The sequence below is a fragment of the Pseudopodoces humilis genome, chromosome 11, assembly GCF_049639895.1.
Source record: "Pseudopodoces humilis isolate 2021_Gansu_Grassland_sample_001 chromosome 11, ASM4963989v1, whole genome shotgun sequence".
NCBI lineage: Eukaryota > Metazoa > Chordata > Aves > Passeriformes > Paridae > Pseudopodoces > Pseudopodoces humilis.
Window position 1 is genome coordinate 22,023,167 of NC_142210.1, and position 71,342 is coordinate 22,094,508.

At 42.1% G+C, this 71,342-nt stretch overlaps 2 protein-coding genes across 4 annotated transcripts; one reads left to right on the forward strand and one right to left on the reverse strand.

Moving 5' to 3' along the window:
* Window positions 1–715: 715 nt before the first annotated feature.
* Window positions 716–45,274, reverse strand: SERPINI1 (serpin family I member 1). 2 transcript variants are annotated; one of them, XM_014254278.2, is made up of 10 exons: window positions 45,151–45,260; window positions 33,714–33,807; window positions 21,124–21,391; window positions 19,605–19,835; window positions 16,946–17,140; window positions 15,953–16,157; window positions 8,950–9,047; window positions 4,018–4,104; window positions 2,742–2,831; window positions 716–1,488 (listed from the first exon to the last, which is right to left on the reverse strand). In XM_014254278.2, the coding sequence occupies exons 3-10, from the start codon at window positions 21,371–21,373 to the stop codon at window positions 1,412–1,414; spliced, it is 1,233 nt and encodes a 410-aa protein (XP_014109753.1). In that variant the 5' UTR covers window positions 21,374–21,391; window positions 33,714–33,807; window positions 45,151–45,260; the 3' UTR covers window positions 716–1,411. The 2 variants fall into 2 exon arrangements, with proteins under 2 accessions (XP_014109753.1, XP_087917092.1); XM_088060966.1 differs by lacking the exon at window positions 33,714–33,807 and having other exon boundaries at window positions 45,151–45,274.
* A 95-nt stretch (window positions 45,275–45,369) lies between these two features.
* PDCD10 (programmed cell death 10) lies at window positions 45,370–57,680 on the forward strand. 2 transcript variants are annotated; one of them, XM_005525113.3, is made up of 8 exons: window positions 45,370–45,504; window positions 51,748–51,963; window positions 52,551–52,604; window positions 53,914–54,031; window positions 54,685–54,811; window positions 55,148–55,226; window positions 55,544–55,626; window positions 57,196–57,680. In XM_005525113.3, exons 2-8 carry the CDS (start codon window positions 51,868–51,870, stop codon window positions 57,275–57,277), a joined length of 639 nt encoding a protein of 212 aa, XP_005525170.1. In that variant the 5' UTR covers window positions 45,370–45,504; window positions 51,748–51,867; the 3' UTR covers window positions 57,278–57,680. The 2 variants fall into 2 exon arrangements, with proteins under 2 accessions (XP_005525170.1, XP_014109917.1); XM_014254442.2 differs by having other exon boundaries at window positions 45,376–45,504; window positions 51,756–51,963.
* Window positions 57,681–71,342: the final 13,662 nt, after the last annotated feature.

Genomic DNA, 71,342 nt, shown 5'->3' on the forward strand with positions numbered 1-71,342 from the left:
AGATGTGTTCAAAGCCCTTTCTCCAAGGGAACATTCCCAGCCTCCACGGAGAACACCGCTCACGTCCCGGTCTGACCTGCAGGAGCTGCACCAGCAGTAGAAAAAGAGTGAACAATGTGTCAGATTTTGGAAGTTCTCCTTGCATGAATAACTTTGGGAGCAATATCTCTGCTGTTCTGAAGTGACTGCCAGGGAAGCCTGGAACTGTACTTCAGCCAAAATGCATTTGTTCCCATAGAATTCCAAAGAGAAAACTCCTGTTGACTGAGAAAAACCCATTTATTATCCAAAGGTTTGTATTTATGATCTGTTTCAAAGGAGCTCCTCCCTCCTATTCTCTCTCACCTTTTTAATAACCTCTTCTCTTTTTGTATTTTGCACACTGAGGGAGGAAATAATTCTATGTCTCTCTGCTGACAGTGGGTACTGTTCCTCCTCTTCCAAATGGAAACAGCAACTAAGGCCCCTGCTAATATTTCCTTGTGCTATGGATCTTTCTCCTCTCTGTCAGTCTATTCTAAAGAAAAATTAGGAAATTAAAAGGATGATATTTCTTTTTATATTTATTTAGACTAGAACATTTTTAGACAATTTTAAGTTGGAGTGGTTTTTTTTTTTTTTGGTTTTTTTTTTTGTGAAAGAACATTCTAGAGCCCTGAAATGAGATACTGAGGAGTAGAACTGCTGTGGGGGAGAAAAAATATGTCCACACGAATGCCATTACTACTGAACTCCTTTACTTCAGTCACACACAGAGCTTTCTACACTGACAGGTCTCAAATATTCATGCGATCGGGTTTTATTGGCATCAACACTTAGGGGAGGTCAGTGGCAGAGTCACATGCAGGAGCATCCAGAAAAGCAGCACTTGAGAATCACGTGGGAGAGTTCACACAAAGTCTAGCACAGTCAGAGAATCAAATCCACTCGGCTCAGTTAGCTCCACTTTCTGATGGAGCAGTGCAGCACAGGCTGTGATGTCCCCACTGTGCCAGGGACAGGATGAGATCACAGTGTCCACATGTGCTTCTTCAGCTCTAGAAATGCCCACCAAGCTTTGCCATTTGCATTATTCAGAGCTGCACACATTCTGCTCCTGTCTCATTGATCAAGTCAGTCTTTGGACTTTAAAAAAATTACAAATAATGGATTTGCAGTTTTCTGCTTTACAACTCACTAGAACAAGAAACAATTGTTGACATGTACACAACTTTATTTTAAGGACACAGCAATCACAATGACAGAAACAGAACCATTACTTTAATACTGTAAGCTTTCCTCTGGGAACTGACTCGCACAGTTAGATCCAAAAGCGTTTTGAAACAGTATCTTGGGGGAAAACACAGCAAACCTTAATATATTAACTTCAAACTTTATGTGCTTATCTCCTCCTTTTGGTAGCTGGTGGCAGTTAAAGCTTTTCAAAGTCATGGCCACTTGAATTCATTGCCTCAGGGTGCATTACCCTTCCCATGAATAACACGGTACCTGTGGAGAAAGTGGGAAAGGAGGAAGGCAGGGAAAGGTGTCAGAAGCAGAAGAAGCTGAGGATTGAAGATGATGAATACCAACAATAACCTCTGGAGCAGTGCTGTGTGATTGTTAAAGGAACAAATGCCTCAGAACTTGGTACAAGAAATGGCTCAAGAGCCCTGCTTGAAGACAGCAACCAAACCTGAGCACTTGGGCTTGTCTGGAGAGGAAGGGCAGTCAACAGGATTTTTACGAAAGGTTTCCAACCTCGGATTTCTGGATTAGTAACAAGCTTTGAGGCTTTAGCTACAGTTGTTGGCAACCTCTCTTTCTACATGCAACAAGGGTTCTGCAATTTAAGACCTGCCCCAAAGTGACCAAGTTCCACTCTGTCCTGATTTGAACTTTTTGGGGAGATTTTTGGATACTGAGCAGCAATAAAGGCCAAATACCCTCCTCCACATATATTTTCTGTCTAATGCATCTACAGCAGTAAGAATATTCAATTTTATTAGGGTTAAAACCCCCTAAGAGTTGGTATCCTGCCTTGCTGGCCTGGTTTCAGCTGGGATGGATTTTATTCTCCTCTCAGTGGACTCTTGTTCAGTGCTGTGCTTGAATGAAGTCCCACAGGTGACTCTGCCTAACCAGACTAAACCTCACTGCCACTGAATGGTTTAGTAAACACTGATCCTGTGATGGGAGCACAAACACAGACCCATAAAAACTCCGTGGGTGCACAGCAATGTTTTATCACCCAGTCACATCCACATCATTACAGCAAATTACAAATATGAGACTCAGGAATTACTTAATCCTTGCCCCTTTTGCTGCTGAGTGCTGCTCTCATCCCTCACCTGCCACAGAGCACTTGGAGAGCACAACAGAATTGTTCCCAGCTGTAATGTCCCTCCATTATGCAAATCATTTGATTCTGGGAATGTATTTCACTGCTCTGACTGCAGCCAAGCTCTCAGGGAGTACAATGATTATGGATACTCAGGGCAGTAACACTCTGTTCTCACAACAGAAATGGTGAATTTTTCATTTCTGTGAGTGTTTTTCAGGGTTATGTCAGATGTTGGTGTTCTATTTGGACAAAGGTTTAGGGCCATGGAGAGGGTGAAGTCTTTCAACATTGGGCATTTTAAAATAAACTAAAGGAAATTCATAATACAAGCCCAGTCCATTGGTCAAAACATGCAATTTTCCTTTGACTGCTTGAGGATGTGCTGTGAAAAACTTAGAGAAGTCTGCAATATTCTCACCTGTTCTTCTGTTTCTGACCAAAAAGAAGAAGGGATGGTCCACTATGACTTGGGGGTAGAGCACTGCCATTCTGCTGATGGCAATCATTCCTGGAGGAAACAGAACACAGAACTTTGTCAAACAGCTCTGCCTGTTCTCCTGCTCTTCCTGCAGCCATTGAAGTCCCACACTCAACCAAAAAACAGCAGGAAAATATTCACTGAAAAGGAAAGAGACCTGCAGAGTAATTGCCTATTCTGGCTTTAAGAATGATTAACAATTCAGAGTGCTGCAATTTCCCAGACTGAGGGAGCAGCATATAAATTTTAAGATCCAGAGCCTTCAGAGGAGTTATGAGTCCTGCTCACTCACAGAGGGAAGTGCACTGCATTAACCAGCACTGCTGACCTGTTTTACACAGTGGAGAGGGAAAGGGAACCCTTAATAACTAGGGAATATGCAAAAAATTAAATAGGCTGATCCTGCAGCTTTTGGCTGGTGTCTTTAAATAATGCAGAGCTGAAGGTAAAATCATCTGTGAATCAGGCAGAATTTGGCCCTTTGTTATTTTTATTTGGAGGTGCATGGATTTCTCCAGGATATTATTACTAATTCCTAGTGTTTAATTTACTTCTAAATTCTCACTCCATTGTTCATAAAGACTGGAGTATGTCCATAGAGACAGCTGGGCACGATTCAGCCCAGACCTGGCACGTAATTCTTCCTTTCCTCAAAGACTGGCAAAGTAGAGGCAATTAGAAATTACCTAATGATACATATGGACAACAAATGGAACTTATTTTCATGTGACAATCATGTAAACCAAGAACCTGCCCCCAGCATTAACAGGGGACAGCTCTGCTTGTGCATTCAGCACTTCCCATCTCATATCTCTGAATATGAGCTGCATTAAAATGCAGCTGCCACAACAACCCTCATCCTTCCCTCTAACTCTGCTGGATCAAATGCCTCTGACCATCTCAATTAGCAGGTGAAAAATGATGAAAGCTCAAGTTCCATAAAGGAAACATAAACTGCAGTCTGTACTCTCCTGACAATCAGAAACAAAATAAAGAAGAGGTTTTTCAGAGGATGCTCAAAATTCTTTGTAAAACATGTTACAAAAATGCCAACACTTCTGATTTGCAGAATTCTCTTCTGCAAGCAACACACTTGCTATGCTGTGTCTCCATGCTGCTATTTAGCTTTCCTGGCTATACAGCAAATCAGTTGTAAAAAATTAATTAGCACAGAATACTCAGACATTTGATTTAATTCTGCTTTTCAGTCAGGTACCTGAGGCAGCAGCAGCTTCTGATCCTTCCTCATTAACTTCTAGAAATGCCTTGTGAAATGCCTTTGCAAGGTAAAGTTCTTTGTTATCTGCAGAGGAAAGGGGAACATATTTCAAGTGGCTCAACAGTAAGATTGAAGCATTCAAAGAACCCTCCCCAAACACTGCCAAAAACCCAACACTATTATCCACCTTTTACACCAGGCAGGGAAGGAGATGAGCTCTCTTGCATTAAAACACCTTCTGCCAATACTTTTTAACAGCAGCATTTACCTCACTCACATTTGTAGTGCTCTCCTGCACCATGGATATTAAAATAGCTCAGGACTACCTGGAGCCCAGTATAGCAGAGAGGGCAAAAACAGCCCTTGGAATCAAGATTTTAAATACAATTAGTGGGGAAAACTATTATGACATTATAGGCAAATACTCAGACTTAAAAATATTCATTTCTGCAGTAGGTACAACACAGACTTCCTCCAGGAAAATGAGGTCTTTTCCTTCTTCCTCTATTATATTTACAAGAAGCTGAAGATAAATATTTATTGCAAGAAGCACCACAGAGCTGGTTTTTTTCAAACTTGTTTGTTTCCCATCCTTTGTCAGTATTTTAATTCCAGTCCCAGTCTGCTCCTGCTGCAGCCAGTGAATGTTTCACTGGTTTGTGTTGGATGCTGAAGGATCAGCTCTACTGGAATACTCAGTGGCTGTAATACCAAAGCCACGAGGAGCAGCAGTTGGATAAGTCTTTCCCCAGCAGATCTCATTTGCTGCTCTGTGCACTCAGCACTGAATTAAACCTCCCAGTTCAGCTGCTGCACTTCAATCACACCAACAGAAGCCCCAGATCATCCCCTCAGAGACTGTGTGCAATAAAACACATAAATAGATGAGGCTGTTAATACTGGTACCAGTTCTAGACTTCAGTCCCAAGCCTTCAGCAATGCTGTCCTGAAAGCTGAGATCGAGTTTCTACCCTGCTTCTTTAAAACATGGGACATGCAGCACCCACTTGTCTTTAAACTTGTCTTTAACATTAAGCAAAGCTCTTAAATCCAAATACATTTTAATGTTCATTAACAAGGAAATGCCCACTTAGCCTAATCATGTATTTCAATTAATTCTTTATTACTGCAGCACTGAAGCCTGATCCTGTGCTCTGTAATATTCACAGAAATATTCCACATTTTTTCTCCCAGTGCTTTATTTTGCATAATTTGGTGGTGCATATGGAACTCCAAGGTGTATTCCTGATGGGAAACGGCACCTCAGAAGACTGGTCTCCACCTGATGGGCTCAGAGCCCTAATTCTGAGAGCACAAACATTGCAGCCATTTGCCATCAGGTATAAAAGGTTGCCTACTTGTGAATGCTTTCAAGATCTGAGTATTAAAACCAACGTTTTAAGTTGGCAGGAACACAGAAAGTGCCTCTGCTGATAAGAGCAGTAGATCCAGTTACCAGCTATGGAATTGTTGCTTCAGAAGAAGATGGGAAAAGCCCTGTGGATGAAAACTGCAGCACAACTTACAAGAGAAAAATACCCTCTCACCCAGCATGTGCCTTATACCCTAACCCAAGTTTCTATACACAGAGTGCCTTAATTCAGTGTAGTATAGAGACTTCTGATTGCTCTGGAGCAATTTCATTTTTTTTCAGTCCTGCCAATCTCAAGGAACACCCAGCAAAGATCCCTGTGGTTAAGTTTTTCATGAGAGAAGCACTTTCTATTTGTTTTCCATTTGTTGCCTTTCACTTCATTGGATATCTTTGTCCTTGGATGATGAAAAGAGCAATTCCACATCCCAAATTACCTTCTCTAGATTCTTCTCTGTATATTGCCACTATCACATCCTTCCCATTCATCTTTCCCTGCAGTGAATGAATCTATTTTCCTATGAAAGCACAATGTTGTCCCTGGGAGTTCAGGCAGCCTTTCCTTTGATCCAGGTTGTGACTGTCACATCCCTGCCTGCCACGCTCCCATCTCACACCCATCTCCTCAGGATTATCCACCTTTCCTTGCAGCTTTCCCAGGGGCTCACCTGAACATCTCCCATCACTTCATTTCTCTCCAGGAGCTTCTCTGATTGTGGATTTCCACAAGAACCAGCCTGACTTGGTTGTGAATATCTCAGGGAAGTCCCCTGGGGATTTGGTGCCAAAGTTTCAGCTTTGTGCAGGCCCAAGGCTGACCCATGGGGAGTGGGAGGGAGCTGGAGCTGCCCCCTAATGAACACGACTCTGCTGGCACCACACTTCATTTGTCACTACTCTCCATATGTCTGCAAACTCCCACTCAGCTGCCAACTGGCTGCTCTGCAAGTCTCATTAAAAAAAAAAAAAATACCATGTGGGTTTATATTGGCTCTTCTTGCTTAGGCTGCCCCAGAAAAATTATATGGATGTCAGTCAAGACTTCCAAGAGTTATTTACTGGACTGATGCTCTCCTAACTACTTCATATTGTGAAAGGAAGTCACTGAGATCCCTTTGTTGCTTGCTGGCACCCAGGTCAGCTTGCATTAAAAGCAGCTGCTTTTAAGGTTCTATAAAACAGACAGGAATATTATAATCATTTGAAGGAGAAGGGGAGTTTTAGTATTGAAATTAGTTCAATGCTAAGTCTTGAGTGGTGTTAAAACACTCAAGCAGCAAATTGATGTGATATGATAAAATCACAATGGTAACATCTCAAATAGCAGAAGTTGTTTCAAGATTATTTTGGACACCTGATGGAATCAGATGCAAGTAAATACTGTCAGAGTCTTTTCTGAAAGTGAGAGCCAGGATACAGGAGAGCTGACAGCCCAACAGGAATGTCCTCCTACTCACTCGTGGCAATTGTCAAAGAACTTAATTTCTGCAAGGGAGTAACATTTGAAAAGTGCACCTGGATTAACACTTTCTCTTTGGCTGCTCAGAATCCAGACATTCCTGAAGGTAAAGCTGCTCCTTCTGGCTCCATTTTTCAAATTGAGGGGAAACAGCAAAAAATTCTGAATATTGAAAAATAATCCTATCATTTGGTTTATATCCACTAAAGCCACACAGAATTTTGCTGAGCTCACCAATCTGCCTGCATCTGGTGACAGGATTAGGGTCACTGAAATTGCAGGAGACTTTCCCTGGCAGCAATGCCAGAGCAGCAGAACAAGAGGAGAGGATTTTGAAACACAACCAAATTTCTCAAAAATCTCTTTAGATTTAATTTGATTTATATTTTCCTAAATTAAATGTCCAGTTAAAGATTTTGTTGAAATACCTGCATTTACCTCATCAAGTGCCAGATTTTCCAGAGGGCTGACCCTGAGATGCACATAAGCTTCCAACTCCCACTTCCCTGCTACCTGATGTCTCTTTCAGGGGTTTGTAAAAGTCAGCTTTAAACAATTTGTCTTTATGACTTATTCTCCCTTCCTCCAGCCATATTTTAAATTATGAAAATTAGAAAGAAGGAAAGTATTCTGTATTTTAATTACTTAAAACTTAATTTAGACAGCATCATCTGTGGGGTTTTCATTAAAGACATTACCTCAAAACCATTTTTTCATGCTTAATTTACAAATAACCTTTTAATGCCCAGGTGGAACAACCTATTTTTAGTGAAAAGCAGGAAAGCTACAATAAAACCCATGAATTTTCTCTATACACTGCTCTATACTTAAGTAACAAGTAAATCTTTAAAGAGGAGTTAATTCAGTCATGCAGAACGCAGTGTTTTGATTTTGCACAGTACAATTGTCAGAAATATAAAACTTTAAACAAATCATCAGTCACATGGATTGAGAGACAAGCACATGATTCTTTCTGCCAGCCTCTTGATAAATAGATGGCCCTGATATATAAATGAATTTTACATGGATCTAAATAAAAGCCAGGTGCTGCCTTTGTGGTTCCCTGTGCATTTTCTGTTCTCCTTGGAGCTTTTTCTCAAGTAAATAATTTCCCATAAACAGACCAGAATTTAGTGGGAAGCTGACTTTTCTTTGAGCTGACAGAGGAATTGAAGGTGTTTTTCTTCAGAAAAATGCTATTTCTTTGAAAAAAGGGGTTTTTCATTTATTTCAACTCTTTTCATATTAGCTAAAGCCAGCTTTTCCCCAGTTTCACTGGAAAAATGGAAGTGGCAAACCAGTGGAATAAGCTACATGATACACTATAAAGAATATTCCAAACATAGCAAAAATGAAAGGATATGAACATCACAAATATTCCTCTGTGAATGTGGGAGGAAGGTTTGCCTTTATTACCAGTGTGTTTTGACTGAGGCACACAGGTGTGATTGTCCCAGGGTCAAACAAGAACCTACCTGGATGGCTGGGGAGTATCACATAGAGCTAAAAAAACCCCAATCTTACAGGTGGCAGTGTGCCACCTCAATACAGAGCAGCTGTGGCTGCCCCTGGATCCCCTGAAGTGTCCAAGGCCAGGCTGGACAGGGCTTGGAGCAACCCACGATAGCAGAAGGTGTCCCTGCCCATGGCAGGGGGTGGAATGAGATGTTCTTTATGGTCTCTTCCAACCCAAACCATTCTGTGACTCTATGAACAGCTTTAGGAGGTATTAAAAGCATAAATATCTCATTTCCACGTGGATTTTAAAAGGTACTGAATATTTCAACTTCTGCTGAATGCAGGTGGCATTTGTAACTAAATGGCTTTTATCTCCAAACTCTTCCTTCCCGTGCTGCTTCCAGGTATCTGGGAAGAGGAATTAATTGTGCAGCAGCTCAATGCTCCTCATGCTGGGAACAAACCCTGGGTGTGAATCCCATCTGCCACCCGTGCACTGCTCCATGGTGCAGCTGCCTCTTGCAGGGGATCACACTTTGTCTCCAGTTCTAATGAGACCCAGTTCTGAAGCACTCAGAGTGAATTTTCCCAGGTGAAAAATGTATTTCCTCATCTACCTCGAGAGACAAGAAGTTCTTACCAGACATGGCAGTGAGGTCAGCACTGCTGCTGAACAGCTCTGTAATTCCCAGACCTCTCCAGACATCCTTCAGATCAATTTCCTGTTCTACTGTGAACCTGGAGAATGGAAGAGAAAATTATAAAAAGCCAGATGTAAGCACTACTTACCGTTATTAGAAGATTAAATTTTCTAGGTGAAAACACCACGATAAATAATGCAAAGTAGGAGATCCGGTGCTAGTGACACCTTCCAAAAAATGCTTATAAACAAATGAGTTTACTCACAGCTGGATTTTTTTCTAGTATAGAAGCAATCAAAAATATGCTAATGGTATGTGCAGACCCTGCCCATAAAACTGCAGTGTAAAATTATGCAGCAGCTAATGGAAATGCTTACTTTTTACACAAGAGGTTTTCTCTAAAACCTGAATTTAATTGTGCAGATACTAGAACAGAATATCAAATGAGGCAAAGGACAGCACAACTTCCCAGAGAGCTGCTGGCAAAGGAGGAGCAAGACAGATACTCCATTTTTACTTTGATAGCATAAGAAAGACCAACTATGAATATGAATATAAAGCATTTCTGATTCAGCTTCTAATTAGTGTGGTGGCACAATTGTAATTGGGTTTTGATTGTGAGTAAAGAGTGAGGAAAACAAACAGTTGTTAGTGTAAATGCACTGAGTATAACCTGGCAAAAACTCTGTTCTAGGCTGGGTTAGTGTGTTGGAAGGACAAACTAAGATCTATCCTGAGGGCAGAATTTTGGACAACCTGGGATAGTGGAAAACAAGCAAAAGCTTGTTCCATTTACAGACTGATTTTCAAACATTGTAAAAGCTATGCCTGGTGTCAGTAAAACAAAAAAAAAAAAACTTTATGCATGGCCAGAAAGAGACTGGACAGCTGGAGAAACAGAGAAATATGGCAGAAAAATATTAGTAATGGCAGCCCCAAGCAGAAAATACCAGATGTCTCCAGATAAACACAGGAGAGTGACTATAACTGCTTGCATGGGGTGAGTTCTGGGTGCTCTGGAGAATGCCCAGATGAATTATAGTGATTTACAATGTGCTGGCAGTGGCTGGCTGTAGCTGTCCAACACAAAGCATGAGCTGTAGGACGCTGTTCTGCTTTCTGCAGCCACAGTTCAGTCCTTGGTGACAGGGCAAAGAAGTGCTAGAAGCAAATCAAAGTGCTCCTTTTTTTGGGATTAAACTCCCCAAGTCCATGGAAAAACAACATGTTCTTTTCAGGTGAAAGTCTGTCTCAGAGCTGTGGGGAGAGGACAGCTGATGAAAAGCTGAGATGTCCAACACCTTGGCATGCACCAGCCTTGGCAGCTTGAAAAAGAATCATCTGCACATCAAGCAGAACTGGATAAGAGTCAAGTGGATCTTCCTCACTTACACAAACCTGAAACAAATCCAGTACATAATCTACTTTCATAATGAACTTATAAATGACACTGGAAGCCAAAAATCTGGGGTGAAATGGATATCATCCAGAATTATCATTATCCAGAGAAGAATTTTAGGACTTAAAATGGGATCTGGAGATAGTTCAGGCCTGATAAATCACTGGTGGCATCAGCAGTGCTCATGTACCCTGCCCAGACCAATTCCAGGGCATGCAAGGAATAAAAACACAGGAACTGATTCTTGTGGTTTTATTGCCTTGGAAGTTCTCTAAAGAATCAGAAGAGACCAACAAAAATTCAAGTACTGAAGAAGCTTCTCATGGTGTTCTGGCAGCTTCCGCATCAGTTACTGTGGTAACAAGTCTACAAGTTGTTCATTCAATCAAATGTCCCTGACCTTTAGGCTCTAAAACTAAAACCACTTTTACTCTCACAAGACATTCGTAAAACATGTCCAGAACTACTTTAAAGACTTTGGTAAAAACCCTAAAAATGATGAATTGAGACTTGATTCCCAATGCTATAGAACAGTCCAGTCCAGAGGTCCTGCTTTGCACAGTAAAGAAGTCCACAGAAAATAAACTCAGAAATATTTCCTTCTATATTTACATTAAAATGTTTTGAAAATCACTTCCAACTGTACATACCTTACAGAGAATGCAAATGAATGTTAAAATGCATTTTATAAAAATTTCAGTGCTGTCTGTTTCCCTTTTTGATTTTTATTTCACCCCAAAATTAAATGTATCAAGCTTTCAACGCGATTTAGGTAGGAGCCAGCAGCGTCAAATCAGTAAGGAATATCAGGATAAGAAAGCAGCAAGCAAAGTCTGCATGGAAAACAAACTTTGAGGTAAAAAATAAGAAAAATAACTGCAAACAAAGCATCTTTTTCCAACTGCAGAGTATCAAAGCAAGACAGCGATGGAAGGCAGGTGGGTTTGAGTCTCTGCCATTAGACAGCAAACACACTCGTGCTCAGTGATGCAACGTGACCCAGAAAGCAGCTGTGGCACAGGATGCTCCTGCACACCGAGCAAGGGGGAGGCTTGGGAGAGGTTTAGGGAAAAGATAAACCTGGGAAGCCTCACTGAACATGGATCTGAGGAAAGGGAAGCAAACAGGTTGCTTATAATGCCAAAGGATGCCTGGGGAAGGACAGCAGCAGCCAGTGGGGCCTCCCTGCCTGCAACCTCCAAAGGCAAATCCTGGGCAGGCGGATGAGTGAAGGGCTGCCCAGCAGCTCCAGAGGTGAGTTCCTGCTTTTTATGACCAACAAAACAGACCAAAAATACCACAGCAGCTGTACAAATATCAAATGATCCCTTCACGAAAATAAACCTAATTACTTCCCTTCTTGGAGTTTTGTCTTGTGGTAAAAGCCCACTCCAAACAGATCTCCCCTCTTTCCTCACATGTTCTGGAAAGCAGTGAGAGGAACAGATCAATTATTAATGAGATTTCCGATATTTTAGCTGACATCAGAACAGGCCTTTTCTCAAAAGTAACAGGGCAGCTTCCACACTCTGAAATTTAATTTCAGGCTCTGCAGTTTGACATAAACATTCAGCAGGAGTTACCCCTCAGTCAGATCTGGATTTCTGTGCACTCCTTACACACAGTGAGGATGGCATTCAAAATCAAAGCTGACAACCTAGAGCACAGAACTGACATTCCATCTCATTTCCCAGACTTTGGCAATGTTGAGCTCCACGATACTACCCCTGACACTTGGTTATTTGCACTGTTTGTTGCACATAACGAACCAGATGGTAATTTTTGATTTCCCCCACAATCTCTCAGGAACTCCTGATGCTAAAAATACTCTGAAAATCTGATTTAAATACTTCAGTATCAAAAATCACAGAATAGTAGCAACTGAGAGCTTTAAAAACCACAAAGGGAAGTCTGAGAAACAGACACTGAAGAGAAGATTAGGTGGAGAAACCAGCAATTCTCTGGAGATTTTAGCAGAGAATCAGGACATTGTAATGAAATTTAAAACTTGCACAAGCATTAGAATAAAATGATGCATTTATGTCACTGACATTCTGTGGTTATGCATTAACACTCCACATCAGGCCATCTTCTACTTTAGAGCTTTTAAGAAAGGAAAAAAGATGTCTTCATCTTCTATGGTGTCATGCAACCCTTAAAACACTGAATTTTCTGTGAGTTTTAGATGCTCAGGATCTACAGAGCCAAGAAGGATGAGGGTACAGGGTCTGTTCATCCAGGAAAGGGGAACTGCAGCCTGGAGTGATTCACCCCAAACACCATCATTTCAAAATTCCAAAGGGTTCTGAGTGAGCCAAAGCAAGAAAACCCCAGGTTTTTAGATTGGTTCTGATGGATGAAATCCTGCTGAAGGACAGGCAAACAGAGGAATGGCTGCAGTGCCTGACATCAGTACTCCTGCTTGGAGAACAGGCCCTGGGGACTGAGGCACTGCTTGCACCCAGGCTGCAGTGCCAAGCTGTCAGCTGCTATCAGTTCCAGCATCCCGGCTGGAATTTCAGCCAGGTTGTCCCCAGGTGCTAGAAGCAGCCTCCAGGATTTCATACTCTGAAAACAAACAAGCAAAGAGTAGAAAAAACCCCACTAACAGCAAAACCAGGCAAAAAAAAAAAAAAACATTCAGCTGCTCTGGGCAGGGGAAGCAAGGCAGGATGTGGGGCTTTCTCTGGCAAAATCCTTCCTTCCAGGGCTAAATCTGCAGGACCTGGGTGGGAATATATTTCAGAGGGAGTTTTGTGCCTCTTCTGTGCTTGGATCTCAAGGACCATCAGCACTGGCCCATTCCTCATCAAAAGGAGACTTGAGACAGCAGGTTAAAAAGTAAAACCAGAAAAGTTCAAGGATTTTTTATTTCATTTTGGTTTGGATTTTCATTGTGGGGTGTTTTTAGTGCTTGCTGTTTCTTTCTTTTAAAGAAAACAACCTTCAGCTAACACCACTTATCATTTTTGGCACCATCTGAAGATTTTAAAGCTATTTTAAATGCACAAAAAAGCAAGAAGGTTGTTTCAGAAATTTGGGCACACTGGAACAATCCTTAAGAGGAGATCTGCAAACTGTAGCACCACTAGTAGGTATCAGCTCCTCCCATGCTCTTCAAGTAATTTATGTTGGAGAGACAGCTTTGTAAATTAGATTCATGGTCTGTTTCACTCCTATGCAAAAAGTGGATTAAAATGTTGATCATTTTAGTCTGGGTTAAACTGGAAACAATGACTTGGAAATGAAAATGAGGAAGTATAATTTAACAATTCTGTACAAATCTCTCCTTTGCCATTAAGAGGAATAATACACAATTTCATTTGCACACAGATAATGCAGACAGAAATTGCAAAGTTGTGATTAACTCTGCTTTGGCAAGTCATTCAGTCCCATTACAAATGTATAAGTTTAAAAAATGTTCACTTTATAATTGGATAGCATCTCTCAAGATATAAAAATTTAATTTTATTCCACTGCTGCTTTCAATTTCTCAGTGGACAGAGCCTGGAGGCCACATTTCATAACATGCCTTTCTGAGTCACAGCATCAAATATTTATGAAGTGTTTATTTAGAGCATTGACAAAATCCTGTAGATCACCTCTGAATCCCTAAAGGGAATCCAACACCTTGGGAGCAATTAATATCTGGATTTTTTGTAAGGAGTCTGTGGAATTCTTACACAGAATTCCAAGCTCAGGATAGTTCTTTTGTAATCTGAAAACACTGAAGGTGATTAGCATGTGTTTCTACCTGGTTTGCCTCTGTATAGCCTGAATTTGCAGGTGCTTATCCCATTCTTTCAGGTTCTTGGATAAGAACCAAGCAGCCTGAGGGCAGAATAAATAAGGACATTTTATGATCACACAAACACCGGACCTCAAATTCCCATCTGAGAACCTGGCTCCAGAGAACCCTAGAGTCTCTGCTAACAGAACCCCAATCACCAATAAAAACTAAATCCAAGTCATAAACATAATTAATATGTTTTCAATGCCGTTCCTGTGTTTAGATACTGAAGATACTCTCATTTTTAGAGATTCTCTCCATGATCAGTGGAGGATCTCCATGATCTGCTGTGGCTCTCCCACTCCAGAAATTCTTGGAGAGAAGGTGCCCAACTTCAGCATTTGGTGCACAGGCTGCTGTGCCAGGTATAAAAGGAAAGCTGAAGGATGGAAGAATCCTCAGATTTTTCATAAATATCTGGGTTTGCCCAAGCCTACAGGAAAAGCAGCCTAAGAGAAAACTCCCTTCTCACGTGTTTTAGTGGACTTCCAGAGGCCTCTGGGACCTGAAGCTCCAAGAGAAAAACAAGAAACAAATCCCAGGAACAGAGTCCAGTGGGTTCAGTCTGTGTAAAACCTGCAATGCAGCTCTTTGCCACTCTCCCTGCTTCTTCAAAGGAACTGGGGTTTAAAATAAGAGAAAAACTTTCTATGGGGAGTGAAAAACAGCCCCAAAATACTGCTGGACCCTTAACTCTCTGCCTTTAAGCTCTACAGAGAAGTGGATTCCATCTCAGTTTGGGATCAGGGCACGCTGACAGCACCAGTCCAGCTGAACCTAATTCATCCTGGCTGGCCTCGTTTATTGTGCTCAGCTCCTGGCCAGGGGTCCCTGCCTGGGAAAGGATGGACTGCAGGGAGTCTGAACCTGTGAAATGGAACAAGCTCACATCTCCAAGTCACCTGAAATCAAAGAACTTTTTTAATGATTAAAGGAATCACTTGGGTTTATTTTTTCTGCAGCCATATACCCAGTGCACGGTGCCACAAAAATGATGTGATTCCTTTCAGAGATGGGCTCCATTGTTACATAAACACTTCCATGAAATCATCATGAATCACTTGAAGGACAATGTGATCCAGCTGTACATTATTAGTGACACTGAGTAGTAAACAACTCTGCTACCAAGGCAGGCAGAGCACAGGCATGAGAAATATCTGAAGGTGGATGAAGCAGGATTCCAGGAAAGATCCTAATGGTGCATGTGGGCAAATCTGCACTGAGCACACAGCCTCTGTCTGCAAATGGACTGACAGAAATTCCAGCCCTTCTGGTACTGATGTCTTGTTATTCTTTGCTGCACTGAGGAGAAAAAGCAGCACTTCTTACAGCTGGGAAAAAAAACAACCCAAAATTGACTGGAATTACCCCTCAATACTCATCCATTTGTATCTGCAGACACACACCACTAGAACTTCTGAAAATAGCAGCACATAGAAACCTAATTAGCACCTAAATGAAACATTTGGTATTTCCGACTTCCAATATTTCTGTAGCTCCTATCTAAATGGAACTTATCCATAATGAGTTCTGCACTACTCTGTGCATCATTCTGAGTGGATGTACCTCTGATGAGGGAACTTTCCTTTCTGGAGAGCTCTCCTCTGAAAGGGGTGCAGATGCAGTGCAGGTGTGCTGCTGAAATAACCAGCACTCTGCACTGCACTCCCCAGGCCTTGCTGTCAAAGCCACCCTCCCATAGGTGCTGCATCACTCCAGGCTTGCGCAAGATCAGTTCAAGTTTTCCCTACTCTGCTCCTCCAGCAATTTGGATGCAATTCCCCCTTCCAGTGACATGGGAGCACGCTCTCACCTTGGCAAATACACTTCCACTTTTTGCTTCTTCACAGAATTAGCCCATTCATTAATCAAGGAGGCCTTGACCAGTGGTTCCAGTGTGGCCAGGGGAACCTCCTGCCTGGAAAGGATGATCATCATGCTGATCTCATCCCCCTCATAGGGTATTTCCAGGACCTGGTAGATCCCTCCTGCTTCGTTGGAGCCATCACTGAACTCTCCTAGAGGACAAGAACAACAAAAACCCTGTTAGAACAATTTTCTTCTGTCATTAGCTTAAATAGGCCTAATCCTAGGTAGTATTTACTAGATACTGGAACTAAAAATGACCCTCTTTATTCTGTATAAAATTTATATTGGTTTCTTCATCACAGAATTTGAAGCTTACATTTGATTTCTTAAAGAATACAAGTTCAAGTTATCACACAGTTTGTAGATAATCACAGTTCTGGGACATAACTTTCAGTGGTTAGGCAGAGAAAAGACTAAAATTTAAGGCTGCTGAGACTTTCAGGGAAATGGGCAGAGTTTTTTATTCAGGAGAGAGGATTTTTCAGTGATGGGATTGAGCAAAACGTTGCCAGTGCCAGACGTTTTAAAACCCAGTTGGAGTTCAAGCTCCAACTAAAAATGATCATTAGTTTTGCTGTTCAAAGAACCTCTATTTTACCAGTCCAACTGTAATGAGCAAACATTATTCATGTGAATGTTTAGCACAGCACAAGAAAAATATTTTTGTGAGAAGCTCAAGAATTGCGAAGAGCTTAAATCCAATGGATAAACATTCTGAAATCCATCCTGTGGTACCAAGCAAGTCATTATAAATGTTGCTACCAGTTATAATACACACATTAGGGAAAATAAAACCCAACTCTGAGTCCCTTCTCTGGGCAAGCAGCACATTAGAAATTCTAGGTGGAAGAAGAGACAACAATACAAATGGATGTTACTGCAACAAACCCATTAAGTGAAGATTTAGTGGCTCCAAATTGCTAAAGGTCTAACTCACCGTAGTAGAACTCTCCCTGTTGGTACATCATTGGAATTTGCACTTCACTTTCATCATCTTTAGTGAAAGAAAAAGTTCTGGTATTTTCAGGCCTGAACTGTGACTTCCAGTTGCCTTTAAAGTAGATTGCATTGATGAGAGCCAAATGAGTTAGAGCACCAAAGTCTCTTGAAGACACAAAATCTTTGATCATACCTAAAAAGAAACCCAGCTGTCAGTCTGCATGTCAAAGTGAGCATTAAATCCAAACTTAAGGCAGCTTGAAAAATGCAGGAAAATAAAAAGCAGTGTTAACATGTAATTTCCGATTCAGATGTTTCATTAAATCTCCAATTAAAGTGCCAGTGTTTTGTAAACCTAAATCACAGTGTAGGTGTGCAAAGCCTTTCATCAAGTACGTGTCAGACAACTGTTTCTTGATCACTACTAAATATACCCTACAAGGAAGTCACGTGGAAAAAGAGTCACATTTGGAATGTTTGCCCTGCTGCTACGAAACAGTTCAGCACTTCCATCTTAAGGTCAGAACTTGTACAAACTTTGGCTCCAATCCAAAGAAGCACTTAAATGAGTGCTTGATTTAAAGGGATTTAAGTGCACCCACTGCAGCTTCACCTGGGCCAGTTCTGAAGGAGCTGCAGTGATCTGATGAATTCAAAGCCAGGATTGAGCATCAAAAATCCACATAAATTCCCAGCATTTGTTCCAGTGACATTAGCTCTTGAAAAGCAAAAGAGGAAAACCATCTAGCATCTGCTCTATTCATGGGAGGTTCAGCAGCTGAGCATGGCAGCTGCTTTGCTCCTACTCCTGAATAAGTCATTTACATCAGAATGCAGTCTGGTACCTGCTGTAGCTCATCTCAAACGCCTTGCATTTCACCAAAATCATTCCCAGCTTGGTAAACTGGGAGCACTGACCAGATCTGTCACTGTTCTTCTGGAATTACAGCCTCCTTCAGATTGCTTTCTTGCTCACTTCTATTTTTAGCTGACATTGAAATGCAAAGTGTTAAAATAAACACATTCCTCGGTCTGATTATTACTCCTTAATCCATGGTTTAAAAAACAAATTAATTCTGCTTTCTGGAGCATATGATCCTGACTAACTGGTGTGAAATTTGTGTATCACAGGGCTGGATTTCTTCCGGGTTGCTGTTTGTACTTCATTTTATCTCAAATGTTCTAAGGAGGGAGGTGTGACCACTACTCACTTGGAGTTGGAAAAAAAACTAAAGGGAAACCAAGAAGGAAAACATTTCTAGATCTCTAGCTGGTACTCATATTTCTTTGTGTTTTTTCAGCCACATCTTGTTAATACATTAATGAAATGTTAAGACTTTTCCTGCCCAGAGAAACCTTTGATGGTTCTGTTTTCTGCTCCGAGCCTCCCATCATGCTGAACGTGCTGGAACTGGAAAACCTGCCTGTGCTGTGCCCCTTTCCTAAGGGGGAAATCGGAGACAAGGAGTGGGCAGGGACCAGCTGAGGGACTGGAACCATCGCAGCCTGACACCAAGAGCCCCCCAGCTGCCCTGGTGGGCCCTGCTTTTCCTTTTCCCTCAGACAGACACTAAATCCATGGAAACACTGCAATCTGCTGCATCACTTACACACAGCTATTTCTGCAGCCTGAGAGAAAGGGCAGTTTGTTAGGAACAGAATGGCTGCTGTGTTCCCTTGAAAAAAAACTAGACCATTTTCAAAATGGAATAAAAGCATTGTAGGAGGTGCTTTTCCACTTTGGAGCTGTGCTTTTCCATAAAGCATTATGGATTCTTAAGTGCTCAGACTACAAGGGGATGTGTTAATTCCTTCCAGGTGACTCCAATCCCTTCAGATTCCCAATGGTACAACTGTGTCAGAGCCAGACCTCCATGAATTACTGTTAAAATATCAAGCTTCAGAGTGGGCCAGATGAACCAGAATGAGAACATGCTTTGATCCCTACACCAGGAGACTCCCAGCTATTGGGACTCAGCATGGATCCAGGAAATGCCACCTCTCTGGGAGCTGCCAAGCCAAGCCAGCACCACGCAGCTTTCAATGTGCATATTTACAACAGTAATTTTGTGCTTAACTCCCCTGCTGCAAATTTGTGTTGTGAAACTGTTGATAGCGTTCCTAAAATCAACTACCCTCTCAACATGCTATCTCGTTTCCTCACACTGAAAAATATTACATTACACACTCTGATTTTGTGGTTCAAAATTATCTTTTTATTCCCTACTATTCTATTTCTCAGTACCTTGTGAGTATGAGCTCCTCAGAGGAGGAATGATACTCCACACATCCAAAGCATGAGCCAATAACCCCTCTGCAGACAACTCTTCTGCCATTAGCAATAATACTTCTCATGTTTTTTAACGTTTAAAATACTATCAAAATGCCTACCATTAAAACAGTCTCATTCAATAAATGTTACAGATGGTAAGAACAGAGAACAAATATTCAAATAGATGCCACATGATCAACAATGACTAATGTGACAGATCATTCCTACACAGGAAAAAATAGAAATACTAGAATTCTTTTCCTGGGAGGAGAAACTTCAGTCTCAGAACAGATAAAAGCCAAAGCACCAACCCAACATCACTGCACAAGTTTGGGAGCAGAAACACTTCCTGAAGGAAGTCTACAAAAGGATCACATGGACTTACTATTTGTGTGATTCTCCACCCATTTATTGATCTGAGTAGCAACAGCTGCACTTTGGCTGAAATCTACATTCTCTACTTCAGCCTTAAAGTATTTTTTCACCAGCTGCAGGAATTTGTCGCTGACATGAAACCCGTTCTGCACGTAGAGGGAGTTGGCGATGTCCAGCACGTAGTGACTTTCTTCAGCGGTTGCCATGTCAGAAAGGTCCTTCAGGAAGGCAAACTCTTCACCTGGGGAAGGGAAAAAACAGCTTCAGTGGCTCAGAAAGGAAAATTATTCCATGACTTTTCTGCTGAAAATTCACAAAAATGTTTTATGCAAAGGAAAGACATCTTTTTTAAACAAACTTGTTTCTAAACCTACACCTTCAGATCTGAAGGAATAATCTCTGATATCATATTACTTAGAGCCTGTATTTTCTACTAGCTAAAATTATTCTAATTAATGAGACATTTGAGTCCCACCAGTAGCAAAGCTATCAGTGGAAATTCTTTCTACACCAAAAGAGAAATTTAGAAAGTTCTTACAGGTTCCATTTCTAAGTCTCACCACCAAAAATTCATAATGAAACTTCTGTTCCATCTGAAATGCCTAGAGTTGTTTAAGGAAAAATTAACTTCAAATCTTGAAACTAAGGATCTCCCATAGTCTTTTCTATGCCAAAAGCAGATCTAGACTTTCTCAGGATCTTTAGTGGGGCAGTACAGAATCCTTGCCAGGTAATGAGGAATCCTGGATAGGACTAAAACAGTCTGATTTAAAACAGGAAGCTTGTACTGCTCCATCATTATGCCTGAAGGTGAAATTTTTAATTTAAAACCCAACAAAATAAACCTTAAAAACTGATTGCTATGATATATTCCAAGCAGAAATCATGGGAACACTTTTACTCATATCTCAGAATAGTGAACAGCCCAGAAAAAATCAACTGCACAACTCCCTCCATTACAGCTAAGGGATAATTAATTATTGTTATAAAGACACAATGTAGAACTCAGTTGGTGCTGCAGCCTCCACAGAGAGGCATCAGCTCTGCAGTGGTTCTGACAAACACAGTTTGATGTCTGTGTTCAGAAATTCCTCCCCAAGATCCTTTCATTGAAGACTCCAAATCTAGAACACTGCATAAGAAATTTCATTCAGGTTTCAAACCTCTTACTTGGATGTAAGTAGAAGCAATTTTGCTGAAACTACTTCTTTCCTTACCAGCTTTCATTATAACCCCTAAAAACAACGCTCCTAAAAAATCCTCTCTTTCTAGAGGCCAAGGCAAGTTTATTTTGCAGCAGAAACCAAGATGAGCAGTGTGAGCTGCAATTGTTGAAGATTCAGGTACCCCAGACAGGGTTTTAGGTCAGTGTCTCTCAGCTCATGCAGAACCCACATATTTGAGCCTGCCCAGGCCATCAAGGACACCGAGAAATCCAGTGATTAATAACCCATGGACATGAGCAGCCACTCCCACCCTTGCTCCTGTTTCTCTAACACAAAAAGTAAGACTTGATGGAAAGGCCTCACCATTTTTCAAGCTGTCAAACCCCAAGGAATGTCGGATTTCCTTCAAGGTGGTTCCATGGGCTCCCAACTCCACCATTCCCATGGCTATGGCAATGCTCAGAGGGGAGAACAGGATGTTCTCATCCTCCCTCGTGGCTCGCAGCTGGTTGTAAATGTTCACAGAGAGCTCAGAAATGGTTTCATCAGGAGAACTGGTCTTGAAGGCTTCGCTTTGCAAAGCGAGCAAAGACAGCAGTCCAAGGAAATACATGTCTTGAGATTTTAAGGCCTGCAAGATGAATTTGAGACAAAATAAGATTGCTTGAATAATATAAAATTCAACTTGAAAGGAAGAAGAATAGTCAACTTTTTAATCTTAAATCTGTGGGGGAAGACAATCCCTAGAGCTCAGTGCACAATGAAGTTATTTGGAGGAGACACTGTTATAACATAAGTAATGATGTATTTTCACACACAAAAAAACTCCTTTATGTTTGTGAAATCTTCCAGCCACAGACTTCTACAGAAAAAGACCCCAAAGACAGCAACTCCTTCCCTACTTCCCTTTGGAATTGTGGCTGTTCAGCAATGTTGACCTGGAACTGGTTTGTTTTTCTGCACTTCTCCACCAAGAAGACCCAGAAATCTGCTATTTCTTTCATTTGACCTTCTAGTAAGATGCAACTTATTTATCTAAGTCATTCTAAGCCCCCAACAAGTAAAACTGTTTCAGACACTGCCAGAGAGCTGGCTGACACCCATGACAAAGTTACTGCTCCGTGATGTTGCTCAGTTGCAAAACACATGGCAAGCGGCCAAAAATTCTTTGAAAGAAAAAGAAAAAATATCAATCATGCCTTAGTTACCAAATAAACCCCTTTTTGTTAGTAAATACCAGTGAGAAGCTGGGTAGCTCTGCTAGCTGGGAGTCAACCCTCGCTCAGAGAGCCTCAGAGGACAAAGGTACTGCACAGTGAGAAAGATCCAACAGTGGGAACAAGGATGGAAACTAAATTTAAAAAAGGGTTAGCACTGATGCTTCTGACTAATCCATCCTCCCAGCTTTGCTGAAATGCTCTGGGATAAGCAACAGTTCTCACTCTACCCCAGTTTAGCTCATCACACAACTACTGATAGTAGAATTCCAGCTCCTGGAGCAGGGAATGTGTAACTTCATCCTTCCATTTTTATTTTCCTTTAAACTCCGTGCTACCTTGGCATGCAACCCACTACTGCTGCAAGTCTTGGGTGAGAAACAGCAACCACCGGAGCTCCCGTTTCAATTCCTTCCCTCTTCCACTCTGTCTCCAAGACACAACAGAGCAAATCCTGCTGAAGCAGGGGGTCGGACAGGACAAGGCTCAGAGCTTTATCCACAAGTGTTTACAAGTTGTTGTGCCAGGCTGTAGGGCTCGTCAGCACTGCACAGATTTGTGTGAATGCTGCTGCTCGGCCGAATTGATTTGCATGCAGCCAGCCCAAGTGCCTCTCCTTATGCTTCCCAGCCATCCTGGGGCTGCATTACCAGGGGTTTTATAGACATGACACAAAGTAAGCTTTATACAACATTTATATTCTGCATTTCATCTTCAAAGGCCTATGTAGCATTATCTAATTCACTCACACAGCACTGAATGATCCATAATTTAAGTGTTATTACTTGCATTTTATAGCTGAGGAAATACAAAGAACAACAGGGTACACACACGTGCCTTGGCAGCCACTGGTGCCAGCACTAGTTAAGATTCCTCCTGTCCCCCAGCCTCCATCAGCCTTTTGTTCAGTCCTGAACTGGGAAAATCGAAGAGATGAACCAGTGCAGCAATCCCACACGGTTCAGGGGAAAGGAGAGCCTGGGCACTCCCCTGCCCCTCATCTCTTTTCCTCTGATTCTTTCCACATATGTAAGAAATATTCCCCTTTCTACATTTCCAATAAATTATCTATGGCGGCAACACTTCTGTGGATTACTTGATCAATCTTCCTCTGATTCCTAGTAAGATAGCAAAAATGTCCACTGAAGGCTCTTATTCCATTTAGGAACAGCACAGATAAGTCATAAAAGCCTAAAGCACCAGCTTTAATCCTCCTGTCTGCATGTTCCAGTGCTCTGGCAGAACTACCCAGCACCTCACTGCTGCCCAGTGCAAAACACCAGTTTGACCATCACTATTTATCTCAGAAACACTGAGACACTATTTATAACCCTAAACATTATCAACACACCACAAACTTCCCCAACAACGGCTTAATAGCAGTTCATTTTTTTAACCTGCCCATTTATAAATTATTGACTTAAGGATATTAATGTTTCTGTTATAGAAAATAGCTGGATTTCTCTGTGATCATGGGCATTGGAGATTTCTTTATTTAAAAGCCCTGGAGCATGCCTCTGCCAGTGTTACGTAAGACTTCAGCCAGCACAGCACCGTGATAGACTGAGCCCAGGTATTATTCTCTTATCCTAAAAGCTGCACTAGGCAAGAAAAGCTTAACAAACCTCCATCACACAGGTCCATAGTGGCACCAAAAACAGTACTCAGGAAACAGATAAGCAGGAGCTCATCTTTCTTTTGTTGAGGATGAGCCCAAATTTGGGAGCTCTCCCATCCTAATCTATACAAACAAGTGGTGCAGCTCAGTATGGATGTAATTATATAGAGAGCTAAAGCTTTCCACTCCTGGATCAAGAAGGGCTTAAGCTCACTTGGAGACCTGATGTGGTTAAAACAGATGTGAAATAATCTGCAATTTTCAAAAAGGGAAGTCCCCCAGCCTTGCAGTGGCAGAGGCAGCTGTTCAGCACTCCATCTCTGATCTCTGTCCTATGTACTACTGCCAGACAGGCTTAAATAATTGCATAGGGGAAGCAGGGGAGAAATTTATACATCTTAATTAAGTGTTAAACATGCAGGTCAGACTGTCTGAAAGCTAATAAAATGTTTGTTATTAGACAATGCTGGAACCCCAACATTATACACAAATCAAAATCATATTTCTATGTGACCACTCACCAAAAGCTCCTCATGTGAAATAATTAAGCTGTATTACTTTTCATTATTTAGCTGGACAGAAAATAGATTAAGTACATAGATGGAGACAAATAGAATTTATACTGAAATGCTCTTAAAAAGACAAAGTACCAAAATTATGTTTTTAACTACAAGCCAAATCCCACCGATGGCAACACAAGAGGCTGAACTGTGCAGAATAGAAGTTCCCAGTAGGAATGAATTAAAACCAAACAATTTAGATTTCCTCCCCTGCCCTTCCACATCATTTTAGTGTAGAGAGGTTTTCTAATGAAGTTCAGAGTGAAGTTCCCCATACAGACACCAAGGGGAAAGGAAGACAGGGAGGCAGGAATGAACACATGGATACAGGCAGAGAATTTATCAGCTCGTTTGTTGGCAATGCTCTCTAAAGTGAAAATACAAAACTAAGTGAATGAGTCCAGTGCAAGGGAAGATGCTTTAAAGCAAACTAAAGATCTGTGGGTGCTGGTCAGTGGGGAGGAGGCTGTAAAACACCACAGACATCTGATCAATCCTTGCCAACCGGTGTGAAAACGGTCTCATCTCATCCATCTAATGGTAACATCCATGGTAAATTCCTCAGTTCAATTCCTCTCACACTTCTGGCTCATGCACACACTGCTCTGCTGACAACTGGGAATCCAGCTCTTAATTATCATTCCAGCCAGAGCAGCTCCTGCTCCTCTGATCCTGCCTCCCCTTCAGGCTGGATTACTTTGGTGTTTGTGCTTCCTCAGGCAGGAGGGCTGGATCCGACCAAGAGCCGAGACTGATTCTGGTGCAGCATCTTCTCAGCATCTCTCCCCAGTCAGAGCCCAGGGCACCCTGGATTGTCACTGCAGCAGCAGCACTGAGAGCATCTTTAAATTGCCTGCACCCTACTCACAAACACACTCCAAGTGAAGGAATTGAAGCTGAACATTATGTAATGCACATCCAGGAACTTAAACAGTCCCTGGGAGTATCATCAAAATTTTACTCAGTCTTTTCTGTCTTCCTCAGACATCCCCAGTACAGTCTGTCATTGCTGATTTGCATCAATGCAATCTGGTTAAATCATCCTGCAGCAGTGGGAAAGGAGTCAACGTCCCCACTGAACAATGTTTAGAAATCAACAATCATCAGTTTCAAATGTTACAGTGTACATTTTGCTTTCATTGGCTAACTCTAAGCATAAAAAAGCTGTTAAAAATGCTTTCACTCCTCAGCCATACAGTAATTAAGGCCCAAGGTATGAATTTCTCCTTTGAGGGTGTGTCAGACAGATTCTGAGTTTTGTTTAATTTCATCAATTGCTGCATGAACACCTCTCTCCTATCAGGCAATCAAGGAATGAGCGCAAATAAACTCTCCTTGCCACAGCCCCACCTTGAAGAACAGTTGTGCATCACAACTCCTCACTTGCTACAGAGGTTTGTCAGAGTGTATCAGTTTTGTTCTGGCTTGCAACTGCTCTCAGGGGAAAAAAAGCAGCGATGGAACACTAAAACCAACAAGACTCCAGATATCCATCCTTCAGTAGGTACTGGCATTGAGGTCAAACCTGGTTCAATATCCAGGAAACTTTTTTTATTCAGCATTTCAGAAAACAGCTGGAAAGTCCCAAAATTCAGCCCAGCACATTTCCCCAAGTGGCCACAACCAGCTCAGTGTTGCTGCTCACCTGCCCCGGGGCCAGCCCAGGTATTCTCCTGTGCACGGGCACGAGGGACACCCATTCTTGTGGTGTCTGAAGAAAAAACATTCATCTGATAAATACAGGACTGCTTATCCAGCTCTTGCCTTTCCCCAGCATAAGGCTGGGATGACTAAGAGGAAGCAGAACAAATTCGCCCCCTCACACCCACAAACTCTGAACTATTCGGTTCCAGTAAAATGCAGAAGGGGCAGGCGCTCTCTGTAAGCCGAGATATTTTGAGATATCCTATCAACAAGCTCCAACTGAGTTCACAGACACGAGGTACCACGAATTTTGAAACAGCAAGACCTGGACTTGGCGTAGGAAGGTGCCAAAAATTCAATTAAGGGTTGAATGCTAGTACCTTGTACTTGTCAGACAGGTTGAAAAAATGGGTTATAATTTCCTTTTCTTTTACACCTTTACAGAGGGTTTTATAAAGAAACTAATTTATGGCTTTAAAAACCTACAAAATAAAGCTGTGATACATTGCCTTGGTTCCTCAGCACACAGAGACTAAACTAAGATTAGTTGCCTTCAAGATTACTCTTGGCTACCTGCAAGCTAAACACCAAAGGTGTGGGAAGTACAAATGAGAAAAACTGCTGATTCCTGATCAGTGTGTTAAAAAAAAACCCTGGGAGGAAAACAAGCGTGGTTACAGCTCTGATTACATTGTCTCCTGTAAGGAGCAGCTGCAGGAGCAGACAGAAGTCTGGCAGAAGGATTTGGTAAAGCAACAGACGGATTTGCTCAGGGAACAAGACCTGCTGGGTCAGAGGAAAAGCCCTCTGTGGATCTAGGTAGGAACTGGGGGATTCTCCTTCCCCCCACAGCCAAGCAGAACAGCATCATGCCTGTGGCAGGTCAATCATGGAAAGATGTAAGTTTGGTGAAATTCAGGCACTGCTGCTTTGCCAGTTGGTAAATACACCGATTGCTGCAGGTACCTTGACTCAGAATTCTTGTTGGCAATCGCATCTACCAATAAATATCAGAGAGAGGCACCACCTAAATAATAACAACAGTTTAGAAAATGGGCACAGCTTAGACAATGAACCCAAGTTCCCCTGCACAAAGAGCCCCCTGAGCCCCAGCTGAGCACAGGGGATGCAGGAGCAGTCAGTGAGCTCCTCAGCTGTTCCCCAGACCAGGAATGGTTGTCATGGCTACCCTGAAGGATGTGCAGAGAAGGCTCCCAGTGATGTCCACGATTTGCTCCCAGCTAGTTCAGGCTTGCCTCAGGCCCTACAACAACAGGGGAACGTGGCTGCTACCACAAACCTCAAGCTTTTTACAACTCCACCAGATCCGCTGCTGAACAACACAAGAACAGCCTTTTCAGTCCCTTCTGCTTTGTCCAGCAACACAACCTGTCAGATTTTTATTCGAAGATTGGGCCAAAATTGCACCTCCAGCCAGCACTACTGGAGCAAAAGCATTCTCACCTCCAGAATGTGGTGGTTTTACCACAGGAAAACCCCACAGAAGTAATGTGACACTTCGTCCCATCAGCTGCTCACTGTGTTCATGCCCTTTTCCTCCCCAGCACTCAGCCCCTCTTTCCATCCAGCACAGGGGCTGAGAAATAAAGCTCAAACCTGAGCTGGCTCCACCTGAGAAACAATTTCTTTTCCACAGCCAGGAAAACAGGCAGGTATGTAGGGGATAGCAGTGCATCAAACATCCTGCTGGGGAACCCAGAGCCAGCAGTGCTCACACCTGGGGCTGCCACACAGCGCCTGGCTGGAGGTGAGAGCAGGCAAATCAAACACCAATCCTCCCAGAACTGATACACAGTTCAGGAGGTGCTATTGCTTAGAACCACCAGAACACAGCCAAGGAAATGGGAAAAGAACTAAATGCCCATTAAATGTTTTAAGCTACAGCTATCGAGGACAGTGCAAGCAGCACATGAAAGGATCTCCAAAGTACTTTGGGCATTTGTAGTACAGTCCCTGGCAGTGGTGACAGCCCTGGGAAACTCTACGTCCCTTGGGCAGCAGGCAGGCACATCCCTGTGTGATTGCACTATGACATGTTCTCCATTTAGCCAGCAAGGCAGCTCCTTCATGTTAGGGCATGTACGTAACATTTTCTGCGCTGCAAAAAATGTTTATCCCTAAAAAATGTTTACCCTTAGCCTGTGTGAGTAGCTGACCTTGTCAAGCAGAGACTCTACAGACACATGTGGAACCACTGAACTTGTTGGAATCAGTTTGGCTCAGTGCAATGACATCTATATCTCAATCTGCACAAACACTTATTAATAAGTTAAGAGATTTTATCACCATCTGTCAATTATGGTGCCATTGCCTTCTGAAGCAGGAATCCTTGAGGTTAATTTCATTAGAGAGCAGCACAATGGTGATATAGGAAATAGTGAGGAATTTAAGCCTCCAGTATAGAGTGACTAACACAAGGAAGACTCATTCCACAGTAAGTGTCTGGACCACACTAAAACCCTGCTCTCCAACACACAGCCAAGTCATGCCCTTCAGGATTCTTCATTTCTGTTTTTTTTAAATGACCCCATGGCACCAAGAGCGTTGAGAAAACCTGAAAGGCAAATGGTACACTGAAAATTTTCATATTGACATTTTTTTCCATTGAATCCCAAATGTTTTTAAACTTTCATGGAGCTTGGCACTGAGTCACTAACCTGCTGAGGCAATTATGCAACCCAAAGTTGTCTTAATTGCGCTTCCTCAAGCGTATTCCCTCAGCTCCAATTAAAAAATAAAAAGAGATGCTGAGAAGCCATGTCCAAAATACTTAAATTTGAATAGCCTAAAGCGAACATCTAAATACATGTCTAGACAATTAAAAAAGGTGGTCTTGTTTCCAAATCTACTGCTGTAAGGCCTGCAGTTGGGAAGAGTCAGATGCAATTTCTCTGTTTGTTTCTTCTGTCTAGGAGAAACAAATTTTTAGAAATACTTTGGCAGAGTGCCTTATTTTTGACAGCTCCAGTGTGCCCCACAAAGTAAGAGCTATAAATAAGAAAACGCAAAACCCACAAGCTCTGTGAAGGAGAAAATTTGAAGCATTATGGAACTTGGGGATTCTGAAAGGTTCAGAACTTGGGGGTGTGCCTGTGGCTCATCTGAGGAAGTCAACACAGTCTGCCTGGGGAGTTTCAAGGCTTGGGACTGAAATACTACACAGGATCTGCTGTGTAGACAGACAGACCAAAATGGGGGGTTCTACCTGGCAAGTTCCACAGAAACATCTTAGGCACAGACTGTTTAGTTTTGGTGGTTTTTACCATCCATTCCTGTCCCACTGAGGCTGCCAGCCCTGCACAGCTCTCTGAATGAGTCTCTCCCATGGGCATTGGTCTGCTGGTGAAGATGTTGCCCTGACTGCTGTGGAAGAAGGGACAATGCCCAGACACAGGAGGGGAGTTGGGTCTCAGAGGCTCTCAAGAACCAATTCTGACACATTCTACCTCTGCAATGACTTTTCAGTGAAAAGGCCAATGCAGTGCTCCACTCAGGGTGCGACCATCTAGGGAAGATACCCCAAATGAGACAGCAGCATTCCTTTTCCTCCCTCAGATTTCCTTAGGGCTATCTGGAAAAGGAAGGGTGAGATGTAATTCTGTAATAGTCTCTTTCCATCAGAAGCAGCAGAGATAGAACACTGCAATCAGTTATTTTAGACACAAGAACAACTTCTTGCCTGCCTTGCACATACCACAAATTTCCTTACTTACAGTAAGTTCCATTTCTGTTATTTCCCAGTGAAACTCCCAGTAGCAAGCTCCCACAATAATTTAATTAAAAGGGCAGTAGCTAAGTTTCACCATATGCAACTGCCAGATGCAATCACTGCAGTTGGAGTCTAAAGGCGAGATTCCTGCATGTACTGGAGTGTAGTTTTATAAGTGATGAAAGCTGTCACTTATGTCACATATATTGCTGTAATGCATGATGATATTACAGTTTCAGCAGCACCAAAATATATTAATAATATATCCTGTGGAAGCATTTACAGCAAGTGAGTTTGGAATACAGTGTTTCAAGCATTCTTCTTGCAACTCCCTATTTATACATAAAGTCACTCATTAGTCTGTGTACTTTGCCTGACATTATACAAGCTCTCACAGCCAATTTTAAACCTTCCAAAGTAGGAGGACTAAAGGACACAACTAATTAAGGAGAAACAAAAAAACAGAACAGGAACCCTTCACTACTTAGGGTCATAGGAACAGGAAAAACTGCATGAGAAGTACTTAGAAATTGTGCATCTCTCAAGGATACTTTGCTGAATGTCTTTTAAAAGCCCATGATCCAGCTTAGGAAAGTTTTCAAATATCCTTAACAAAACACAATGAACAATGACAATCTTTAAATCATCCCAGAATAACTAAATAGAAAAAGTATATGGTGCGAAACACCATTTCAAAAGACCAAAATAGAAGTTAATTCTTCCATACCTTGCCCATCTCCCTTCACAAGGGCTTCAGAAGAAAAGGGATCAGGCTATGGTATAGCTATGTCAAGATGATGAAGAAAGTTAATTAAAATGCATCAGGATTTCAGAATAGGAGTCTGTCAGTGCATGAACTGAAAGCAAGCATGACATACAAACCAGCTTGTTTTCCTACAAAATAATATTGACTTCAGCCTTGCAATCAACACTGGGCTCCATTTACATTTAGGTAACGTCCCTCTTGCCAGGAGAGTTATTATTCACTTCTGTTAACACTTCTGAGATCAGAATTACTTCCTTACAGTACAGTAATAAGACAGAGATTGCTTTAGAGAAAAAAAACAACAACAAACAATTAACCCCAGCATTCAAAGTAGATGTTATACCCTGATTAATTACCAGCAGCAATTCGTCATTACCAGGCTGCTTATAATGCATGGACACTGTTCCTCCAACGCTTCTCTGCCGCATGGTCCCTTTCTCCATGGAAAACTCAGGATTGCAGCAGCCACTGCTGAGCTTCCAGCCAGTCCCAATCACTCCTGGGAGCAGCTGCACACCTCAGAGAGCCTGTCCTGACAGCCTCAGTGCTGACAGCAGCACCAGATCAGTGCTGAGCACCCCAGAGCTGCTGGCATCAGCGCCCAGAACACGGCCACCAGCTGAGAGAGCTGTCCTGGCACAGCCAGGAGCCAGGCAGGGCCTAGGAAAGCCCAGGTTTAAAACCAGCTGAGAGAGCTGTCCTGGCACAGCCAGGAGCCAGGCAGGGCCTAGGAAAGCCCAGGTTTAAAACCAGCCGAGAGAGCTGTCCTGGCAAGTGCACCCAGCCCACCCAGCAGAGCCACAGCTGAGGCACCAAATGAGAATGAAAAATGTCTCAAAAGCTGGTCTAGCACCAAGTCTGCAGAGACAAAAGGGTGAGAAATAAGAGTTGCCTGGGGGGTTCAGTTCTGAACCAGAAAAATGGAGTCACTGAGCAAGGACATTTCAGCAAAATCAGTAACTGAGGGGAAAATTTAGCTTTAAGCCTCTCCAAATATTTCTCTAACATAGCAGAATAACATCTGTTACAAAGTACAGACTATTTTTTCTAAAAACTACAGAATAATCTCGATGCCAAATTCAGCCAGTAGCAGGATTTTTTCACTCTGTATTTTTCACAGTGGAAAAACAAGGAAAACAAGTGGAAAACCTCCAATAAGGCATTCCATAAGAATTTCTTTTTGATCTGAAGGACGTTGATCGCTGATCTTCCCAAAGGAGTGAGAAGCATGGGAATTTCACATGGAGGAGAGAATTAAACTCCTCTTTGTTCCTACCCTAAGGCCAGTTCCAATTCTTGCCTCTCAGGCCCCAGCATCACTGCTATTTACTTTGCTGGTATTTTTCATATATTCTCAAATATTTTCAATTGTCTCTTATCTCCATGGCTTCTACAACTCCACAAGTCTGGTTTTAAATTACTTGCACTTGACAGCAGCTCTGCAAATATCTTTGGAAAGCAAGCAACCAGGACATCTGCCCCTTTACAGACAAGACTCCAGACACCAACACAGACAAGTCAGGAGGAATGAACCACCCAGTACGGCACAGTGGACAGAATCGCCACTAAAATCCTCATGCTTTTATCTCCACATCATCATTCACAACCTTGTTTCTTCACAAGCATCCATGAATTTACCAAGTCAAGGAAAGAAAAAACAAACAAAATCCAACAAATGGGACAGTAGCAGCCTCATGCTGTTCCAACTGGGAGAGCTGGCAGGGCATGAAAACAAGACATAAGCTTGGTGCCCTGCATGTGTTTCTGAATTGTTCGGAGAGAATATCTGGAACAACAGCAGCTTTAAGGGATAAACTGGAAAGTTAGAAACAGAGAGGCAGCGAGGAAAAACTACCTCTTGCTGTTCAAGCATCTTATCCAGAACAGAAGATACACAACGACCAAAGAGGTTTTTTCAGAGGCAAAAAACAAGCCTCGTTTTACTGGGGGGAATAAAATACTCACTTTTTGTTCTGATAGTTTAATTTATCCCGGCCTTGGAGCCTTGTGGCTATTGAAACATCACTCTTGGCTCACCATGGGCAAAAGCTCAGTTCAGAGTCCAGAACTCAAGCTGTGCCTGGAAGGTGGAATCTGGCCTTGGAGCTCACTTCTGTGCTCACTGTTCAAGCCTCATTGGTTTGTGTTTATGGGAACTGACGCTGTTCCAAGTACCCACTCCATGATGAGCCATTTAAACACCACATGGAGGGAGCTGAATTTGTCTTAATCTTGCTTATTCTCCCACACAGAGGAGTTTGCATCACGTTAGACCTGACTGTAAATGCTGCAGCAATTCCCATGAACAAGAGCAATCACAAAGCACTGGAGGAACAGACCACTCGTGCTGTGCTCTGCTGGCTCACATCTACATACCCTCCCTGAGGCTCCAGGAACACGCTCGTGCTGTGCTGTTCAGAGGATGTCTGGGGGTTTTTTTGGTTGGGTGGTTTGCATCTGGTTTTGTTTTCTTTTAAGATTTTTATCATTCGAAAACTCCAATACCTTAAAGAAAGGAATCAAATAATTTCTAACACCCAGAATGAAAACAACAAGGTTTCAACCTCAGTTGAAACCTTGTTGTTTCCCCTCCCCAAAACAAACTGCCTGTTTTCCAGTAAGTCTCAGCTGTCTTCTTATGGCAAGTTAATATTAATTCGACCTTCTGCTATAAGACTGTGCCACTACTCCCAATTTTTGTATGACAAGCTATGATTCATGTGCGTCCAGTATTTTCCATTGGTTGGTAACATACACCCTTATTTAAAATTAGGTTAATCTTTTTAATTACAGTGGCTTTCAAAACTAAGTAGGTTAACCTGAATTCTTGTGCCTATATATAAGATTCCACTTTTCAAGCTTTAGATGGGTTATCCAGTTTTTATATCTAAATTAAGCTGTCAAAGAGGCTTGGTGGACAGCTGCACCTCAAAGCAAGGAATTCAGACCCAGTTTGTGCCAAACAGTTCCATCAATATAGTCACAGAAGAAAAAATACTTTAATTTTCACTCAATCTGTCTTAGCAGCAAACTCATTAGGCACACAGACCTCCTGGAGCTGGTGCAGCTGGATGAGAAGCAGCGCCCAAATTACACACATTTTTTTAGTTAGTCACCACAGGACAGCTATTGCACAGGATCCAAATACACCCCCAGGTGTAAATGGGCAACAGCTCATCTCTCACTGCACCCAGACTCTGCCAATCCTTGAGGCAGCACACCAAGATCAGCTGTGCACCTTGTGGGTTCTGCAGCTCAGCCACCTCTGTCTCATCAAAGTTTATCATTGGGACACATGAGACACCAAAATTACAGCTGGCCCACTTCAGAGCATGAAATCATCCACCCAAAATTACTTTTAGCTTCATTTCTTCTTTGTTCAAATTCAGTCATGGCAGAATATACAGAACCATACTACCTGGAAGTGAAGAGCAACACTGAGATTTGTTGTTTGAAGCAGTAAGGTGCCTGTGTAGAGGTGACAGCAGCTCCACTGGATCAAGTGTCCAAACCTGTGGGACGTTCAGAGACATGAATTTCTGCACTTAAAGAGCAACCAGCTGAGACATCAGTGCTTGTTTCCATAAAAATATAGGGAAGCCCAGAGCAGAAGACATCCAGCCTTTGCCAGGAGACCTCTGTTTTCCAGCTCCCAAAGCCCACAGTAACCAAGGCTACTAATAATGGACCACAAGTTCACTACACTTTTCCCCACAATGCTACATTAAAAAACTTGACTTTAAACAGTCCAGTCCCCACCACACAGAGCTGCAATATTTGTGTGCTTACTGTGGCTCCCAAATACAATATTAGTGATGTCAGACACGGCCATGCACTTGCCCAGGCAAGACTCAAGTTTATGTCTCTATAGAGCCAGAAATTAATAGCCTAACACTTGTTTTCCCATGATTCAGAAGTTTTCGGGAATTGTAACAATGTACTAGGAGAAGCAATGAAAGGCCTAGTAAAATAATGGATTAAGAAAACTCTTAGTACAGCAAGACTTGAAAACACACTTATCACAGCTGTAATTACAAGCCTGAATGGTCACAGCTGATCCCTAACCTCAGACACTTTTTCACTCCCATTCAGCGAGTTTGCGTTAGGGAAAAAATCTTTACTGGGGCCTTATTAAACAAACATTTCCTTCTTCTCATTTTAAAGGTCCTACTTATTTAACCTGTCTTATACAGAAAGAGTCAAACCATGACACTACAAAATTAGAGCTTAACTACCTCAAAGTCCTCAGGTTGTTCAAATTTTCAGAGGTCTTTTTGCTGAATGGCTTCAGGGAGAGAAATATTTACCTCCTATTTGACAGTGGCAACTCCCCATTCACTCCCTCCAGGAACTGTTGAGATTACTTTATCCAGAAATCCAGACTAGAAATCTTCCCCTGCAATGTCCTGATCAAACTGGGGATTTTGCTGTGTATTTATTTGGTTTATGATACTGTCAAAGAGGTCAAGGTGGTTACTGTGGGGAAGAAAGCTTACATTTGGCAGGCACTCAAGCAGTGCCTTTCAAAAACCAGGAGTATTCCCCCAGGACTGAGTGAGACACAGCCTGGCTGCAAATTCTTTAGGGCAGGTGTTTACTTTTTAATTGGACTAACAACGATGCCAGTTGATGTAGCCAAGTATGAAATTAATATGAATTTAAAAGCTCAAACTTGGCTAGTTTGGGGATGTTTTATTTCAGTCCCTCTCTTTAATACCAATCGTGGAGGGAGAAGAAAAAAGGCATTAAAATATTGTTCTGATTGTGTATGCACAGTGGATGGGACAAACCGAGTTTCAAACTGTAGTAAGAAAATATAAGGCTCAACTTAAACAATAGAGTTTTGCTGGCAAACACAAGAAAGCTCTGGAAAAGGTTGCCGGAGGAGGTCTCTACCCATAGCCTCTACATGCCATGGTTTTGGTTCAATGATTTTGGAATTCTTTGCCAAAGCAGGCCAGTATGGTTCAAGCCTCTGTTCTGTGTCAGAGATGGGAATGTAGAAGTCATCCCTGGTTTATGAGTTTTATGGCTGGCATAGAAACCTCCTCAGCACCCCAGTTCTGTTCACTGTGCAGCTCTGATTTATTTAAAAAACCTGAAAAATTAGAATTGTTTTCCCTTGGCTTAAACTAACACGCAAAAATAATTTGAGCTGCTCAGAAAATGTTGTGTGTTTAGCTGCTTGATCCGTAAGTGGAAAAAAGCTAATTACACAACCCATTTAGGCATTTAATGTCCCAGGGCCAAGTCACTCTATGTCCACAGACAGCATTAATAAACATGGCTTATCTCACTTTATGAAAGTTGTGATTACCATTTTTCAATAACTGCAGCTATCAGCAGCATTTCACCTCTCCTACCTTATGAAACTGAACCCAAACAGCAAAACCTATTTGAATTCAGCACAAATGTGAATTTATTTGGAACATGTTCTCTTTTTGCTCCTGTGTAAAATGTCAAAATTCAGGGCTGGATTTCTCAAACTGCAACAGATCAGGGCTCAGCTGGAAACAACAGGAGCAGCCAAGCACATGAGATCAAATAAGCCTCTAGTTTGATGCCTAAATGGGAAGTAAATATTCAAGGATTAAAAAAAAAAAATAAGAACACAAAATAAGCCTGCCTGCTCATTTTCAGAATTGTTACATTTTAAAATCTATCTGTAGAAATGGTCCACTTTACATTTCAGCTATAAAACACACAAGAAATATTTAGGAAGTTTCCTCTATGGAATAAAAACCATCATAGTACTATGTAGTCATAGTCCAAATCCCATTAGTATCAATGGATAGACTTCATAATATTTGGCATGTATGACGTTATTACATAATATATATGTGCTTTAAGTCATATATGGGTTATTGATATCCCACTCTTGAAATGCCACCAAGCTGTTGGCTCCCATTCAATATCAGCCAACTGCCTCTTCCTTGTTCTAAAGACAGACAAAACAATTGTAAAGTGGTAGCAAACCCTCATATTTCAATTAGGAGTGAAAGTGAAGAGATTCCCAGAAAGGAAACAAAATAAGTAAATTTTCATGCCACCGAGACATAATGGTTCCAGTATAATGCAATATATAGGTGAGCTTTATGAATTATATGGTAAATTACCTTCAAATATATATATATACATATATATATATTCCAACAAAATATACACATCAGCAGCCTTTTATATGCTTAGTTTGCTACAAAAACATGCTGGCAACTCAGGATAACACAGAAAGGTCTAAATACCAACTTACTCGGTAGTGCTTGAAATCCCTGTTTGCACTAGCAAATTATGAATTTTTAAGAATTTTTAAAGGCATTTTTACCACATTAAAGCCAAAAGCAAGCCTGCAAAGACCACCATGCCAGGTCCTTTTCCTAGAAACTTCCAGAACTTAAAGTGGTTCATCCAATGTATGCACACAAGATTAGCATAAGGTTAAGTCTTATGATTTTAAGAGTTTTTCATATGAAAAATATTCAGACTTTTACTGTAACCCAAGAAAAAGATCCCATCCCCACAGGAACTTTAATCTCAGGTGAATCCATTTCAGAATCCACATTACTCAGGCCTAGAAATATTCCAAAGTAAATGGGAAAAAAAAAAGGAACTAACAAGAAAAAAAATAAGCAATTTCCCTAAGCATTTCCATAGCTTGCATAAAGACATCAATTACCATAGCTTGTCTTCTAAATTAATGATTCACAGTGATGGATTATTCATGCAAGTCGGCCAGCTGAACATTATACTTTGACTCTGGGGAGAAAGTATAGCATGTCTTAATTAACTAGATTTTGTATATGCCAAAAGATACCCTGGAAAACTTTATTTCTCTAGTCAACCAGGTAAAATGTGAGCAAACAGAACTAATGGTAATTGAAATACGCAAAAATCTTCCATAGTTTCAGAATCCATGTTTAAAGTGAACTTGCAAGAGCACATTGCCTCAAGTGAGCTCTGTAAAATAGATCCAAATTGCCATTTTGTTGAATGAACTGACTTCAGATCTGCTCCACTTAAGCGTGAAAAAGATGGAAATTTCACTTTAATATGCTGCTTCCTGCCCCGGCACAACCTTGCAAGGCTTCAGTGAAGGCACAGTTTCTTGTTTCTAAAGGATATCAAGTATTTTCTTGACTGAAATGCAACTCAACACTGAAATTTTCTATGAGTGAATGATAGGTTATTATTCCAAATATTTTCCAAATGAATGCTGTGTTCTAATGACCTCTTTGAAAATACATAACATTTATGTGTTGTGCCAGTCCATTGATGCTATTTGTTACTTTGATCAGGATGGTGCAAAACACCCTTACAATTCCAACAATATCTGGGATCTGCACTTACTGGCTTTCAAAGTGTTCTTCAATCATGGTATTGAAATATTTACAAAATCAAAATGGGAATACCATGATAAATGTTGCAATTTATCCTTCAAGTAAATAATAGGAACGATCCAGTGTCTCTAAAAATCTATAGCAAGCTGCTGTGAGCCAGCAAAGATCACCATGGCTGATGAATGATACGCCCAGCTAGTTGCTTACATGGCTTATATAGACTGAGGTTGTCAGAAGTATTAATCACAATCAAATAGGCCTTTACCTGTAACAAATTAACCCCAGATGCTTCACAGCCATTCACAGCTTTTATGAGTAGGAAGAGTCTGTTTTCATTTTATACAGGAAAATCGTAGGCTAAGTAAAGATTAAGTGACTTGTCCACTACTAAAAGATCTAAAAACAAGGAAGTTTTTTTCCCCTTCTTCCCTTAAAATTATCCAATCCATTGGTGCTACCTTCTCTGAGCTCCTGGGAAAATCCTAGAACCTTTGAAAGCAAAAAGTTAATTTTGTCCTTGCTATCTCAGTGCTTCAGCAATATTTCCAGGGATTCTTCCAAAGCCCTACAATTCCTAAGGAATTAAGTAATAACTCCAGGATAGGATAGTTACATGGATAAGGATTAAGAAAGGATGGTGCAAATCAATTTAATTAGTCTCTACCAATGCTGAGATGACAAATAGTGGGAACACATTTTCATACCTCTGTCTCCATAGGGCTTTCACAAAAGGTAACAAAGATCCTTATGAGACCCAGCTCCTTGTAACAATTCTTAGATGCAGATTTGAATTTCTGCTGCTTTTCTCCCCTTCCATATATGAGATGTCCTTGTGTTCTTCTTGAGAAATATGCTTCCATCACTTCAAGAACTTGTTTGCATCATGACTGAGTGAAAGCTTGTCCCCTTGCAGCCAAAGGGTATTTTGCTGTCACTTCATATATGGGGACCTGCTATGTGTTATGTCAAATCCACAAATGCACTGTGTTTTAATATTGCATGCACATTTTCCTCCCTCACATTTCTATATGATAAACTACTAATGGCATTTTTTGCTTCATGCATATCATCCCCTCAAAATAGATCTACTTACAGTCAATTTGATTCTTACTCACTGTCATAGGTATCTTACATGCCCTGCTGCTCCACATCCCCTGTAATTAAATATTTCTGGTTGCTTTTTTTCTCTAATATTTGTTTTCCTTGGTATCTTCTCATATATCTAATATCCTGCTTTCTTTAGTATTTTAACAGAGGCATGGTAGGAAGAGCAGATGGGAACCGTCAGCTACAGATGATGCCAAGTAGCTTCTGAGCAAGTGGAGACTCCAAAAGCTCCGAAATCCCCGTGGGGTTTGGTGACACCAGGATATTCCCTGTGCCTCAGAGATGTGGGGAGGACTAATCCAAGGTGCTGCAGCCAACTCAGAGCAATCACAGCTGGTGCCTGCAGTGGCCACACAGGTGACAGTGAGGTGGGGAGCTGCAGGCAGGCACGCACAGCACAGGACTCCGGGAAGAACATGAGTAATTACAGCTACAAAGCACCATAAACACAATTCTGTGTCCTTGCAGTGGTGGCAGAAGACAGGAGTCTTAGAGGTTAAAAGAAGCAGAGATTTGTGAGCACACTCTGCAGAAGCACAGAGCACTGTGGGCACAGCAGAGGAAAGCAGAGCATGGAAAGGGAGATCCCTGTGGACAGGCGTGGGCATGGAGGGAGGCAGATAAAGCAGGCCAGAGGATTGAGAGGGAAGGCCCAGCTCAGATGCAGAGGAATGACCAGAGGCAAAGGCAAAAGAGCCCTCCCAGACTTTCACTATTTCCAGCTGGGGACAACACATAATCCCTATCTGTCACACTTAAGTCAGCATTACTGCAGGATGGAAATGAGATCACAGCAACCACAGACCAGAGCAGTGCTGAATTCAAGGGTTCAGCTCTGCATCTCCCAGGTTTCATTTCCAACTTCTAGATGGCTGCTCCTCCTAACCCTTGGCTTGTTATCTCTTCAGATTCTCAGACCCTGCTGTCCTCTTCCTCCCAGCTTCCCCAGACCACAGATCTCCACCAATAGCTCCCTTGGATAGACAGAATCAGGAGAGCAGATGTGTTGGTGAATCCTGTGACTGGACTAATCACAACCAGAGTCCTTTGCCACAGCAAAAAAGAAGCTGCTCCATAGCACGTGCAGTCATGAAACAAGATCTGGTTTGTCACTCTAGACCAAGAAAGTGTAGTAGGCATATTAAGCATTAATCTAAAACTCTTCTCTCATCTTCAACTCAAACATCAGCTTTGTCAAGTGTTATCTGAATCCTTATTTTAGAAATGTGGAGTCAGCTTCAGTTTTTTAATTTTTTTTAAATCAAAACCCTACATTCTGCCTGTAATGTTACTGTGAATAAACAGTGTTACTTGAATAAAGAGGTTTTATTTACCATATGCAATTGCACATTTTAAAAATAAAATAGAATTACTACAGTGTTTTAAAAGTCCATATCCAGTTTAATAAGAGACTAGTTTATTCCTCTTCAGTACTTGTAAGAGTCATTAGACATCTTTCAACTCCCACTAATTACTTTGTTTTTGGCAGACATTAGTGTTTCCTCCTCCTGCTTTTTTGAATAAATCTGAAATTAACAAGTCAATAAACTGACATATTTACAGTAAAAATAACTCGGTTCCCCTGTCTTCTTCCTCCCACTTCTCATATCTCTTAGCAGATGAAAAGGTCATCATTCACCTACAGGCTTTACACACACTTGTGGGGACTTGGGCATTTTCCCTTTGCATCAACCTCATCTCGAGTTAAAGACCTGATATTACAGAAGCTGTTCCTGTCGTCTTAGGTTTTGATTAATTGCTTTAAATAGTTTAGAAACTGGAGCAAATGCTTCTTTTGAGAAAAAGATATCTGAGAGAGAAAACATGAGTTGCTTCAGTGAACTCCAATTGCTGTTGAAGTACACAGTCATTAAATGCTCCAGGAGCTGCTTTAATTTAAACATGGAGAAAAAAAAGCATTGGAAAAGGGCAGTTTTGGTGTACCAATTAAAAAATGATGTCTTAAATCTTTAGACCTTTCTTTCCAACTCCAGCTTATATAACTGAGATGTATGGGGAAAACTAGGGCAGCAAACATCACCTCAGACATGGAGGCAGTCCCCAAACCCTGGCACTTTGCTGCTCTGCCAGGGAAGGAGGCAATCTCCAGTGGCTGAGTGATGCTGAGGAGTTCCGACAGCCTGTCTTTGGCAAAGTACCCACGCTCTTAACACTACCTTGACATGCCAAGGGCAGTTAAAAAAATCACAGTGAAAAGTAGATGTCCAAGTCCTCCAGCTCACTCCAAACTTGCACAGGAGAATCAAGGCTGGGATGGGCATTGCTGCTCAGTACCAGATGCAAAATGCAACTGGTGAGCAGCGCTACGGCAGTTTGTCTTACAGCAAAGGGAATTAAAGCTTTTGCTTTCTGTGGTATCAGAGGAGAATTCTCAGAACTACAAAAGCAAAACAAAGCTTTCAGTGTGTTGTGCAGAAAGGTTAACAAGAAAACGAGAGTTCTCTCCAAGATGAGGAAATCCCTCCCCTCAAACCTACTGCGCGCACAGAAACATACATGACAAAAATAGAGGGAAAGAGAAAAGCACTGGAACTGCAGCTCTTCCAGGGTCTGGGGAGATCACTGCTGGCTAACAAGCGCTTGGTTTGTACATCTGACATCCCCCTGCACACGTGGCACAGCTTCAGTTTTGATTCAGACAGAATAGATCTTTCTAGAAGCAGCAGATTGTCCATTAGGCCTGTCAAGCTATCACGGGGTTGGAACTGTCAGACTCACAGCAGAGTAGGAACTGAGAGCATTATTAAGCAATTATTTCTTTAGCTCTAATGATGAAAGACTTCAGGGCTGAAGTACACAAAGTACATAAACTAGGGCAAAGACAGCCTATAAATTGGAAGCTAGTTGGTTAAAACTAAATACAACCACATTGTTTTAACTTTCTTCTTCTAGACAGTAAATTACTTGTCATTATTGATTCTTCCTGAAATAAGAGTCTCAAGGTCTGCAAAAATATTTCTCAAGAATTATCTTAACACTTAAACACTGAACTAAACCAAAAATCCTTTACAACACAGGAGGTCAAATCTCATTAACCCAAAAGCCATATACACATTTAACTCATTAGCTTGTATGAATAAGAAATTTCCTCTTTTCCCATCTCACAGCTACAGCTGCTCTGCAATGACTCTAAAAGCCCAAAAAGGACATGGATAACTCACGCAGCTTTTATCCCATTAGCCACGGTCTGCAGTTCTCATAATCATTAGCTTTGAAGTGTATTAAACAAACCAGAACACGACCTTAGAGCTGATATTTTAATCACACCACATAAGAACAATTCTTTATCACAGATACTTCATTAAGGCCACCAAACGAGATGCTACTGAGAGCTACCAAGCCACAAGCAGGCAAGGAACTATCCTCACATAACTTTAGAGCTACAGACCTTCTCCAACATAACCTTTCTAGTGACTGCACTAAGGTATTTACACCATAAATAAACACATTTTTAATGGGATCGATGCATCCATACATCCCAGTCATTTTATACTGCTTTAAATGCCAAGTACAGAGGGAAAATAAGTATCAAAAACTTCACCGCTATTATTGAACCATGGGATTCATTCTTTTGTCTTGAAGTGGCTACAGCTTTATGTCCAGGACTATTTCACAAAGAAATTTCACATTTACAGAAAATGTGTCCTTCTGTCAATTCAATAATTCAAGACTCAGAAAGAATTTCCTTTCCTCCTGCAGGAATACATGGTATATTATTTCCCTCACCTCTAAGTTCTGCTAATGTTTAGTCATCCAGTTCACAAGACCGTGCTGGGAAGGCACAAATTAAACCCAAAATTTTTAAATGGATTTCCAAATTTAACTACTGCTTTTTCATACATACAAAGTATGTATATATGCATAAAGGCACATTTATCACTAATTACAGCTGACTATACAGACATCTTTCGCTACCATCTGTCCATTATAGTGTATCAGAGATATGCAAGTGTATATAAAATAGAGAAAACCAAACATTAACTTTGAAAACCATGCTTACACACCAGTTTTTAACGTTATTTTGAACACATAGCTTAATTCTGATAATGACAGCCTGAAAACTGAGTACAGGACAGATGTACCCTATATTAATTGAGCTTGTGCTTTACACAGACAGAATAATGTATTGCCCACACAGAACACAAATTGCTGGAAATTATTTTAAAAGGTATTCAGGCATGCCAACAATGTGTCTTCACTGATTATGATCAGCCCAAAAAAAAACAAATTTGAAATTTTGAGAAGTAAAACATTAGTTGAAAAAGCCTTTAAAGAGCGGGGAGTAGTCAGATCTTGCTGTGAAGAATTCTACCAGCACTAACCCATTTTCATTGCTACGTGTTGTGATACACAAGGTTATAAACTGAACTAAGCTCCACATAAATACAACATTTACATCAACAGAATAAATTTCAAGAGAGTTATTACAACAATAGTGTTCCTAGAACTGTTCACCCCTGAATATGAAACGAGATGACTGACATGTTCATGAATAACTTTCATCTACATGTGAGCAAATCTCTGACAATGGCAGATGAAGAGACAAACTCAAAGCAAATTTAAAAATCCCAACTCAAATTGAAATAGAGGATGTGAAAAAACAGGATAGACAGTCTCATGAGGTCAAATTTTGGAACTCATGACTGCCTTTAACTGGAAACTTTACACTGCCACAAAGCCTTCACATTGTATTACATCTCAGGCTGCCCTGTGTAATTCTGTAGACAACCCACACCTTAAAAATTTTTAAAAAAAAAATTTAAAAAAAAAAAATCAATCATTCTTGCTCCCTCCCTTCCCTTGGCAATTATTCCTCATCACACTCAACCAATCCAGAGTAATTCTAAAAAATACAATGGATGTAAAATAACAAAGTGTGAGTCTGGTCCAACCCCAAAAACTCCAACCAAGATCTGACAGAATCTGGAAAAGCAGCACAAAATTGATGGAAGAGGTAACGATCTTAAGTTTCAGCAGCTCTACAACTGCAGCTTTGTAGCTTTATTTAAAACATACTCATTTCACTGAAAGGATAAAATACCATTAAAGGGACACTTGGCTCAATCTATGCTACAACATTTTGGTAAACACCTCTCTCCTACACAGAAGGGCGTAATTTTCCATTAGACTAAATCACCAGATCACATCAAAAATGAGGGGAAAATTGAAGAATCTGAGCTCAAAGGTGATTAAGAGCACAAAATTCATGCACATTATGCACGTTTTAAGCAGTCCTTTAATCCAGGATGCGTAGAGCATTTGATATGTGAGAGATCATCCATCAATCTGATTATAACAAAACAAGGTGGCATGGAAAGGAGAAAATTCACATGTGTAATAAAGTGTAACAATCCAGGTGCATTTTTTCCTGTTTTTTCCCCCACTCAGCGCCCTTGCCCTTGCTAAGGAGAAGATGTGGATGGGTAATACTCACGGACACCTGCACATCGTCCCTCTGCTCCCACAGGCACCCGACTCTTCACACCTTACCTCCAGCACTGCAAGAAGTTACAGCCAATGCCTGACAAGTTTAATGCTTTAGCTGTTCATTGCCATGTTCACGATGGGGAATTCGTGTGCCTCAACACTAGGTAAAAGCGATCAGCATTTTAAAAGAGTAAGCGTTAACAGCGACACATCTGAAACGCTAAATCGAACCTAGAACTGAGTCGATGCTTTAACATTAATATTAAATTTTAATCACTGAGCTCTTCCTGCAGTGTAATTCGAAACTTCAAACCTCAATGCTTACTAGGAGTAGAATCACCTCGGCAAATAATGCATAAGTTTAGTTCTATTAAGGGCCAGCACTCGGGGCGCACACACGGTCTGCGGCGCGCTGAGCGAGCGGCCAGGACGGGGCTCCCACAGGCGGGAGAAGCCCTTCACAGGCGGGCTCTGGAAGCCCAGCTGCGGGCTGGGAACAGCCGGAACAGCCGCAGGGAACCGCGGGACACCGCGGGCGGGTTCTGGGGCACGGCATCGCGACACTTTCTTCACCTGAGCACAACTCCGGCTGAAGCGCTCCCGCCGGGGCACGGGCTGAGGGCGCCTCAGCTCCGCGGCGCCGGAGAGAGAGCGCGTCCCTCCGCTGGCCGCCCGCAGGAGCCGAGCGAGCACCTGAGCGGCTTCTGGGCTTGTCTGCAGCCTCCCCCCGATTATCCCACATCGGAGAAGCAGCTCTAAACCCGAACGCCTCCTCTCCCGCCACAGCGGGCGCAGCCCGTCCCCACCTCCCTCAGGCGCTGAGGGAACGCCGGCGACCCCGGCACGGACAGCAGCTCCTCCGCACCGCCACTACTCCGGCACGGAGCTCCGCTCGGTGTAAGAAATAAGCCGGAGCCGGCCGGTTTATTTAGTCACACAGCCCCGCGAAGTGACGGGCGCACTCACCGGCACTCTCGCCGCCGCCGCCCCACCCGCTGCCCGGCGGTGCTGCCGCCGCTCCGCGCTCCGCCGCGGCTCTGCCGTGCAGGGCTGTGCTCGGCGCCTCTGAGCCCCGCTCCGCCCGGGCGCTGTCCCCGCCCCGGCCCGCCCCCGCTCCGCTCGGCATTGTGGGGCTTGTGGTCGCGGAGGGCGGACTACGAGCCCCAGGGCCCCGCGCGCGGTTCCGGACAACGCCTGGTGTGTGGTAACACCGCGGATCTTCCTCCTCCTCCTGCTCCTCCTGCTCCTCGCGGGCGCTTCCGGCGCGGCGGCGGAGGCGAAGCCCCTCGGGAGCAGCGGGGGCTCGGCGGGCTGGGGCAGGTGAGGTGCCGAGCCCTGCCCTGCCCGGCTCTGCGCGGGCTGGACGCGGGGCCCGCCGCGCCCTACGGGGCTGCGAGAAGGGCGGTCGAGCCGCCCCCGGCGCCGCGGCCGGGCTGAGGAAGCGGCTGAGGGCGGCCTCGGCGTGCGGGGAAGGTGCGCGGGGTGTCCCTTCCCCTCCCGGCCCGGCGGTGACCTCTTTCCTCCGGCCCCGAGGCGCCGCCGAGGGCTTGTCCTTCTCCCCGCCCTTCCCGCGGCCGCGGGGCTTGGGGCCTGGCCCCGCTCCGGGGTTCCTGGCCTGGTCCTGGTTCCCTCGGCCCGGGCCCGGCAGGCGCAGGCCCGGATGTGTTTTATTTTTGTGTGTATTATTTTTAGCTCGTCCTCTCGGAGCGGAGCGCTGTCAGGTGGCTGCGGCGGGCAGGGAGAAAGGGCACCTCGGCTTCTTCCCCCTTCTTGCGCCGGGGGAGGTGTAGCTTGAACATTAGGGAGAAATTATTCACAGGAGGGGTGATTAGGCATCGGAATGGGCAGCCCTGGGAGATGGTGGAGTCACCGTTCCTAGAGGTGTTTAAGGAGAGGCAGGACGTGGCATTCTGTGCCATGGTCTGCTTGACAAGGCGGTGTTTGTTCAAAGGTTGGACTCGATCTTGGAGGTCTTTTCCAACCTGATTGATTCTGCGATTCCTTCTCCCCCGGGCTGTGGGGACTGAGCAGTCAGGGAAGGTGTTCTGGGCTGGGGTGTCCCTTTAAGTTGCTCACTGAACTGGTGAGTTGGGTTGGTGTTTTTCTGTAGCTCACACATACTGCGTGGCTGAAACCTTGCGCTGTTCCTGTTATCAGAGGAACTAATTCTTCTCTGGTATTTATTGACACGTTGGAAAGTATTTTTGTCCCTTTGGAGCTGTGTCATACCTGTGCGTGTTTGATAAAGTAAAGGCTTCACTTTCACATTCCCAAAGAGGAGCGGGGATATGTTGTGGTTATTTATTCTGACATTCATTCTGACCTGTTTCAGTTATGCTGTATAACAGTTTTGGTGCTGCTGACTGGTGGAACTGGAGCACAGGCTGTAGGGTCTCATGTGAGACACAGACTGAGTGTATTAGGACAGATTAAATCACTTCCATTTTGAAGTCCAGCAAAAGAACACTGACTAATTATATGCCTGACTTCAGGCTAGGCTTGGTTTTTGTTTTTTAAGTTGATACGGTTCTAAAAATAGACATCTTGGATTTATCACAGGTCTGTGTCATTTCTGAATTAGTCATAGAAGTGCTCTTACAGTAATCAAATGCATAAGCAGTTCTGCTTTGCCAGAGTGAATTTCACTGGGGGTGACTGTTACACGTGTGTGGAGATGTTTGAAAACCATATTTCTGTTCTAGTGAGAGGCATTTGAAGACACTTTTAAAACTTCAGTGCTATTTGCTGGTGACATTCCTTTTATTAGCTCTTCAGTGAAACTGTTTAGTGTAAGAATCAGTAGAATATGGAATCAGTTCAGTAGGCTGCCTTTTAAGTCTCTTGTTATCATTGCTGATTTTAAAATACAGATTGGTATCCTAATGCTTAATCTGTATGCTTATCCCAGTGAACCCACCCAGACTCCATTTTAAAAAGAAGGAAAGTATTCTGTATCTGAAACACAAAGCTTTGAAGCTTTGTATCAAATAATCTAAGTTATACAGTGGGAAATAATTGTAATGGATAATTAAAATAGAATGGCAGGTAAAGTAACATCTGATAAAAAACAAAATAAATATGTGTGGATTAGGGGTTTTTGTTTAATTCAAGTGACCATTAATGACAGAAACAAAGTTACCAAGACAGGTGTGGGGTGTGTATATAGTTAAAAGAGTGTATTCTGCAATTCTTTTTACTTCCATAAATTTTATAACAGCAATAGTAAATTATCTACACTCCCTCTTCCCATGCACATTGGCCTTGGATTTGAATGAGTTTTTCTGGTAACTCAGGGATCTCAGATCAGCTTAAAGGTGAAACCTCTTCTTGAATCCTCACTGCAAAAAGTGGAGCAGAACCTCTTGGCAGTAAGGTAGTCTTCTCTAGCAGGAATGGAGCTGTGATTTTTGCTGGAAGCCAGCCATTAAAATAATAATATTTGTAATCATTGCCTTGGGCCTTGTTCCTCTGTAGTACTTTTCTAAAAAAGAATATTAATGTCTAAGCACTTAACAGATCTAGGGTGGATGGAGCCTGGAGAAGGGAATAGAGACAACATCAGTGCAGAGGTAGATCTGCTGATGACAGAGCTGAAACTCTGCCAATTGATACCAAGTGTTTCTGTTGGTTTAAAACTTGAAAAGTTGAAATCATGAGAGTCTGCTCTCTTTGCTTTAAGCACTGCTTCAGAAGGTTGTGTTACACAAACACCTTCCTTTGATGGAAACCTCACTCATCTTCAGCCTGGCCTAGGAGCAGGTGTGGATTTGGGAAGATCCTGCCTGCTGTAGTTACATGGTGATGGTTGTGTTCTTATTTAGCAGCTCTGCAGTTCTGCTTGATTTAAGTGTATGACCAAAAGTCTGACAGTAAATGAAACGCATTAGAGAGAGCAAATTGTCACCTTAGACACTGATAATGGTGGTTATACATTTGGGAAGTGTGGTGGTTTGTGCTCTTCACCCTTTTTGGCAGGGATTGGGTTTTTGGGTTTTTTTCCTGCTAAAGTTCAGTTGAATGATTTAAAATGTCATTGGGTGGCTATGGGGGAATAGCTCTGTCCAAGAACCTTTCTGGATCTATTCCTCATGTAAAATACACCAGCTCTCTCCTGTTTGCTGACTGGCTGGGATCATATTTTAGTGCCGAGATGTAAAGGTTAGCATGTAAGATTTATCCTGACAGTGAAAGCACGTATTCCACGTTAGTGCATCTCTTGGAATACATCCTGATGTGTTTGATGGGTGAGAACTGAGTAGTCAGGGTTATATTAACTGGTGTTTTAGCGCACTTGACAAATCTAGCTTCTCTTTAAATTCCCTGTATCATTCTGGACATTCTCTCCCAGGATTCTCATTGCAGATCCAAAGATTGGGATCTGCGGGCTCACTGTAACTAAAAGGAAGATCAGGCTCACGCTCGGTTTAGTATTTGGCAGTGTCCTGCTGCCTTCTCCTCATCTGCCCCCTCAGACCAATTAACAGGTTTGCCAGCAGAGTAACACCTTTTGTACATCTTACAGTTTTCCAGGATTTTCTCAACTCTACCACTCCACTGTGCTGTCCTAGTAAATCACCTTCTCATGGAGTCGTATTCCACCTTTTGTGAGAATGTAAAAAAAAAAAAACAGATGACAGATGAAACTAGGGTAAACTCCTCTCAAAGAAAAGACTCTTTTGAGATTGGAGGAACTGAAGTTAAGCTGTTACAAGACACTGTCATGGAGTCTGGCAGCTGTGCAGAGCTGCTTTTGATCGCATCCTAAAAGAAATGCTGAAAGCTCCTCCTTGCTGCGTGATAATGTGCATTAAACTTCAGCTTGAGTCAGGCCATTTTGAAGGTTAGTGGACTTGCTGATAGTCCACTAATAAATAGAACAGAAACTTCGGTTTTCCTGAGGATTTGGTCCCTAATCAGGATTGAGACCTTCTTCAAGGATATTTGGACGTGGTTTAGTGCAGCTATTACAAATTGACTTTCAGTAGCACAGTGAGCACTGAGTTTTTGTGAAGATAATTATTCTTTCTATTTAACACTAGCAAAGATTGAAGTGAGTAAGTTTCATCCAAAAGGTGTGAAGTTGATTCCTAACTGTAAAGATAAATAGTTTGAGAATTGTAGCAGTCAGGTACTTCATGACACTGTGATGCACTAGTGTATCTTCTGGAAAACAGGAAGATTTCTGAATAATGAAATAATGAACAAGCAGTGTGATAAATTGAATATATTTCTTTTCATACCTTGGCAATGAAAGCATTTGATGCTCTTAAAATATTTCTTGTGTGCATGAATATATAAACCCACCTCTTCAATTGCAAAATTGGTATCCTTTGTGTTAATCCGAGCGTTGTATTTTATTTTTTATTTTTTTTAAGAGTGTCAGTGTCTGGAAAAGGGGTAATAGATAATGTATAATTGTTTTTATATGAGGGTTTTACTGTACCATGGATTAGTAACAATAGCTTATGGTTCTTCAGTAGAAAATGAGTTCTTCATGGTAGCTCACAGTGTAATAGGTTTTCATCATCATAAAAATCCATCATTTCACTTAGTATTTCCTTTTGTGTGTGTGTGGATACTGCCAACCCATAAAAACAAAGTAATTATATCTAATGGCAATTTTGTCCTTTTTTGCCCTTCTTCCTGTGATAAAAATCTTTTGGGGAGTAGAACAATGTTCAGTGACCTGATTTAACTATTTTAAAAAACTTACTCTGAGAATACAGATGAAAACTTGCTATAAATTAATCTGTGAATGCAGGTGGTGCTTGTCAGGTGTGTGAGTGGATATTTACTGAACTTCCAGAAAGGAGGAATTCAACAGCAAAACAAACAGATCTCCATCCAGCATGGAATGCACATGGATAATAAATGGGACAGCTTGTACCTGCAGTAGGGAGTGAAAACTTGTTCAGACAAGTTCCCTCCCCCCATGTGAGCAGACCTTGCATGAATTTATGTAACTGAAACAAGTTCTTGGGAAAACACTCAACATTTTGAGGAATGATGCATATTCACTTGTGTTCTTCCATGTTCTTGACAGCTGTAAAATACCAGGGGTGGGTGATGAATTTGTGAGACCCCTGATTATTGCAGTATTTCATCCATCCAGACCCCTTTCCAAAGTCTCAGGAATCCTTTTCTGGGGCTGGAGGAATCAGCTCATCTGTGGCACTTGGAGGTTGGAACAGCAAGAGAAACAAAGTGAGGTTTTGCAATAAGCAGTCCATGTTAGAAGATTTGTATAAAGTTTTTACTGTAGTCATGTTTAATTTTTCTGCAGCTTTTACTGTTCACAAGCTCAGATGAGATATGCACAGTATTTGTAATCATCCAGTTTCTTCTCTGTGCTCACTGTAATCAGTAACAAATTTCACTTGTATAATTATGGCTAAACAATTATATATCTGCTCTGGACAAAAAATACCTGTTCTTCTGTTTAAACAGCCTTGAGATCTTTAGCCAGTGCAGAGCATAATGGGGAATATGGCTTGAAGAAATGTCTTGGCATGTTCTTAACCTGTTCATACTCCCAGGGAGTGATATTGATTGCTGGAGTAGTTTCTGCTGTTTCTTATCATTTCACTCTTTTCACTTCTTACTAAAATGTCAGTAAATTACAGAGACATGCAAATGCCTGGTGTCTGGAGCTTGCTAGGAGGAAAAATCCTTCCTCTGGTACATTAAATACTTCAAGCAAATCTAAAAGTTAAAACCCTTAATATCTTTCTTTTTATCTTTATTTTTGACTTGGACTTCAGATCTTTAAACTCAATTATGTCATATAAAATATTTTAAAAGAATCTGATTAATAGAAAATACAGCAGGCTGGAACAAGGGGTTTTTATCAACTGTAAGGTGACCTTTTTTCTTTTCCACATAATTTCTGTGTCTGAGCAATGATCCTTCCATGTTGGGTACGATGAGCTGGGCTGGGTGGAGAACTTCCAAAACAGAGGTTCAGTTACTGGAACAATAATTTTCCATTGAGTTAACATAGCTGGTGACACACCCTGAGTGGAAACATGACTTCAGCTTATATAGAACCAAAGATGTAGTGTTCACATTCAGATGGGTGGAAAGTAGGCACCAGTCTCCAGCAGAATCACAGCTTGATGCATGTGCAAAAATATGGAGTATTTATAGGTAGTTTTAATAGTCACAATGCAGCTGGATGAGGTTTGGGGTTGCAGCATGTGTAGTGCAAGCTTTTTCTGGATGGGAGTTGTCAGGAACCTTATGCTGCTGCTTGTGAGTAGTGGCAAGATTTTTGTAAATATCACATAAAATCTCTGCTTTCAGGAGAATTGATTCCATAAGAACTTGAAGGGGAAAAACACTTGTGGTAGCACCTTTTCTTTAAAATACTCACTTAATAGATTGCAGTTAGGGTTTTGAAGTTACACCAAGTGGTCATTCCCTGTTTACTAGACTCCTGTAATAAGAAATCCCTGGTTTCTGGCAGTAAAACTCACATTGATCTGTGCCTTGTCATGTTTAGAACCTGTGCCTCACAAGCATTTGTAATTTGTGTTTGCTTTCTCTTTTCTCACACACCCTAAGGACAACAGATTTTCCAAGTTCTTCAAGTATTCTTGCACAACGAGGAAAAAGAAGAGACATTCCAGTGAATGAGGAGATTTTTTGCTTCTATAGTGTTTTCCTTGAGAAGTGGCTCTTTGAATGAGGATGACAATGGAAGAGATGAAGAATGAAGCAGAGACCACTTCTATGGTTTCCATGCCTCTCTATGCTGTCATGTACCCTGTCTTTAATGAGGTGAGCTCCAGTTTGCCTTGGAATGCAATAATCAATCCCCTTTATTTGGGGAAATGTGGCCACAGTAGCATGTTGTCCGTCTTGGGAAAGCTTTGTCTAACACATCTCTCTCTGTGTTGTTTCACCCTTTTGCCATGAACAGTTTCATGCTCATTAAAGGTTGCTGATTGTCTTGGTCCTGAGCTTTTCTCTTTAACAGAGGATTTTCACAAAAATGCAGCTCTGGTATTCTCTGGCAGGAAATAGTACACAGTCAAACCTGTGAACAGCTTGATGCATTTTAATTTTACTGCTAATGGTTGTAATTTAATAAGATACTTGTTTTTCTCTGAATATCAGAGATTACCAAGGTGTTCTCAAAATCTTCTGTTGGACTTGTGCTACAAAATACACCAAGTGATTTTTGTTTTCATTTGAGGGGGGAACTCTTTGCTTTGTGATTAAAGGATCTCTGAAGTCAGACCAGCAATTTGAAAGCTTCTGTCAAGCCCCCTTTCCATTTTGCTTTATAGGGCAAGGTGTGATTTGACTTGTTTTGTTCTGATAACAACAGAATGTTAATAACTAATTCTAAACTTTTATTGCAGCTAGAAAGAGTAAATCTGTCTGCAGCTCAGACACTGAGAGCAGCATTTATTAAGGTGAGAATTAACTTGCATTGAAAAATGGTTGTTTCAAAAGTAAGCTGTGTATGATGAAGCTGAAAGGTCAGCTCTCTTGTTTCCTTGTCTTTTTACCTAAGACTTCATCCTTGATCCAGTAGTCTAAAAATAAAGTGGACAATTGCATGAACTGGAAGCTTGAGATGTCTGCAGATGTCATGAGTAGAAAACTGAATGAGCAATTTTAAACAGACTCTTGTCCATATAGAACAAAAGCTTAAATGAGGGAGCAGTCAGTGAATAAATAATAAACCCACAGGATTTGTAGAATAGGTGTTCATGAGCAATAGGCACGTAGCAGACTTCGAAATTGGCTTACAAAGTGAATAGTAATGGGATTTCTTTTGTGGATGAAGTTGAGTGTTTCTGTAGAAATCCAGCAGTAAATGGAAAAAAAATCTTCTTCTGACTTTGCCATTGTATTCCTAAAGAGTGAAAATACAGATATTCCTTTACACTTTATTGAAGTGGTGATCTTTTGAAATATTGAAACAAAATAATGTCAGGCATGACATATCTGAGCTGTGCAGCTCTGGGATACTTCCCTCTTCCTGCACTTAAATCTAAATGTACTTTGATGGTCTCAAGTCTTAAACTGAGTTCCTACAAGTGTGGGTTGGTTTTATGTGTTTTCACAATCGGTGGTAAGGAGCTAAGCTGGATGCAAATAATGTTAAACTGAGATGTTGGTAAAAAATGGTAGTGCCAGCTAAAAAACCCACCAGGCTCATTTTTCTTCCACTCAGAGCAGGATTTTGGTAGCAGCACAGCTGATGTGAGCAGCTCCAGTGTCAGTCCAGCTCTGTACTTAGATATATCATCAATCAAAACCTGTGTTTTTTCTGAAAGAGCAATTCCCAGATGATGTCTGAGCATATGATGTGACTCATGAGAGGCACATTTATAAATGTCATGGGGAAGGTGGGGGAGTAGCACCTGTGTTGGAGTGAATTCAGTTCCAGGGGATACAATATCTTTGTCTCAAAACTTGGTGTTTATGAAAATATAACAGGATAAAGACATTTATTAAAACTTTTCTTACTCAAATTACAATGAGTAGAAGGGCTTATTGGAAAAGTTACTTGTACAAAATCAGTGATATAATCCAAGAAAAATGAATTTTGTAATGGAAAAATGTTTTTAATGTAATCTACTGGTATAAAGCCATTAAGCTTTCAAAGTTCCTAGCAAAGTCCTGCAGTATCTGAGGCGACTTACATGAAAATGTTTGTGCTTGCAATGTCCAGGTCCTGCATACTTAAGAAAATAACATTTCTCTGCTATACAGGCTGAAAAAGAAAATCCAGGTCTTACACAGGACATCATCATGAAAATTCTGGAGAAAAAAAGTGTGGATGTGAATTTCACAGAGTCTCTTCTGCGTATGGCAGCTGATGATGTAGAAGGTAATAAATCCTATGTTGAATAACTATATTTTTAATTGCACTGTTAACTAGGAACATGCAGTTCTCTATTTCTTTTTTTTTTTTTCCAGAAGAGGTTATTTGTTTCTTAGTGGAATTTTTTCAGCATGGTAGAAGAAAATTTGTATTTTTGAATGCCAGTACTGGAGAAATTAAATCTCCCTGAAAACCATGCTTGACTAATAAGAGAAGGAAAGAAAGAGAATGAATGTTTAGAGCTATGTTTTTATGGGTGCATAGTTCACCTTTTGCAATGCTAACCAGGAAAAGCCAAATATAGACTATAACATCCTCTTTTTTTCCCCCTGCTTCAAATTAAAAGCAGCAGTTACGCTGTCACAGAAGGAGAATATACTGCAGGCTTTAAGTTATTTTAATACTGAATTTGATGACTTTAATGTCTGAAATAAAGTAAGATGAGCTCTTTTTCCACTATGCAGTAATAAAGGTGATTGTTGCACTGTCCTGATTCACACGGGGGTTATTCACTGCAGCTCTCTGCTCACGGTTGTTTCTGTGCTGATCACCTTCAAATTCACCCTGGCAGTCCTGGTGCATTTTGTGTCGTGTTTTTAGCTGTCACTACAGACCTGAGGACAAACTAATGCTGGTTTTGAATATGTTCTTTTTGCCAGAGTATATGATTGAAAGACCTGAACCTGAATTCCAAGATCTTAATGAAAAGGCACGAGCACTTAAACAGATTCTTAGCAAGATTCCAGATGAGATCAATGACAGAGTGAGGTTTCTTCAGACAATCAAGTAAGTATTTGATTTTGCTGCAGATGGAGAGGGCAAACTTCCTGTATTTAGGCCTGAATGTTGAAATTCTGTAGATGTAGCAGCACTGTTCCCATTGCAAGAGAGTCCAATCCCACTTAGAAATGATGAGGCTGTTACTTGACCAAACTTGCTGGTTCCAAGGCTGGATTCCCAGGACGCTGCTGTGGCTCTCTGCCCTTGGTCTCCTACATCATGTCTGACACCTCCTCTCTAGAGACTGCCCTAAGAAATACTTGACTGCCAGAAAGGGATTAAATTCCAGCATTTTGTGGGATCTCCTAAGGATATTCAAATTCTCTTTTTCTTTCCCAACAGGGACATTGCAAGTGCAATAAAGGAGCTTCTTGACACAGTAAATAATGTCTTCAAGAAATACCAGTACCAGAACCGGCGGGTACGTGCACCAGCTCTGCATCCACTATTTCTGATAGCAAAAGAGGAGGCATCCTCTGGATCAAAGGATGAGCAGGAGAGTTTAGCTGGTCAATGACACCGTGCTTTAACAACAAAATGGTTGTATGATAGGTCTCTCAGGAGTTCTAGAGAAAAAAATTACTTCTCTTTGTTTCTTCTAAAGAAAAAAAACCAAAATTTTTTATTCCTGAGGTAACATTAATTAATTTCCTGATCAGTTTAACCTCAAGGTTCTCAGAAACTGTACCAAGAAATATGTGAGCTAAGACTCTTCTCCTGGTATTTTTGTTTTTGTAGGCACTTGAGCACCAAAAGAAAGAGTTTGTAAAATACTCCAAAAGTTTCAGTGATACTCTCAAAACCTATTTTAAAGATGGAAAGTAAGTATGCTTTTGTCCTGTTGTTTTCACATAACATAATGAAAGGTTTTTGTTTTGACTAGCAGGAAAATTGGACAAGCTTTGGGGTGTAAGCTGCCTTTTTTAGGAGTTGCCTAATTATTTCCTTACCTATGTCCTCTCATTACTATGGCTGCTTTAAAATGCTGTTTCTTTTGAAATGCCTTTGAGGAAAGGGAAATTTGTTAAATATGCCACCATGTAACACCCATGTGTTAGTTTTGAATTTGAAAATAGGAGAAGTTAAATTTCCTGGCCCTGCGTAGTTTTTCTCAGTGCATATACAAGGACAAAGAAATTATGGATTTTTTTATTGAGAAAATAATTTACCTATTTGAAGTATCATTTGCAAATACAAAACATCTGTGCAGGGTTCTCTTTGATTTACATTTTTATTGGCCTTTCTTTATAGACCCTCACAGTGCTCTGCAGTACCTGGAATGATTCAGCTGAATCTTTTTCTAACTGAACATTTTAGCCTTCAAACTGAAGTCTTTTTCCAGGTCTTCACCTTGGGTTGTGAGGTCACTATTCCTGTATAATTCACTGTAGTGATTCCTTTGGAGGATGAGTGGGTCCCTCTCAGATTCTGACAGTGCCAAAGTTTCTGTTTTAAAGATGGACCCAACTTTGATGTCGCTCTTGTTGAGCTTGGCAAAGGCTGAGAAGCACCCAGGAGATGGTGCATTACTAAAGGAGAGAAAAGTCTTGAGACCAGCTGGGAGTACAATCCTGCTCCCATCAAAGCATTCTTGTTTTTGTTCCTTTTCCTGAAATCGAGGCTAAATTTGGTACCAAAATGAGAAATGTAGGTTTCGGTAGCTTTGATTCCTGGACAGAAGTACTGAGTGTTGTGGGCTTAAGCTTGAAGTGTGTTAATTATTTGCAATAGTGTAAGAAATTCCATGAGGCCTGTGTTTCCTATCCTTGGGAAGTCAGGAGGAATTCCAGCCTGTGTGAGCTGCAGATGGAGTGAGATCCCTGCTCCCCTCAGAAAGCAGCAGCACCAAACCCAAGCCATGCTCAGACGTCATTACTGAGCTGAAAAATTCTGTGACCCCACACCTTTCTTAGCAGAAAGGTAACTAAAATAGTGTGTTGCTGTCACACGTGTGCACGTTCTGTATTCCTTGAGGGAAGAGCTGCCAATTCTGGAATTCCTGGTGGGGTGAAGAGCTCAGCTTTGGAAGGTGTTTAACAATCACAGAGTGAGAAAATGGCTGTGACCTTAAAGATCATCTGGTTCCAAGCCCCAGTCATCTGCTCCACATTTTTCCCTTGGTTATCTGAATCCCAGAATGAAAGGATAGAGATGTCAGTGATGATAGAGAGCCAAAATCTTTTTAAATTCCTGCCAAATCAACACAGCCTTTCTGGGATTAGCTATGCAAATGAGGCTGGCTGGCTGCCAGCAGGGAGCTGCAGGTAGGTCAGCACAGGGTGGAACATCCCTGTGCTTCCAGTTCTCAAAGCCTAGATGCCTGTGATGCTGGGTTTCTCCAATGCTGTGTTTCTAGAAGTGTCTGAAGCAATATTCTTCTCTTTCCACAGGGCAATAAATGTGTTCATAAGTGCCAACCGACTAATTCATCAAACCAACTTGATACTCCAGACCTTCAAAACTGTGGCCTGAAAACTGTATATGTTGAGAGTTGTACTTTTCAATGGTGGATAGGGTACCTTTATATGTAAATTTTAAAGTTTTGACTGTATAAATTATCAGCCCCTCTCGAGGGGCCTAATGCAGGATTTTGAATGGGATTATTGCCATCTTACACCATATTTTTGTAAAACATTGTAGCTCAATCATAATCTCACAAGAAAGATTTTGCATCACTTTTTGCTATTATCATTCTTTTCAGAATTATAAGCCAAAAGAATTTACGCCTTAATGTGTCATTATGTAACATTCCTTACAAGAATTGTAAATATTTGGTGTTCTGTTTCTGACATTTTAACTTGAAAGCGGAAAACTGCAAGATTATGTATTTAACAATATTGGTGGCAAATATTCAATAAATAGTTTACATCTGTTAGACTGTCTTTTTGTATGTGAACAAAAGTGCATAACTCATCTTTCTAGAACTGCAGAACATTCATTCAATAGAAAAAAAAAATTAAAATTATTTGGGTGCTTAAAGCTACCGGGAGTTCAAATCAGTGTAAAATGAGGGGTTTTCCTTAAAACTGAGATTTTGGCTGTTATGCAGACAGAATATCAGAATAATTATATTAAAATGTCTTTGAGAAAGTAATAAATAAACCCAGAAGTGAGATGTGCTTTTGTTTTTGATAGAAACTAGATCTCACTTCTTTCTTAGTCTTCTCTTAGTGGTGAGTTAACAGGATTTTTACTCCTAGGCTATTCCAAGGTTTGGAGCGCAGGTTTATTTGAAGTATATGCAGCAAAGATTGAATTTAAACTATTCAGAAAAGGGGGTTTGGATTTGTCCCCTTTGGGAGGGAGGAGGATTGGAGCTAGAACTCTTCCAGGTAGCACTTGTGATATCTATACTATGCATGCCATAAGGCAACTTTGTTTTTTCAGGGAATTGAAATCATATGAGACCTCGACTGACAAACCTTGGCTGTGTAGATGGTTAAAAGCTGCTGCTGGACAGGTGGAAATTTTCTCTTTGTGATTTCCTGGTGATGTTTCGCGAGTTCTGACGAATCCCTTGGAAGTGCACCTCGAGCTGATTTGGAAATAGAATAAACCTCTGGAAGTTTGCAAAATCTGTGGCCATTACTAGAAGTTTAGGGAAGAATGTGAAGCAGCTTCTGCAGCTGCACAAGCTGTTGCAGGAGGAGCAGTCCAGTGTGAAAGAGCACAATTGCTACAGAACTATTGCTTGTTTGGCTCTGAATGGTGAAGAAAAGGTCCCTCCAGGTTGTCTGGCACGCTGGCCTGGTGCTGTACTGCTCATCTGGGGCAAGTGCCTTATCCTAGGTACAACAGCTGGGCCCTCGCATTCGCTGATCTGAAAGGATCAAAAAGGGGGGAAATGCAATCTGCAGCCTCCCAAATAGCACTGGATGTTCTGCTGTCTATTTGTGCATGGAATTGTTTCCTCGATGAGAGCACTGACTGTAGTGAAATAGAGCAATGTGAAGGAGAGGATTGTGTAAAAATGAGTTATTTGGGAATGTATGTTGTGCAATTTTTGGTTACACATAGAGCTATAAGCAGGACGTGGTCCTTAAGGCTTGCTGTTCTCTGTTCTGGCAGTGGTGTCTTGTGTCCTTAGCAAAGTGAGCTTAGTAAAGGGATGCAGAATCGATTTATAGTTCAGACTTTCTGGTGTTTCTTAAAGCTTGGCCTGCTGAACTGTCATTTTCTGGCAAGTGGTAGAAGAACAGCAGTGTTAGCTGATGAAATTAGAGTGATATTTAATTTGCATCTTTGCATTCTGTAAGCAGAAGGGTTGAGTAGTGTCCCTGTGGATGATGCTCGCTTCAGTCGTAGCTCCGAAGGGCTTCATGGAGATCCATGAGTCAGGGAGAAAGAAGGGAAAGGCCCCTGGAGTTTGTGATAACTTCATCTGTCTTGGAAAGAGTGTTTGGTACTGGAGAGGCTGCAGCAGTGGCTGTAGAGAGAGAAGAGCACAAAAGATTGGGTGATGTTTTATGAATTGGACTTGATTCCCATAATATTCTGAGATTTCTCTGTTTCCTTGAATTGAGCAGGACAGTAATTAATGCTGGCAATCATTAGTTGAATGAGACCATGTTTATGTCTATGGGTGGTAAAAAATACATATAAAAAATCCATTTATGACTTGTGTTCCAAACAAGGTGCTGTGTCATGTCCTGCCAGTTGATTCCTTGTCAAATCAGAGGCTGTTTCATCAAGAAATGACCTGTTCCTGTTCATCAGTTCTTCCCAAAACCTTTATTGGGTAAAAGGTACCAAATACAGGGCTAAGCTTCAGGTTGTCTGGCCAATGTGTTCTGTTTTATTTATAACCTCATTGTGATTTCTATATGTTACTCTTAAAAGTAATGGAAAATTATTCATTGTAATCAATGTCTGGTAATGGGAAAACTTGAAAATTTGTGTCTTCAGGTCACACTCTTCTGTTGTGTGCAGTGAATCCATATCTAGTGGTCTTATAAACCTTTCTTTTCCACTGAATATGAGCTGGGACATATGTCTGTCAAATTTTATTGTGGTTTTGCACTTTATTATTCAAGTTACCTGAGTAGCTAAAAGATAAGTTTCTCTTGAGGATTTCTGATACAGCAGTTAGTGTTGCAAAATGCTCTTAGAAAATTTCTGCTGTGAATGTGGGTTATAACTGCTACGATAATGTTAACATACAGAAAACCAATCTAATAAACAAAATAAAACTTTGTATATTTGTTAATGAAGCAAAGAACCGTCTTAATCACTTGTTTTGATTTTCCTCAGCCTAGAAAGAAGTGAAGAAAAGCTTAGGCTGGCTTGTTTGTGGCTGGAAGCTTTAATACTGAGCCACAGATTTGTGTCCAAGTCTGTGAGATGTGCCAGGTCCCAGCTCAGAGCAAGCTTTATGTTGAGCTGACAGAAGTGGTGAGTATGAAATCTGCCAGTGTCTTGGTGTCAGACCTTCCTTGTCTCCAGCCAGCAGGAGCAGATAGCGTCAGCCTGGATTAAACATTATCTCATGATCTTATCTAGAGTGCCACCAAAGTGCTCCTTCTTAATGTGCTTTTCAGATCTCACACTGCATGTGCAGGGAAGCCTTGCTTGTTCTGCAGGTGTTATCTCTTCATTCTGCAGAGGCTCTGCCTCTCTCCGTTGGGTGGGGAAGGAGAAGAAGGTTGTCAAGACCAACTTGCCCCAAATCTAAGCTTTAGATTGCTACATTTATTTGATTTCCCCTTCAGACTGGAGTAATGTGCAAGAGTAATGACTGGATTGGGCACAGCAGTGATTATCCCTTGCCTTTAGAGGAGGCCCTGGCGGTTCTGCCTGAGAATCTTGCTTTGCCGTGCTCAGCCTGGCTCATCCTCCCCTAGGATTCACCTTCTGGGGAAGCAGCACAGGCAGTTTGTGCTGGGAGCTGTGGGAACTCCCTGAGCTGTGCATAATCATCCTGGGCATTGGTGCACTTTGTCATTTTTTACTCTTTTCCTTGTACACATCTGGGCAGATGTTGCTTTTGAAAGAGAACAGTGGGGAGTGTGGTTCAGGAGCAGAGCCACGGCCTAGTGCTAAAAAACAGGACTGAAAAGATGTTCCTGGGTCCTTTGGTTTCTCTTACAGGAGTTAAAAGGTGCTGTAGAATGTTGGCCCTGAAACTGCCCAGTTCCATTTTAAAGCCAGCTTCTTTGTCCTCATTCCTCTTGTTAGATGTCATTTTAGAACAGTCTGAAAGAAGAAAAAAACCCCTTCAAATATTGAAATTTAACACGCTGCATAAATTTAATTTATGATGAACAATTCACTAACCTTGGCCACAACCAACTGTTCTTTTTCCCCTCTTCTTCACTTAGTCCTGGGATGAATTTTGTACCACCATGGGCTCCACTTCTTATAGATGCACAAGGGCTGGGACATCTAAACAGAACAAGGTTTTGGGCAGTGCTAAATTTGCTCCTTTGAGGCTCAGACAAAACAATTTTTTCCTGATGCTGTAACACAAGCTTGAATTTTGCTACAAAACTCGGTGCTGGTGTCTCCAACAGAGGAGGAGGGTTTGGCTCACCTGGAGATGTCCCTTGGCTTCTCTGTCCCTCTCCTGCCCCACAGACCTTGATGTCTGAGACAGTGCAGGATGTTTTCCCCTAGGTTTGCTTGCTGGACTGCCTGAGCATTCCCCCCTGACTTGTTATTTTGCACCTTGTCCTCCTTGCCCCATCCAGGCCTGGCTGCTGGGACAGCTCGGGGAGCAGGAGGGGCAGAGGCAGCATTGTCACATCAATGCAGTGCAGGGACAGCACCAGGACTGACTCCCTGGTGTCACCTGGGATCTCTTCCCCAGTCTAGCATGGCATCACAAGTATTTTTGCCAGATTTGGGCAAGTTCATGGCTTCAATGTTCATATCAGGGTCAGGAGTGGAGCTCAGCAGCACTTGGGGTGCAAGGCTGTGAATTTGGGCTGCACTGCCACACCTTGGCACTATCAGAGTCTGATTATATAATAAAGGGTTTTATCTCTTCCCTCTCCCTGCCACCTTGCAGTGCTGCTTGTCACCATGCAGAGCTCAGAAAGGCTTTCCCTGGCAGCACAGCAGCCAGAGTTTGCAGGTCAGGAGTTGACCATCCCAGAGAACGCTGTGTCATTGAGTAAAGATCACTTTGCTCAGGCAACTTCAGTGAAAAGTTTGGTTACGCTCTGCTATTGCTGCTCCTTTGGAATTTGTTTCTTGCTCTTAAAGGTTTATAAATCATGAGGATTAGTTTGCTGAGCAAATTAACCAGAGGTGGCCATGGGGGGAGGTTGAGTTGTTTTTGTGGGGAGTGTCAGTGACACTTCAAGCACTGAGAGGAAGAGACACTAAAGGGAAGTTGAGTTCTTCTCACTCTGGGGACAGAAGTGTTCTACTTGGTGTGTCCAAGAAGGAAAAGTGTTTTTTAGTGCTGTAATTCCATTATTGGTGACAAGGTAAGCAAAATAGATTTTCAATGGCTGATTTCTAATGCACGTTCAGATCTGCTGTATAAGCACTTGTGAATTTGCATTTGGTATCACAGTCAAAGGAGTGATCCCACCTGATGGATAGAAAAATTTCAGAGAATATTTTGTACCATTTCACTGAGCTAAAAAGTATAAAACCCTATATCTAAATTAGACATTTTATTATTTCATAATTGTAACTCCTAGACTTTTCATAGTAGGTAATTGCTTTTTTCCCTGAAGCTGTCTTAGTCTCCAAGGATAAATGATGGGTGAAATGGATGCCTGAGTTCCTGAAGTTTTAAAGTAAAGAGAATAAAGTATGAGCTAAAAGTATAATTCACTTAGTCTCCCTTCTTGCTGCTGGGTATCTCCAATAGAGCCACAGTGAAAAATGCTGTGAGAAAAATTAAAAGACTGAGTTACAACCTTTAAGAAAATGCAGATGCTTTCATGGTGAGTGAATTTCCTAACTAAAATGTTAATTGGAAGGATTTTGTTGAGGAAAATGTGCTAACCATTTTTTCCCTGCTGTTTGCACAGCCGTGTGGTATTAATAATTTCTTGTGGTACTCTACAGCTGCTTAATGAGTGACAAACAGAATTTTCGTAAGTGGTTTGGAATGGGAGAGCAGAAATTCCATTCAAGGCTGTAACGCACTAAGGATAATAAATATTGCCTGTGAAGGTTAAGGAGGAAACCTCTCAGAATCACAGGTGTTGGGAAAGAACTCCAAGATTGGACTCAATCTTTGACTGGTCCCCAGCAGCCCAGGGCACTGAGTGCCACCTCCAGGCCCTCCTTGGACACCTCCAGGGATGGGGACTCCACTCAATCCTCTGGATCTGGACAATCTCTGCAGCAGCCATATCTGAGTGAAATTCCCCTGGGACCCTTTAGCCCAGCCCCAGTATTTAGGGAGCTCGGGTAGAGTCTTGTCAGATACAAATTTAATGCACTCTGAAGCCCCACAAAGAGCCACGGTTGCTGCAAGTAATGGGAAAAAAAATTCCCACCTTATTTCTATTCAGTAAGAATTACAAAGCGTAAGGGGCAAAGAAAACTCAATTGCAGCTGAGTTTTACCTGCCTTTTTTACATGACTTTAAATATAAAACCCAAAGCAAACGATTAACAGTAAGGTCTTGTGCAAGTCAGTATTTTTTATTTGAATGAGAACTGAGCTGTTCTTTTCAAAACCAAATGTCTGCATTTCCAAGACATAAGAGCAAAGTATGGTTTTTTTTTTTTTTCTTTCCAGCATAAGGAGAGACTTTTTTTGTCACAAAATATGAGCAATACCAACTGCTGACGGTGCCAAAGTAAGTGAAGCTCAACCTGTTGACCTCTTTCTATCTGGAGCTTTTTCTCATGAACATGCAATAATGGTTCTGTAATTCCCTGCCAATAGAAGGCAGCAACTTGCATGAGCAGAGTAATGCATGAGGAAAATGGAGCTGAGGTGTGAGAGCACCTGTGGAACTCGTGTCTGTCAGGCAGGAATTAAACAGCATGGCTGGCACGCTGCAGGAATTAAGGATCAAAGCTGCCCTTTGGCCAATTCTCATTTCCTGAGGTGTCAGTGTGATGTGTAACCTTGTCCCAGGGCTTGCTGCACAAGGATGTGGAGCCCAGGGGACATTCCTGGTGTCCTTGTGCTGTCTCTAGTGAGGGAGGAAAGCAAAAGCCCCCAGGGTGAGCTGGTGTTGCTTTGCTTACCCCATTTTTGGGCCAAAACAAGCGGCATCCACATCCTCCTCCACATTATGTGGGCTGTAAAAAGTGGTAGAGAAGGATCAGGTGCAAAAAAACCCTTCCTGGCAGTTTATTTAATGAATTTGGTAGAAAATCATCCTTTATTCCTACAGGCTGCAAATTAGTCCCTCAGTAAAGCTCTGGGGTCACTGTTTTTGGGGCAGGTGTGCTGGAGAGTGCCCCTGCTCTGCCCTCAGCCTTAGCTCAGGGGAGAACTTCCAGCCCAGACTTAGTGTTTATTTCCAAACCCTTGAGGCTGCTGAGGATGGATGGGGCTGTTTGCACAGGAACACCTCCACACACGTTTATTTCCACCGCAGCAGCCACTGGGCTGTGTTCTGTGCTCAGACCTCCAGCTCCAATTTCAGCTCTTCCCCAAGCTATCAGTCACTGTCCTTTGAGCCCAACTTCAGCAGCAAGTGGAAAAGTTCATCATCAAAAATGCCTAAAGTAAATGGATTTTGCTAGGAAAGGTTCAGCTGCAAACTGCTGTTGCTTCTGTTCATCTCTGGATTGTCTGTCTCTCTGAATTGAGGACCTGGAACTAAATTTTACCAGCTGGCAGCTTTGTGGGTTTTCTGACTTCTTAAAAGCCAATTCAAAGCCTGTACCTCCTGCTGCCTGTGTGCCTTGCAGGCAAGACTTGTTACTTTTCCCTTTCCAAAATCCATTTGGAGGAGAATTATGTGGTAGAAATTAATGAAAAACATGGACTTAACATTTATTTTCTTGACCTCTGAAAACTCTCCCAAGTGGTGAATGTTAGTCTTGTGGTTTTGTTTTGTTTTTTTTTTTGGTGGGGGGCCAGTGGATAATGATTGCAAATTAGTTAAACCTTTAAATAATGTCTCAAGATGTTTCCATATTAATTCAGAAGTGTGGGGTCACTCACCACAGTGGAAGCTGGATAAGAAATTTGGGGTTTATATATATTACATAGGGTTCCTGTTGCTGGGGTGATATTGCTGCCCTTCTCCCTGCAAGACTGTCACTGCTTGGCTGAATTCTCCCCTTTTACAACTTCCAAGGAGTTGTAAAAGCTGCTGCATCCCCCAAATTTCTGTAGCAGCAGAAAGCAGAGAGATCATTTCATTCTGTATGAATTTTATCCCTCAGCTATTAGAGCTGGAAAAGCCAACACTCAACCTACACATCCCTCACACATAATACACCTACAATTCTCTTTCAGTCTCCATGGTAAAAAGCTGCTTTTAGGTTGATTTATCTCAGTGAAATAACTTAAAACTGGACACAAGAACTCACTCCATGGAGAATGGAGCACGAAAACTAGAAGGACAGTGTTGGAAATTATGTAATTAAGTACTAAAACAAGGTTTGAAGTTTTCCTTAGAGCAAGTGTGGCACTGGAACATCATTCCTGAGAGCTGCTGCTGTTGGCATTAAGAGGTTTCCAGCTGTGGCAGGGTTGGAGGCTGCTCCTGGAGGAGAGTGTTGGTGTGGGGGGAAATCTGCTCTGGCTCTGGTGGGGATGGAACTGCTGCTCTTGCTTCCCCACAAAAATTCCTTCCTAGGAAGGAGTTCAGCCGAGCACTGATGTGTCTGTGGTGCCTGGAGCTGTATCTTTGTTTTTCCAGCACTGTATTCACCCCTTCCCAATATGTAGAACATCCCTCAAAAGGCAACTCTGTGTCAAAAAAAAAAAGATTTAAAAAAAAAAAATCATTTTATTATTTGCAGTTTTGGAGAGGATTCATTTCCCTTTCCTCATGGATCACCTTATTGTGAAAAACCCATCCTCTGTGCTCCAGTGTTTATCAGTGTGGCACTTTAGAGATAAACACCCAGCCCCTTTCACATCCCCCGCTGGCAGGGGACGAAGGTGGCCTTGTCCCAAACAGGAACGTGGTTCCAGCATCCCAAACTTCACCTGCTGGATTTTCTGTGCCTCAGCCTCCCTGCTCCTCATTTAAGGACTGCACTCAACAAGGCCCTTATCTCAGATACACTGTTGTAATAATAAAATAATAATAATATATATATAAATTATTATTATTATTATTATTATTATCATCATCATCATCATCATCATCATCTTGGACATTTCCCAAGCTCAAAGGAAAGCTTTGCAGGCAGGGAATATCACATTTTAGAGTGCTGCAGTGTGTTTGGAATGAGGAACATTTAATGTGAGCAAAGGCAAATCACTTCCAGTGTGGGAACACTCCAAAATTAGATGGTATCCTGTAAATATTTCAGAATTGAGATGAAATAAATAAGTAAGTGTCTTTTTAGCTAAAGAGCTCAGATAATTTTCTGCATGGATTATATTGCCAGGAGAAAATTGGAGAAGCAAATACTGGAGGAAAATAGTCATAATTTGTAGAAAATGGTTGTGTGGAAGGCGAAAATTTTAACTGTTTCACTCATCTGTCTGCTGAATGTTTTCTTCCTGGAGCAGGAAAATGCTCAGGTACCTTAAACTGCTCCTTCCTGTCCTGGGCAGGGCAGTGGCAGCTGTAGTTTTCTCTCCCTTTTGCCAGAGAAAGGAATGGAAACCCAAGAAAGTGTCTTACCCACACTCTCTATATGGTTAAATAAGTTTTATTTACCTCATAGAATTTCTGAGCTTTGTGGGTTTTTCCTAGAGATCAGGTGTTTCAACAACATTCTTTAGCATCTTTTTTTTATTTATTTCAAGGCTACAGTAGAAGCTGGAATCTTTATGAAAAATTATTCCTAGGAGGAATAATTTAAAATTTATTCCAGAAGCACAGGATTATTTATTGTAATACTGAAAGTTTTCATTTCAGAGTGGGGTCATGTCATGCTTAATTTTGTGCAGAGATATGAGACAGATTAGGGGTGAAAGAGCTTGGAGTTCAAAACAGAAAGAGTTTTGCCCCAAAACACTGGAATAATGTAAGTTGAAACCAGGTTTATTTTGTCTAAATTATTGAATTCTGTCTTTATGGACCAAGCTGCCTTTGTAAGGGGGAAAAGTTCTCTTGTTTGATTTCAGTGACTGTTAGAACAGAATGTCACCGAAAAATGATGCAAAAGTAATAGAAACTTTAGTATCTCATTTAATAAAATTCATAATTTTAAAAAAACCTTTGATGTGTGGTGGTGAGGGGGAACACACTGACCTCTGACCTCCAGCTGTGGTCTGGCCAAATATTCCAGCTCTTCCTGATCCCTGCCTGAGAGCAGGACAAATTGGCTCTGTTAGCACAACACAGATTTGCTTCCCAGGCTGTTTGAAGGAGGTGGCAGTGATTCTGCTGGACAAATTATTTTCAAAATTACATTTTGTAATTGAGATGAGTTGACCAAAACGTGGAATGGCCAAAGGGGGAAGTGAGAGAAAGAGGTGGTGACAGAAGGGATAAAAGAAAATGTTAAGCACTGCTGAAGTTTAGACTTAAGAAGTTTGGGCCTGTCCTGTGTTTGGGGTTAAACAGAGAATCAGAGAATCCCAGGGTGGTTTGGGTTGGGAGGGATCTCAAAGCCCATCCAGAGCTCCCCCTGCCATGGCAGGGATCCCTCCCACTGTCCCAGGCTGCTCCAAACCCTCCAAACCCTGTCCAGCCTGGCCTTGGGCACTGCCAGGGATGGGAATCCACAACCTCTGGGCACCCTCTGCTTGCAGTGTGCCAGCTTGTTTGGGTTTGCCCAAGCGAGGCTCAAATGCTGTGTTTATTGAATGTAAAAAATGAAACTGTGGTGCCTGTCTTGGCAAATCATTGCCCTAATCTGTAATAATTAACAGTTTACCTTTTACTACAGGCACTCCTAAATAACACAGCAGCCTGACCATGGTGCACCTCAAGATGAGACTTTGAGAGTCCCATGCTGGAAAAGTGGCTGATTTTTGTCCATGGCTGGTTGGGTACACACAGAACATCTCAGGGATGTATTGATCCAGGAACAGTTGTGGTCACTGGTGTGAGAGCTGTGACAAAGCTTCCCGTGGTTTTCTTCTGAAACAGAGCAGATGAATGATCCTCAGCAGAGTTAGGGAAGTATTTCCTGGCTCTGAGGGGCAGTGGAAAGATGAGCTGGAAAAGTGGATGTGTGGTTCAGGCTCCCTCTGCCCAACGGGATTGTCGTGACTGGAACCAGAGAAGTGCTGCTAAGGAGATCAAGGGCATTGATTAATCTTTTTGTGATGAGAGATTAAGTCTTTGGCTCGTTCAAAATCTATTCAAGGCCAGAAGAGAGATTATGAATCTCTCCTTCAATATTTGGGGTAGCAAAAAAGAGAATTGCTGGGGCCAGGAGCCGATGGGGTTGTCGGAGCGAGCTGCGGTACCCACAGCTGTGTTCACTCCAGACACAGGGAAATCCTCCTTCTCCAGGAGGAATTCTGTGCTCTGCTGGACACCTGACAGGGAAAAAGAGCCCAAATGGCCTTAGGTTGGCACGTGAGTCTTTGGGAAACCTTGTGTAACTCGCCCAGGACAGGAAATGAGATCAAGTCTATAAATACCTGGGGCTTATCCCCACTGAAGGGAGGAGGTTTGGAGGCTCTGAGCCGCTGCAAACATTTCCTCTGTGCCCATCAAATGTCTCAGCTGGGCCCTGCTTGGGGCCTGCTCCTGCCCTCCTTGACTGCTGCAATTTCTTTTTATTTATTTTAGAGGGGTGTGTGTGGCAGGGGGGATGCCTGGGCTTTTCTCACTTTCTGAGTGACAGATTTGGCTGCAGGAGCCAGGGCTGGGGGGCCAAGTGGAGAAATGCTTCAGCACCTGGGTAAGATAAACTAAATAAACTCACATGGTGCTGTAAGGCAGCAGAAATTCCCTTCATCCCCCTACAGAGGTCCTGTAAATTGTGAATTGCTTGGAAGGGGCTGGGACCTGGGGGAGCACTGATATAATGTAGGGATCAATCGAAGCAGAGCTGAGTGAGCTTCTTCAGCACAAAATTCTTCTGGAATAAAAATTGTCACTTTGGACAGATTGCATCTAGCTCTAAAAATGGATCAAAGCTTGTGGTTAACTAGAAAAATAGAAGTGTGTACATGGGGAGAAAATTATCAAAAATCAGGATGACTTAGCTAACATTTGCAAAAGGAATTTTTTTCCTTTTTAAAAAAACAATTAAATTTTAGGCATTGTTTTTTATTTCTTTAAATCTGAAATAATGTATCTCTAGTAGAAGAAAATTCCTGATTCACCTTGAAGATTTTTTATACATTTTAATTTAATTTTAGGCTCTTTAAAAACTGATGGCATGGGTGCAGCTCCCAGTGAAGCTGGCTTGGCTCCTTGGTAAATGCAATTTTAGCTTTGTGAACAGCAGAAGACAAACTGTAATTATTTTTTTGTCTTTTTTTTGTGTTATTTGTAAACATTGAGGTTTTTTGGTAAGTCTTTCCTAGGCTGAGGGAGACTGTGATGACATTTATTTATATTTTTGGGTAATAAAGGGTGTGGGGAAAATGTAGTCAGGTAAAAGTCCAGTACTGGTACAGTTATATATATAAATATAAATTGGCTCTGAATAATTTAGGTGTGCAATTCTTATTAGAGCAGCCCGTCAGTGCTTCAGCTATCCAGTGGGAATTGTAAGAAGAAAACAGAAATTACCAAACAGCAAGAAAATATCCAATTGATGTTGGAGCAAAGTGAGAGATTATTAACTTTTGGGGAGGACTCTGTATTTTGTTGCTCACAGCATCAGAGGCTTCAGTGGCATTGGAGGTTTGTCCTGGTGCTGTGTCTGTGCATGACCTGAATGAAATGCAGAGGTAGGAAGGGAATTTATCACTGAATCATGAGGTGATGGGAATTACAGGAGGAAAAGGAAGTCTCTCATCTCATTTAGTCCTTTCCCCTGGCACACAGAACATGAATTCAGTCTCAGTGTTTGAGCTGTTTCTAACATTCAGGATAAATTGCCCTCATCCTTGCTGCATGCCATTCCTCACATTTATAATCATTGTACTACACTCAACAGGGTTTTTTTCTGTTGGTGTTGGCCACCTTCAATGCCTCCCACACTTTGTCACCCCCTTGTTTGTCACAAGCTGGGCACACTGAGGTCTTTCAGGCTCCTGGAAGAAAGCTCCTCTGCCTCATTAAGGAAAACAATCACAGCAGTGATATTATAATATTTAAATGCAAAAATCTGCCAGGTGAGGACTGTTAATAAGATGGGATCTCTGTGCTGCACTGCCTTGATAAATGCCCTGATTGGAAATTCCAAGGTTGACAAGTTCTGTTTTTCCTCTCCAAGCCCAAAGCAGCAGGTGAGGGAGGGAACTCCTGCCCAGGTGAGGCCCCACCTGTGGAGCTGCCTCCAGCCCTGGGATCCAACACCAGAGAGACCTGGAGCTGCTGGAATGAGTCCAGAGGAGACCACAGAGATGCTCCTGGAGCTGGAGCCCCTCTGCTCTGGAGCTGGGAGAGCTGGGGGTGCTCACCTGGAGAGGAGAAGCTCCAGAGAGAGCTCAGAGTTCCTTCCAGGGCCTGAAGGAGCTCCAGGAGAGCTGGAGAGGGACTGGGGACAAGGGATAGGGGGACAGGACACAGGGAATGGCTCCCAGTGCCAGAGGGCAGGGATGGATGGGATATTGGGAAGGAATTCCTGGCTGGGAGGGTGTAAAGCCCTGGCTCAGGGTGCCCAGAGCAGCTGTGGCTGCCCCTGGATCCCTGGGAGTGCCCAAGGCCAGGCTGGACACTGGGGCTGGGAGCACTTGGGACAGTGGAAGATGTCCTTGCCCATGGCAGGGGTGGCACTGGGTGATCTTTAATGTCCCTTCCAACCCAAACCATCCTGGGATTCTCAGTCAGCTCTTGGTGTCAGGTCTGAGCTGCTCTGGCCGCTGTGCTCTCCTGGATGACAGCTGGCTCTCCTGGAGAGCAATGGATCACTGCTCCTTCCCCTCAGAACATCCCATTGCACCCCACTTGTGGCTGCTGGAGCCCTTGCAGATGCAATCCTGTGCTGAGCAGTGAGATTTGCTCTGTGCCTGGTTTACCTTGGGAAGGCTTTGGGGTCCAGAGAGATTCCCGAGCAGTGGCTGAGCTGCTGTCCCTGCCAGGAGTCTCCTCCGTGGAGAAGGCTCTGCAGGGTGTCTGGATGGTTTGAAAAATGCCTTCAAGGATGGAGTCACTCACTGTGAAACAGCTGAAAACCCAAGGCTGTGCTTGTTTCCAAGCACTTTTAGCACTGCAGTTTTCACAGCATTATCTGAGCTCTCCCCATTCTGAGCACTACCATGAAGAAATTTGTTCCATCTCAGCTCCTGCTCCTTTCCCCCACTTTTCTCCTCCATGAAGTTTATAATTTGTCTCATAGTTTGATGTTATGGAAATTACTTTAACATCACCTTTTAGTCAGATGTTCCCTGAGGAGCCTGACTTACAATACAA

What these genes read in the sequence shown, in the direction of transcription:
- SERPINI1 (XM_088060966.1), bottom strand. Translation starts at nt 21,373, where the DNA reads ATGTATTTCCTTGGACTGCTGTCTTTGCTCGCTTTGCAAAGCGAAGCC. An exon ending in GTGGAAGTGTATTTGCCAAG is followed by an intron (nt 9,048 to 15,952) that starts GTGAGAGCGTGC and finishes TCCATTCTCCAG; the next exon opens with GTTCACAGTAGAACAGGAAA. An exon ending in AGAAGCTGCTGCTGCCTCAG is followed by an intron (nt 2,832 to 4,017) that starts GTACCTGACTGA and finishes TGTTTCCTCCAG; the next exon opens with GAATGATTGCCATCAGCAGA.
- PDCD10 (XM_005525113.3), top strand. Translation starts at nt 51,868, where the DNA reads ATGAGGATGACAATGGAAGAGATGAAGAATGAAGCAGAGACCACTTCT. An exon ending in TGTACCCTGTCTTTAATGAG is followed by an intron (nt 51,964 to 52,550) that starts GTGAGCTCCAGT and finishes CTTTTATTGCAG; the next exon opens with CTAGAAAGAGTAAATCTGTC. An exon ending in ACCAGTACCAGAACCGGCGG is followed by an intron (nt 55,227 to 55,543) that starts GTACGTGCACCA and finishes TTGTTTTTGTAG; the next exon opens with GCACTTGAGCACCAAAAGAA.